Genomic DNA, 72,089 nt, shown 5'->3' with positions numbered 1-72,089 from the left:
TATCTACTGGCTCGGAAAAAAAAGGAATGCATTGTTTTAGCATTGATAATGTGGAAACACTGCAGTATTAACATTGGCCACTAGATGTCAGCACAACAGGCCATGCTCCAAACTAGTTGCAAAAATATCTTGCTTTACAGCCTGCAGCAAAATGGATGTTGTCAGATTATTTTGCCTAGCAGATGAGTAGAAATTGACAAAAAGACGGGTCTACTGGCTTTGTAAAATTAGTGGAATATTCTTAAACTATGTAATCAATATTGGACTGTCGGGGGTGTAACTCTCAGCAACCCCACTGACTAGCTTGCCGTTGTCACACCAAGGAGCAGTTAGTAAATAAAGTATTTTGGTATTCTATCTGATTTTTATTTTTTTTATTTTCTTTCTTCTAGGATTTGATACATTTTGCGGTCAGTTCTGGAGCTTGAATGAATTTTGAGGTCTGAACTTTTTGGGTCTTCTCTGAGATGTGAGTTAATTTTGGGCTCTGTTTTATGTTCTGAATAATTGTGGGGTTTGGTATGGGTTCTGAATTAATTTAGAGGTCTTTTTTCAGATCTAGTTAATTTTGGGGTCTGGGGTGTGAATTATATCAGGTGTCTGGTCTTAGCTCTGAATTAATTTTGAGGTTTTGTCAAGTTAATTCAGGGGTCTGTTTTTGGATCTTTATATTTTCAGCCGGGACGTTTCGCGTTCGCAATCAAATGTTTGCGAATTGCGCGTTCGCGGCGGGTCCCATTCACTTTATTGGCAGGCGAACCTGAAAAACCTTCAGGTAATATTTGCAGCCACCGAATACTTACTAGAAGTAAATATGTATTTTAATCAGGGGCCATTTTTATGCATCTTAAAGGGAAACTCTCAAAAATGTGCCCTGCTGGAGACTAGAAATTTTTTATTTTAGGCCACGGGGGTACATTCACCGGACAGAAAACATCAAGTGATTATGTGGCTGGAGGTACATTAGGCGGTCAGTGGATACAAATTTTACTGTAGGCTAGTGGAGTATAGGCCCCAAAAATTATGCATTCACCTGACAGAAAAGAACAAGTGATTATGTGGCTGGAGGTACATTAGGCGGTCACTGAATAAACATTTTACTGTAGGCCAGTGGAGCACAGGCCCCAAAAATTAGGCATTCACCTGACAGAGAAGGCCTTTTATTCCGCTGTATATATATAAGACAAGCACTATTCTTTGTTCTGGGTGGTGGCGGATATGTGTGGGCTGGCATGAGGAAATTCAATTACACGTGGTCGTCACAGATGTTGAATTCCTCCGAGATCCATGCCTCAATCATTTTTAGAAATGTGAGGTAGTCCACACTGTCGTGAGCTAGGCAATAGCGCTTATTGGTCACGATCCCCCCTGCTGCGCTGAACGTCCTTTTGGACAGGACACTCGATGAGGGGCAAGCCAAGAGTTCCATGGCAAATTGTGCCAGCTCTGGCCACAGGTCAAGCCTGAACACCTAGTAGTCCAGGGGTTCCTTGCTTTTGAAAGCATCCACATCGGCCGTTACCCCGATTTAGTTGGACACCTGTCGGTCTAGGCGTTCCCTGAGGCTGGATCCGGAGGGCAGCTGTCAATGGATTTGCTGCAAGAATGATCTCATATCCAAAGTGACCAACACATCTTCAAACCGCCCTCCTCTTGCATGCGCGGTAGGATTGGTACCTGCACCTGTTTCTCTATGGGTGGAAATTCCTCTGCCAGTGCCCGCAACAGCAGAATGCAGCATCTCTCGCAGAAAGGCCTGGAAATGCTGCATTCTGACAGCCCTCTGTGATGCTTGTAACATGTCCACCATTTTGTGTTTGTACCGGGGATCTAAGTACGTTGCCACTCAGTTCTGGTCCTTGCCCTTTATGCTTTTTATACTGGGGTCCCTCTTCAAACACTGGAGCATGAAGCTCCCCAGTTGCACTAAATTGGAAGCGGTGGAGCGCCCTGGCTCCTGCTCATCGCCCAGGAAAATGTCATCCTCAGTCGCCTCCCCACAGCCACGGACAACACCAGGGATCCCCGAAAAGTTTAAAGCCTGCTCTTCTAGCTCCTACTCCTCCTCCCCCCAGCCACCATCCTCTTCTGACTCCTCTTCACACTCCTGCTGACTTCTCTCAGATGGAGTAGCCCCCCTGAGAATTCATTCAGCATTGCGACTTCCTCATCTTTTAGCTCCTGCTCCTCGACGGCTTGATCAATGACACGATGCAATGCACGCTCCAGAAAGAAGGTGTAAGGTACGATGTCACTGATGGCGCCCTGGCTGTGACTGACCAGTTTGGTGATCTCAGAAGTCTGCATGCATCGCGCACGAGCAGCCACTGACGTGATGAAAAGAAACCAAGCTCCCCAGAACTTGTCCTGCTGCAGAGTTCATACAGGTAGTCGTTAACAGCACGTTACTGCTGGAGCAGCCTATCAAGCTGAACGTCAGCAAGGCGAGCCATGGCCATGTAAGATCTTCTAAAATGGCCAGAGATTTTCCTGGCCTGCCGCAAGACGTCCTGGACCCGGGGTATTTTGCCTCCTGTGCACTGCGAGTTCTGCCTGCTTCTCCTCCTTCTCCTCCCTATCTGCTACTCCGTCTCTCCCTCTGAACTCCCCTCCTCTTCCTCCCTTGTGGGCACACACGTAACTTCCATCTACACGTCATCATCATCACCTTCACCACCACTGACATTAGAGTTCTCGGAGTAGGCAGCAACCAACAGTTGGGGACTACCCTCCTTGGGCTGATCTGGGTACTGTCTTCAGACCGCTGGGTGGAGGTCGTTGCTACCTCCTTTTCCTCATCTGATGCCAAGAATGGCTGCGCATCGGTAAGGTCTTGGAATGGATGGGAAAATAATTCCTCTGACTCGAGTGGAGGGGCTATGGTGGTTGTGGTGGTGGTGGTGTCTTTGGGGGTGCACACAGCAGAGAGTGAGGAGGGTGCAGATACAGAGGATGAGGAGGGTGCAGAAGCGGAAGGCTGAGTGAGCCACTCAAACAACTTTGGTGTGTCCTTTGACGTAATTGTACGCACCTTCTCCAACTTCCCACTAAGGCTCTGGCCTGGTGCACCTGTCCGACCCCTACCACCCCTGCGGAACCGCCTGCCCCTTCCTCTGCCTGTAATTTTCTAAATGACCCTGTGCTAAAGTCCGTAGAGAAGAGCAGTATTTGTGGAAGCAGGTATATCGCAGGCCTCAATCAGTATTTGGTGGAAGCAGGTACATCACATCCTTCAATCTGTATTTTGTGGAAGCAGGTATATAGAACCCCTTAATCAATATTTGGTGGAAGCAGGTACATCGCACTTCTCAATCAGCATTTTGTGGAAGCAGGTATATCGCAAACCTCAATCAATATTTGGTGGAAGCAGGTATAATGCACCCCTCAATCAGTATTTTTTTGAAGCAGGTATATCAAACCCCTTAATCAGTATTTTGTGGAAGCAGGTAAATTGCACCCCTCAATCAGGTGCATCACACCCGTTGCAAATAGTTGTTCCAATGGCGCTTGTCCCTCTATATACCTGCAGTATCGCAGCAGAACCGCACACAACTGCTGCACAATACAAATGCACTATATACTTTCTTTGTTAGAAAGTATATTATTGGTATATATCACCCCTCAATCATTTTTTTTGGGTGCAACAGGTATATCACACCAGTTGCAATTAGTTATTCCAATAGCGTTTGTCCCTCTATATAGCTGTGGTATCGCAGCAGAACCGCACACAACTGCTGCACAATACAAATGCACTATAATATATTTTCTATGTTAGAAAGTATAATATAAGTATATCATACCCCTCAGTATATCACACCTATCGATAGCACACGTATACCAGTCCTTAAAAGGACTTTTGTGGCCCTATTAGCTAGCGTTTGGTGTCCCTAACAGTCTGTCCCTGCTCCACAAAGCAACCTCTCCTTACACTGTCAAAACACAAAATGTAAAATAGCTGCCAGATTGGGTTCTGTTATAGGGTGGGGTGTGTCCATGTGCTGAAACGTCTCAATTGGCTGTCCTGTTCCACCTGATGGATGTGTCATGGGTCAAAGTTTGGTACAATGCAAAAGAATATTGCGCATGCGAACATCGCCATATGTTCACATGTTCGGTGAATTGTGAAAGAGCAAAGTTCGCCGCGAAACGACTGCAGGGTGAACCGCAAGGCCATCTCTAATCTTGAGGTTTGGTCTGGAGTCTGAATTAATTCAAGGGTCTGATTTGGGGTCTGCTCAGTGGTTTAATTTAATTTTGATGTTTGGCTTGGAGTTTGAATTAATTTTGGGGTCTGGCCTGGGATATGGGTCTTCCAATGCCCATACTGTATTTTCTATTTATGTAGATGATAGTGTGGTCTTTGTTCGTGTGTGTGGACAAAAGTTGTATTTTTTTTGTTTTTTTTTTTACCCTGACTTGACTGGTGTGTCCTCACCCTAAAGTGTATTTTCAGTTGAACGCACCGTTGGACAGTTTAATGTTTGCTGGGATACTCCCGACTCTTCCCCGAGAGAAGGATCAGGTGAAATAAATATTTACGCCTGATCATTTTGTTCTCCCTGGAGATAGAAACATAGAAACATAGAAACATAGAATGTGTCGGCAGATAAGAACCATTTGGCCCATCTAGTCTGCCCAATATACTGAATACTATGGATAGCCCCCGGCCCTATCTTATATGAAGGGTGGCCTTATGCCTATCCCATGCATGCTTAAACCCCTTCACTGTATTTGCAGCTACCACTTCTGCAGGAAGGCTATTCCATGCATCCACTACTCTCTCAGTAAAGTAATACTTCCTTATATTACTTTTAAACCTTTGCCCCTCTAATTTAAAACTGTGTCCTCTTGTGGTAGTTTTTCTTCTTTTAAATATGCTCTCTTCCTTTACCGAGTTGATTCCCTTTATGTATTTAAAAGTTTCTATCATATCCCCTCTGTCTCTTCTTTCTTCCAAGCTATACATATTAAGGTCCTTTAACCTTTCCTGGTAAGTTTTATCCTGCAATCCATGTACTAGTTTAGTAGCTCTTCTCTGAACTCTCTCTAGAGTATCTATATCCTTCTGGAGATATGGCCTCCAGTACTGCGCACAATACTCCAAGTGAGGTCTCACCAGTGTTCTGTACAGCGGCATAAGCACTTCACTCTTTCTACTGCTTATACCTCTCCCTATACATCCAAGCATTCTGCTGGCATTTCGTGCTGCTCTATTACATTGTCTTCCCACCTTTAAGTCTTCTGAAATAATTACTCCTAAATCCCTTTCCTCAGATACTGAGGTCAGGACTGTGTCAAATATTCTATATTCTGCCCTTGGGTTTTTACGCCCCAGGTGCATTATCTTGCACTTATCCACATTAAATTTCAGTTTCCAGAGTTCTGACCATTCTTCTAGTTTTCCTAAATCCTTTTCCATTTGGCGTTTCCCTCCAGGAACATCAACCCTGTTACATATCTTTGTGTCATCAGCAAAAAGACAAACCTTACCAGCGAGGCCTTTTGCAATATCACTTATGAAGATATTAAACAAAATCGGTCCCAGTACAGATCCCTGTGGAACCCCACTGGTAACATTACCTTGTTTTGAATGTTCTCCATTGACTACAACCCTCTGTTGTCTGTCACTCAGCCACTGCCTAATCCACTCAACAATATGGGAGTCCATGCTCAATGACTGCAGTTTATTGATAAGTCTTCTATGTGGGACAGTGTCAAAAGCCTTACTAAAATCTAGATATGCGATGTCTACTGCACCTCCACCGTCTATTATTTTAGATAAGCCGCTGCCTGAAGTCTTGGGCCAAGCCGAATGTGTATGTGGACTAGGGAGCCTGGAGTGACTTGGGAGAGATAGATATGCAATGCATGAGTCGAGATAAGCAGCTTTCACACCGGATAAACAGAAATGAAAGTTTTACTCCTGGATGACCCAAGGAGGACTGCTAAAGTCACAGCTCGTCTCTAGTTAGATAACGAAAAACTGTAAAGTGTATCTAGGGGATGAGATAGAAGATAGCCGACTGCCAGTTAAAATAAAATAAAACTGCATACCACAGAATGAATGGAAAACGATGGTTTCATATCACATTTATGCCATCTATTTAAGCCTTATGCAGGGCACCGAGGGGTCAAGCAAAATCGTAGTCAGGAACAGGCCGAGGTCAGGACAGGTAGAGAATGTGCTATACGGTAAACAGTCTGAGGTCAGGACAGGCAGCTGTGGGTCAATACAGAGATCAGGAACTGGTCAGGTCAGGCAGTAGAGGATCACAATCCAGGAAACAGGCAGAGTTGGTACACAGGCAGACAATGGAATAACACCCCTTTGCAGGATACCATAAAGCTAGGGAACTTATTTCTCATGCACCCTCCAATAAAGAAAGGTTCCTAAAGCACCCAAAGGTGCTGATAACAGTTTTTCTCATAATTTAAAAATCATTGGTGGTCTAGGTCAGTGAAGGCACTAATTTTTCATTCATTGGTCTAGATGAGTGAAATGATCAGTGATAAATTGCTCTTGTCGGTCCTCAGACCATTGTTTAACCTCTGAAAACTGGTTGCCTCTAGGCATACAGGACTAATACAGGTGAAACTCCAAAAATTTGAATATCGTGCAAAGTTCATTTATTTCGGTAATGCAACTTAAAAGGTGAAACTAATATATGAGATAGACTCATTACAGGCAAAGCAAGATATTTCAAGCCTTTATTTGTTATAATTTGGATGATTATGGCTTACAGCTTATGAAACCCCAAAGTCACAATCTCAGGTCCCCTTTGCTCAGGGGGTATGGACTAATCATCTGACTAGAGTGTGACACTTTGAGCCTAGAATATTGAACCATTTCACAATATTCTAATTTTAAGTTGCATTAATGCAATTCCTTTTAAGTTCCATTACTGAAATAAATGAACTTTTGCACGATATTCTAATTTTTTGAGTTTCACCTGTACATAAACCATTCTGCTATGCAGAGACAGGGGTGTGCTGCACTGATATAAGATATATGAGCAGTCTATTAGGAAACTGAATGGTACCCCATTTTATATCTAGATAAAATAAAAACTGGAATATCTCTTTTATTCTGATGTGCAATGTTCATACAGATGCAAATATGTTAATGGCTCTAAAGAATCTTCTAACATAAAATATCCCCACTCCGTGTACTACGCATCATGCAGGCTATGTGACTGATGACATCATCACTGCCATGCCCTCTTACAATGTGGCTCTGATGGTGACATCACAATGCTGTGTTCAGACTTCTATATGTTTTAGTTGCACTGGAGTCTTTTGAGGGCTTGCAGTCGTAAAGAATGAAGGTGCTGAGAATTCTTGTCTTCCTATTATTTGTCCATCTGCATTTTGGAGAAGAGAAGGCCTCGGTGTCACCAGCAGGTAATAGACATTTATGCTGCATAAGGTCAAACAAATGAGCCCACTGATTATTTTTTAGCAATGATACCTTATGACAGCACAGGACTACGGGGTTGAGAGGTTTCCCCTGTAGAAAGACCAATGTGTGGGGATTATAGGGATCAAGTTATGATGCAAAGAGAGTCTTCTCTAATCTTCTCCTGTTATTGTATTAGGTTTGTGCTGTTGATGTCATGTATTTCATATCTGTATTATCCTCTCTGGCCAGTGACTTTCTCAGGATCAGTGATGGAGACAACCAACCACCAGGACTATGGAGGTGATAAAAACTGTAAGTAGTGAATTCATTCCCCTCCTAATTTTGCTCTGAGGTTCTTCTCTGTGGAGTAAGGCAATCAGTCCTAAAAGGTTGGGTGATGGTTGAAGCCAAAATGAAGGTTATCACTATAGTTCACCAACTGGTTTCACCAACTCTTGCTCAAGATGTCAATTCCATGCACATATCACTAACTGGTGATCTCTTCACGGTCTGCTGATATTGAGAATTGCCTCGAAGAGAGTAATAATAATAAATAATTTTATTGTGGAGAGGCCGTCGCGGCCACCTTGATTGAAGAAAATGCGCCAATTCTCAAACATGCTGACATGTGAAATCACCACATCATCATGCTGGGTGGGCGTGGTGACGTCATCACCGTGCCCACCCAGCGTGGTAACATCACACGTCAGTGTGCGCGAGAATTGGTGCAATTTCTTCAATCAAGATGGCTGCGATGAACTCTCTGTGTTCAAATGTATGAGACAAATATGTATTTTTTTTTTAAACTTCTGATTAACCCCCTGATAGGCTAGATGTGAATCTCAGATGCCGCGATCAGTGTTGAAGGCGGCATCAGAGGAGTTAAACGATGGGGGATGGCGTGATCACTCCATACAATAGATTGTGATTCCTTACAAAGTAATTCGTAAGGAATTGAATTTCTTGTCGAAGTTCGGTGTAGCAGCCGAATCAGATTTTTTAAAACTGTGCTCGTCACTAGCATTAATTATAATAATAACCATGTTTGTTTTTTCATTACAGACATTGATCTCCTTGTCCTGCCACTATTTGCAGCCCTGTTATTTGGAGTAGCTACATCTATCTATAAGTTCTGGTGAGTTTCCATCTTCTGGCCTCCTCTTCCTTTTTTCTACAGACTGCTCCATAGTTCTCATGCAGATATTAGGGGGAAAGTGAGAGGTAGAGCATCATGGGTAAATGAATATCATCCATATGAGTTTATCTACAGACTTTCCTTTGTTTCACAGCTGCAAGTATTTGCCGGGCAAGCGGCAATGTTCCAGCCCAGAATCAATATCTACAGATCTTCAGAACCCACAGGAGGTCATCATTCACAAGCCGGGTAATAACTACTACGCCATAAAGGTTAAAGGTCAAGTCTCCTCCCAGGAAGAGGATCTGTCTTAAAACATGGATACTCAATTGTGACAGTATACTTATATTATAAGGAATTTGCCTCATTGCCTCATATAATGGTATTTTTGGAATTGGTCTTCTCAGAGGTGATCTGGTATTAGTACTGTGTCTATGCTCTTACCCATCCAATCTGTTACTGGGTTATGGTGGCCTGTTGTAAGTTCCACTTTGGTCACCAAATCTGAGAGCTAAATTTAATGAAAAGTGATCATTAGTTTCTTGAAGAAACAATGCAGATGGGACATCTATCAAACTAGTGTACAGTCTATAAAACTATAACTAAAACACAGATATACTACCTTTTAATGGTTTCCCTCTTATACTACAGATGTTCCAGAAGACACGGAAAAGCTGGAGGACATGCCGGTAAAACTGGAGGACATGCCGGTAAAGGTGGAGGACATGCCAGTAAAGCTGGAGGACATCCCGGTAAAGCTGGAGGACATCCCGGTAAAGCTGGAGGACACTCCGGTAAAGCTGGAGGACACTCCGGTAAAGCTGGAGGACACCCCGGTAAAGCTGGAGAACATTCCAGAAAGAAGAATCATAGAAAACATCCAAGAGGAAACAGTGACCATCAACGATGATAAGAAAGAAGAAAAGAAAAGTGATGATAACATCAGCACAGTCACCAAAACTGAAAAAAGAAAAAGATTCAAAAGACTCAGAACCTGGCTAAAAGAGAAAAGACAGAAGAGGAGAACGAGCCAGGGAAAGGAGGACGTTTAGGAGCAGAGATCATCGGGAAGCTTATACGTCTGATAATTTTTCAGTATGGTGATGTTCCCCAGAAGCGCAATAATGTGGGTTTATATTTGCCCCTGGGTGGCTGCAGGACACATGAATATTTTAATGAAATCAATTAAGCACCCCTCATAATATAAGGCCCTTAGTGAGTTTTTGTTTGGGCCTGAGATCTACAGGATCCGGATTCTCCTCCTCTCCGTTCTATGATAGCTGCTGCTCTTAGTGAGCGTTTCTCCACATTTCATCGCCGCTTGCTGGTTCTGGGCATACCTGTGGATGCTGCACTGCCTGCTGTCCTGCAGCACTCTTAGTGAGCATTTCTGCTGCTACAGTTTTTTCTTGATGGGGAATAGTGCTGGGCAATATACTGGTATATGTGATATACAACGGTTTTAAGAAATAGCGATATGGCGATATTTCAGTTTCTTAATTACCACTGTATTTTTGTGACGTCACGCCTGTTTCTGCCATGAGGCAAGGAGTGCCAGTTTTCTGTGGGACCTCAAGCCTATGTGACAGTAGAACGGCACGACCTCCTTCGCAGGGTCATGGGCAACCGTATGGTGAGGTAAGTTTGGTTCACTTGATTCATGGATGATCCACGGAAAAGTTATTTGAGACTTGCCGGTAAAAAAAATTCTAAATTATTTTCATTTTTTACTACACATGTCCTTCCTCACCTTTCCTCTTGACTGTACATGTCCTGATATGTGGATCATAAGATGGCCAACAATTTTGTGATATTGTTTCACGAGATGTCTATCCCATATGTGTCTTTGTGTAGCCACCCAGTGGTTGTGTTGTGAATTGCAGCCTCTCAAAGGTTTTATTGGCATATTTTGATATTGTACTGAATTGGTTCATGAGAAACTGGAGTCCTTAACCAAATTACTGCTAAGGTAAGGATGGACGCATCTGTACAGTTTGCAAACCGTTTTAACTCTAAGGAGCCGTTCACAGTGTTTTTTGCTGCAGAGCTTTGGCGCAGACAGCAGCACTGAAATCCTGCCGGCAGTTGTATCCTTTCTCCCTCCCATTCTTCGCAATGGGGGGGGGGGGGGGGAGCAGCGCTGAAGATCACGGAGTGGCGCTTATCTCCTTCTGCCCTATTGTGCAACAGGACATGATAACTTCTGGTTAATTGATCAGTCTTTGTTTACAGTGTTGGGTCCACCATGTCCTACATTACTTTCTGTCTTATGTGCTTTATATTGTTTTATGCTGAGTCTTCTTCAGTCGTCGCTAGATTAGGAAATCTGATTACGGCACAAATCCAATAATGGCTGAAGCATGACATACCGGAGCAGATGTATCTATTGAGTTTCCATTTCTTTTTAAAGAACATATATCGAATTATACTGGAAAAAGCAAGCCCCGCGGTGACAGCTACACCGCAGATAATGTGGCGCTTGGCTTCTCCTCTGGTTTTAGAGTTTAGTGACAGGGGAGAATCCATCATCATCTTCAGCCTTGTTAGGCCAAAGGAAGCCAAAGGAATTGACTTAGATCCAAATTTCAGGAAAAATTCTATTTGTCGTAAAGCCGAATTTCCTCGCACTTCGTGATAACAAATCTATTTTTCCTGAAATGGCGGCTCAAAAAAAAAAAAAAAAAACATACTCACCTAATCCATTTGCTCGCTGAGAGGCCGTCACGGCCATCTTGATTGAAGATATCACATGAAATCTCGCGCGGGTTGACGTGTGATGTCACCACGTCACCGCGCTGGCTGGATCATCATATCACGTCAAGATTGCCGCGAAAGCCTATCCATAAGCAAATGGATAAGGTGAGTATATATATTTTTTTTAACCAGATTAACCCCTGAAAGGCATTCATTTTAATCTCAGATGCCGCAATTAGCACAGAATGTGCTGAGGTCATCTGAGGGATTCAATGACGGGGGGCGGCGCGATCACCGTTCCCTGTCATTGTGCCCGCTACATAAACAGGAATGAGCTCCATGATGAAGTAGTTCGTCATGAATCCGAATTTCTTTGTGAAATTTGGCAAAGCAGTCAAATCAAATTTTTCATAACTTCGCTCATCACTAGTTGTCATCTCGTGTTTCTGGTTCATGATGGGAAATGTTGGCTCATTCCAATATTTGGAATTCTAGAATCTCATAAAATTAGTGTCACATCATAAGTCACCTCAAAATAAATGACCACTAGAGGGAGCCCAAGCTGTATGTTGGCCAGTCCAGATCTTTAGGCTCGGTTGTTGGCAGTGCTGCGCTGCGTCAACTAGAGGCAAAACCTGACAGAAGTTATAGAAGATTTAGATTCTGACCCCCACAGCTTAACTGATCACATCTCATCTGACAATCCAATATCTATGGGGCCTTATTGCCCAGTAGCATGAACACAAAAAGCATATAGCTGTCTTGGTCAAGTCCCGAGTCTTAATGTGGAGGCCTCAATTAATCTAGGGGTTAAAGTGATTCTTTCAGCTAATTTTAGCATATAGAGCCTTTTACATGTCTTGCTAGATCTCTTAGCTTGTCTATAGGACATGTAAAGGGCTCTATATGCTAAAACGACAGAATCACTTTATGTCACGGTGGACAGGATACAAGATACACAGGATATAAACAAACGTCTAGGCAAGAAGCTGGGGATAGAGGTCACCTCCTGACAAATCCCTACCAGCTCTCCCTAGACTTCTATGCCCACGTTCAGACCCTGAAGGTGGAAAAAAATGTGTCCCTGTGCCTAGGCTGAAGATTCCCTAGAATCCCTAAGATGGTGAAAGGGGGAAAGAGGCAGCCTGCTCCCTCAGGACCTGGAGGGGGCAGGTGTCTCTCTAACAGCCTAGACAGACTACCACAAGAAAACAAAACCAACTTATCTTTACTGAGCAGGAACAGCAAATCCTTCCTTCCTTCCTTTGAGCCAGACAGAAGCTATAACCCGCACAGGACACTGGGAGTGGGCGTAATTTAAACTCACACCAACGACCCCACCCAGTGCACCTGAAAGGAGGCGGATAGCTCAACTCCAAAACAAAACAAAAAGGCTACACATGTGCTGCTAACCTGGCAGACCTCCGCACATTGCCTGAGCAGGACATGACACTTTAAGTTTGGGTCTCAATTAGGGTTGCCACCTTTTCCAAAAATATCAACCAAGTTAAGCCACACTCCAAAGGAGGTGTGGTTGTGGGGGCATGGCTTAACATGAGGTGTTAAGTTGCTATGTCATAATCTGGCTCCCAGTATTAATAGTGCCACCATTAATGCGTCCCAAAAACAACAATGCCCCATTAGCGCCCCCCCAAATTAATAATACCCCCTTTAGCCCCCCCCCCCCCCTGGGTATGAGTTTCGGATCTACCATGCACTCTAAAGGGGTTTCCCCACCACTGGGACCTCCACTGATGATAGGAGAAGGCATCCTGTGCTCCCTGGAACTGTACTTGCCAACAGGCTTGGACTGGCCCACAGGGATACAGGGTAATCCCCTGGTGGGCCCCTGAGCAAGGTGGGCACCTAGTCTCCCACTCCCTGCACAAGTGGCACATAACACAGTAGACTTACTGCACTACATACATATATCAGGGCCGGCCTTAGGTGTTCAGGCGCCCTGTGCGAGCTAACCTTGTGGCACCCCCCCCCCCAAAAAAAAACACTGCTTGTTGCTGGCATCATGGCATAGGCTGGCTGACTATCCAACCAAGTAGTTACCAGCCCACACACCCCAAAGGCCAGTGTAATGTTATACTTCCCTACTTCGTGAGATTTCCCTACCCTCGTCACTTCCGGTCGCACCGGACATGACGTGAGGAGGTGTGCAGCGTCGCGCAGGCGCACAAGGACAGTTTAGGGAAATTTCACAGCAGAGTGCGCATGCGCCAGGAGCCTGCCGGCGGTTAGGGTAGGGAAAAACTATGGGCCAATGCGCAGGCGCAGTGATCGGATGGATGTTCTCAGCTGAACACCGGCCGACACTGCGCATGCACCGGGAGCCTCACCAGCGGTTAGGGAAGGGAAAAATTACGTACGGGCCAGTGCTTTTTCCCTACCCTAACCGCTGGTGAGGCTCCCAGCGCATGCGCAGTGTCGGCCGGTGTCCAGCTGAGAAAATTAGTTTCCAATGTAGTATTAATAACTAAACAATTAAATAATAAACATATTGCATTGTCTACTTACCACCAGGACAATAGGATGATCTGGACTCTGGCTGCAGTCTGGCTCTGGGGACTCCATTGTCACTCTCTTCTCCCCCCCTTCCCTTGTCACTCTCATTATTCCCCCCCCCCTCTCCCTTGTCACTCTCATTATTCCCCCCCCCCCCTTGTCACTCTCATTATTTCCCCTCCCCCCTTGTCACTCTCATTATTTCCCCTCCCTCCCCCCTTGTCACTCTCATTATTTCCCCCCCCCTTGTCACTCTCATTATTTCCTCCCCCCCTCCCCCCTTTTCACTCTCATTATTTCCTCCCCCCTCCCCCCTTGTCACTCTCATTCTACTCCCACCTCCACCTCTAGTGTAGTGTGGCCGAGATCTGTTCGATCCGCGGTACAGGAGCATTTGTTTCCTGTACCCGGCCGGACTGACAGGAAGTGCACTAAGTGAGCACTTCCTGTCAGTCCGGCCGGGTACAGGAAACAAAAGCTCCTGTACCGCGGATCGAACAGAGCTCGGCCACGCTACATTAACAGCACACAGCAGGCGCAGGCAGGATTCTTTAGAGCGGCAAGCGCTCAGCCTCAGCCGCTCAGGCGGCGCAGTATGAGGGGCGCCGCCGGCCGCCCGAACTTATATAAGCAACTTTTTTTCTTTTTTTTTTTAAACCGCAACGGGCGCCGGGCGCCCCCTGCTAGATACAGGGGAGGGGGAGATGGAGGGGGAGGGGGAGATGGAGGGGGCGGGGGGCCCGCCCCCAAGGGAGAACACAAGTGCCGCCTCGCCTGCCGCATATTACATTGCGAGCTGTCGGCCCCCCGGCGCCCCTGTTGCTATGGCGCCCTGTGCGGCCGCACAGCCCGCACACCCCAAAGGCCGGCCCTGCATATATTCAGCACCTCAACCAGCCTATGGTCATTTTAAAGCATTTGTTAGCATATGAAAAAACATGTTAGATTATTTATTATATTTGAATGCGTATGGTGGGCCCCCATAATAAATTTTACTGGTGGGCCCTAGGTACCCCAGTCCAACACAGCTTGCCAATCTCTGGGACTTCCACAGATTCTGAATGGAGCATAGAGCAAAAAGGAGAACATAGGACCCTCGTTTTCATGATTGGTGGTGCCCCCAGCAATTAGACATGTGTCATGCATCCTGTGGATATGGGACATGATTGTGTGACATCCTCTTTAAGCAGTATAATATATCTATCTACAGTGCCAGGGGCGCTATTCCAGCTCTCACTTTCTAAATCTTTTACCCCTCGCATTACTGTGTGCACCTGACAAGGCAGGCCATGTAGGGGACAGTTAAAATACAGCTGACACATTTAATGCGCTAGGTTCTCTTCTGGAGAGGTGAATCCACCAAGCCACTTGTCCGGTAGAGCAGATCTTGAGCAACATGTGCAGAAGAACTCAAAAGCCAATGTAGCAGAGCTGGAGAACTGGTGAAGCAGACCCAGTTTAGCAGAGCTTTGGGCCCCGTACGTTCCGCATTTTGCAGATCGGAAGGTCCTGCCATCTATAGAACACTCCTATTCATGTCCGTAAAACACGGAGTGCTGTCCGCATCTTTTGCGGCCCCACTGAAGGGAAAGGGTCTGCATCCGACAAACAAAATATGCAGATTGGATGCGGACAAAAAACATGGTCGTGTGCATGAGCCCTTAACTACAGACTGGTGCAGCAGAGTTGTAACAAAGTTAACTGGAGACCAGTGTAGCAGATTTGTAGCAGAGTAAGGGCTCATGCACACGGCCTTAAATCGGCCGTTCCATGCATTGGGGACCACAATTTGCAGTCCCCAATTCATGGGCCACATCCGTGTCGATTCCGCAGACAGATTCAGATCTGTTCAACTTGAATGGGTCCGTAATCCGACTGCACCGCAAACAAATAGAACATGTTCCTCACGGAAGCACACGGAAGTGAATGGCTGTTTGCAGGCCGAAATACTGGCCACGGCCGGGCAACAGCCATGTGCATGAGCCCTTACTCTGCTACAAATCTGCTACACTGGTCTCCAGCTAACTTTGTTACAACTCTGCTGCACCAGTCTGTAGTTAAGGGCTCATGCACACGACCATGTTTTTTGTTCGCATCCAATCTGCATCATTTGTTTGTCGGATGCAGACCATTTCCCTTCAGTGGGGCCGCAAAAGATGCGGACAGCACTCCGTGTTTTACAGACAAGAATAGGAGTGTTCTATAGCTGGCAGTGCGGTATGCCAGACCTAACAGGGGAATATGTGTGAGGTCACGGTGTGAGCAATAGGTGGGCCGAGGTAAATACAGTTCTGGTTACTCACCGTTACGTCGTCCCTGGGCAGGCTCGCATAAGTGAAGAGGAGAACGGCACAAGGATTCTCTGGGGCACACTCTGGTGTAAGGGACACTTGCCAGATGGTGGTTCGAGGTGCCCTTAATGGTCTGTATTAATGTGCCAGTAGCAAGGTCCCTTGTAGTCGTGACGCCAGTACCTTTTGTATGGAGGCACAACCATTTACCGTAGTGTTAATTGAGGAACTTGAGACCGAGACAAGAAGGATGAAATCCAGGGTGGAACTTTACTGAAAATAACTCCTGATAACAGTACATCCAAAGTATTAAACAGTCTCTTGATACAGCCTGACATTAACCACTTAGGGACAGGGGCTCATTTTCACCTTAACGACCAGGCCATTTTTTGCAAATCTGACCAGTATCACTTTATGGCCTCATGCACACGACAGAATTTTTTCACTGTCAGTGATTTGGCTTCAGTTGTCCGTGTCCGATTTTGCTTCAGTTGTGTTTCCTTGTGTCTTCCTTTTTTTTTGGTCTGACAGGGGGAAAAAAAGGAAGGTTAATGAAAAGTGTAATTTTATTGCACCAAGGTCTTGTAGAAAAAAACGGACGCGGACACGGATGACATACCAGTCGTGCATCAGTTTTTTTTGACGGACCCATTGACTTGAATGGGTCCGCCCTCCGTTTTCCACTGACAAGAATAGGACAGGTTATATTTTTTTGACGGACTGGAATCACGGATCACGGACGCGGAGAAAAAATGGAGGACTATCAGTTTTTTTTCACAGCTCCATAGAAACAAATGGGACCTCCGCTAAACTGTGAAAAATGACGGAACGGACGTGGATGCACACAACGGTCGTGTGCATGAGGCCTATGTGTGAATAACTTTAAAACGCTTTGACTTATCCAGGCCATTCTGAGATAGTTTCTTCCTCACATATTGTACTTCATGACACTGGTAAAATGGAGAAAAAAAAAATCATTTTTATTTTTTTTTAAAATACCAAATTTACCAAAAATTTTCAAAGATTTGCAAATTTCCAAGTTTCAATTTCTCTACTTCTATAATACATAGTAATACTAGGGGTGCACCGAAATTCCGGCGGCCGAAAATATCGGCCGAAAATGGGCCTAATCCATTTCGGCCGATATTGGTACATATCGGCAGAAAATATGGGGTTTGGGATTTGTGCGGGCGGGCGCCGGGCGGGCGGTTTACTTTAAGTCACTGCATCTTTATTTTACCTTACAATCGTGACGCTCCAGTAACAACTCTGCAGGCTGAGCGGAGGGCGGCGTAACGTCACTTACTCACGTGACGCGCCTGCCCCGCCTCCTTCATTCATAAAGTGGGCGGAGCAGGTGCGTCACGTGAGTAAGTGACGTTATGCCGCCCTCCGCTCTGCCTGCAGAGTTGTTACTGGAGCGTGACGATTGTAAGGTAAAATAAAGATGCAGTGAGTGATTAGTCTGCTGTGAGCAGCAGGGCCGGGGCTGTTATGGGTAGGGGGATCGGTCTATGGCACTGCTATGGGGAGGGGGGATCTGTGCACTGCTATGGGGAGGGGGGATCTGTGCACAGTTATGGGGAGGGGGGATCTGTGCACTGTTATGGGGAAAGGGATCTGTGCACTGTTATGCCCATAACAGTGCACATATCCCCCCCTCCATAACAGCGCCACCCACAGATCCCCCTCTCCATAACAGCGCCACCCACAGATCCCCCTCTCCATAACAGAGCCACCCACAGATCCCCCTCTCCATAACAGAGCCACCCACAGATCCCCCTCTCCATAACAGAGCCACCCACAGATCCCCCTCTCCATAACAGAGCCACCCACAGATCCCCCTCTCCATAACAGAGCCACCCACAGATCCCCCTCTCCATAACAGAGCCACCCACAGATCCCCCTCTCCATAACAGAGCCACCCACAGATCCCCCTCTCCATAACAGAGCCACCCACAGATCCCCCTCTCCATAACAGAGCCACCCACAGATCCCCCTCTCCATAACAGAGCCACCCACAGATCCCCCTCTCCATACAGATCCCCCTCTCCATACAGATCCCCCTCTCCCAGCAAAAATTTGTTCTTGACCTGAGGCTACGTCTGTTTACAGTTTGAGGTTGGTTTTACAACTGTTTCTTGCACTGTTGTTTTGTACAATCACTTGTGTATGAGGAAGCACCATATTATATAATATGATTTATTAAATTCATGAAAAAGAATTATTAATAAAATCATTAAAAAAAAAGTATTTTAAAAGTATTTGGGCAAAAAGGCAGTTTCGGTTTCGGTTTTCGGTCAAGGGCATCCTGAATTTTCGGTTTCGGTTTCGGACCAGAATTTTCATTTCGGTGCACCCCTAAGTAATACCTACAAAAATTGTTATTACTTTACATTCCCAATATGTCTACTTAATGTTTGGATCATTTTGGGAATGACATTTTATTTTTTGGGGACGTTAGAAGGCTTAGAAGTTTAGAAGAAAATAACCCACTTTTTTAGGACCAGTTCAGGTCTGAAGTCACTTTGTGAGGCTTAAATAATAGAAACCACCCAAAAATGACCCCATTCTAGAAACTACACCCCTCAAGGTATTCAAAACTGATTTTACAAACTTTGTTAACCCTTTAGGTGTTCCACAAGAATTAATGGAAAATAGAGATAAAATTTCAAAATTTCACTTTTTTGGCAGATTTTTCATTTTAATAATTTTTTCCCAGTTACAAAGCAAGGGGTAACTGCCAAACAAAACTCAATATTTATGGCCCTGATTCTGTAGTTTACAGAAACACCCCATATGTGGTCGTAAACCACTGTATGGGCACACGGCAGGGCGCAGAAGGAAAGGAATGCCATATGGTTTTTGGAAGGCAGATTTTGCTGGACTGTTTTTTGACACCATGTCCCATTTGAAGCCCCCCTGATGCACCCCTAGAGTAGAAACTCCAAAAAAGTGACCCCATTTTAGAAACTACACCCCCTCAAGGTATTCAAAACTGATTTTACAAACTTTGTTAACCCTTTAGGTGTTCCACAAGAATTTATGGAAAATAGAGATACAATTTTAAAATTTCACTTTTTTGGCAGATTTTCCATTTTAATAATTTTTTCCCAGTTACAAAACAAGGGTTAACAGCCAAACAAAACTCAATATTTATGGCTCTGATTCTGTAGCTTACAGAAACACCCCATATGTGGTTGTAAAGGAAGGAAAGGAATGCCATACGGTTTTTGGAAGGCAGGTTTTGCTGGACTGGTTTTTTTGACACCATGTCCCATTTGAAGCCTCCCTGATGCACCCCTAGAGTAGAAACTCCAAAAAAGTGACCCCATTTTAAAAACTACGGGATAGGGTGGCAGTATTGTTGGTACTATTTTAGGGTACATATGATTTTTGGTTGCTCTGTATTACACTTTTTGTGAGGCAAGGTAACAAGAAAAAGCTGTTTTGGCACCGTTTTCATTTTTTGTTATTCACAACATTCATCTGACATGTTAGATCATGTGGTATTTTTATAGAGCAGGTTGTCACGGACGCAGCGATAACTAATATGTATACAATTTTTTTATTTATGTAAGTTTTACACAATGATTTTATTTTTGAAACAAAAAAAATCATGTTTTAGTGTCTCCATAGTCTGAGAGCCATAGTTTTTTCAGTTTTTGGGCGATTATCTTAGGTAGGGTCTCATTTTTTGCAGGATGAGATGTCGGTTTGATTGGCACTATTATGAGGTGGATATGACTTTTTGATCGCTTACTATTACACTTTTTGTGATGTAAGGTGAAAAAAAATTGCTTTTTTACACCGTTTTTTTTTTTGTTTTTTTTTACGGTGTTCATCTGAGGGGTTAGGTAATGTGATATTTTTATAGAACAGGTTATTACGGACGTGGAGATACCTAATATGTATACTTTTTTTTATGTATTTAAGTTTTACACAATAACAGCTTTTTTAAAACAAAAAAAAAAAGATTTTTTAATATTTTCCATATTCTGAGCCATAGTTTTTTTATTTTTTGGGCGATTGTCTTAGGTAGGGGCTCATTTTTTGCAGGTTGAGGTGATGGTTAGATTGCTACTATTTTGATGGGCATACGCCTTTTTGATCGATTGCTGTTGTACTTTTAGTGATGTAAGTTGACAAAAAAAATGGTTTATTTAGCACAGTTTTTATTTTTTATTTTTTACGGTGTTCATCTGAGGGGTTAGGTCATATGATATGTTTATAGAGTCGGTCAATTTTTTACCAATTTTTTTTTCTTTATTTGGGGATAATGACGTTTTCATTTTTGGGGGGGAAAACTTAATTTTTTCAACTTTTTTTTCACTTTATTTTTTTGTCCCACTTTGGGGGTTCTGATCCCCTTTATAATGCATTCCAATACTTCTGTATTGGAATGCATTGGCTGTATGAGTAATACAGTGTGTATTACTTATACAGCTTCCGGCCTGTGAGATCCAGGGGGCTGGATCTCACAGGCTCTTCACCGGAAAGCAGCGCCGATGCCTAAGGAAGGCATTGTGCTGCCTTCCATGCCATTGGGTCCCCATTACAGCAGCACGGGAACCCGATGGCACCGCCGACCGCCTGCCGCAACGACCCGTAAAAGACGCAAACCCGTGCATTGTCCCAGGGTGCCTGCTGATTGATCTCAGCAGGCACCTAGTTCTGATCACCGCCGACTGGGCGGCGGTGATCGGAACTACACATGACATACCGGTACGTCATGTATCCTTAAGTACCAGGACATCATGACGTACTGGTACGTCATGTGTCCCCAACAGGTTAAGCACGGTCTCCCCTGCATATGGGGGAGAGGGAAATGCAAGTCCTTAGTGAAAACAGGCTCTTTGTAATGGATAATAAAGCTACTGCTTCAGACTAGGCTTGTAAAATATGAAAGTCTTACACTGGTAAAAACTCCGGCCTTATCCTAACCTTGATCGAAGGGGCTTTTCTAAATCCTTGAACTTCTATTCCAATGTTGTTCTGACAGTTGGCTTAAACTGTCCTCAGAGTTTGAACTGGTGGTGAGGATCCCTGACGCCGTCTCCTACACCTGGTACAAAGGTGCCTAGTAAGCCCTCAAGTAATGGCCGTCTTGCTGATCCTTTGTCTTGAATAAACTGTAGCTTGAACATTGGTCACCCCGGAGGAGCGATCTATAGGAGTGGATTTCTCACCTCTAGGTAGAATAGTTGCAGGCTTGAAAACCCTGGACTGTGGAGCCGACAGGGACAGAGCAGAGAGGCAGAGAATAGGCCTCCCTCCAGCTATACAGCTACATCGCTGCTGCTTTCTGACTAAGCTCATGAGTGAACTGGACTGTTCTAGAATGAACTCTGATCTCAACTGAGCTGAACTGCCTAACTAGGTCTGAGCTAAGCTATATATACACACTGACACTGCTCCATCTTGTGGAGAAACAAGTGTAGTGCACCCTGACTAGGCCTGTGTAAAGGAGCTTGCATATAGAATCACATTGTGACATGGAGAATATGACAGGAGATGAAGTACAAAATGCAGGCGTATTACATGACAATAAAACATAATTAAAAACGTTTAAAGTTTGTGGTGCCCACTGCAGCGGGACCTTCCGACCTGCAAATGCGGAACGCATGGGGCCTGCAGCTCTGCAAAACTGGGTCTGCTTCCGATCTGCATTTTTTGCGGCTTGGATGCGCACTCACTCACTTCAATGGGTGTGCTATCCGCATCCATATGTCAGTTCTGTGGCATTGGCAAAAATATAAAAGGTGTCCCATTTTTGTCCACATTACGGACTGTAGACTATTCTGTTATGGCCTGTATGTTTGTGAGCCTTTTCCTGGAAACTAGTGTAGCAGTGTCAGCTGGAAAGCAGTGTAGCAGAGCTGTACTTGACTGAAGGGGCATAAGACCGGAATAGCAGAGTTAGGCCTCTTTCACACGGCCGTTTTTTTTTTCCGTTTTGCGGGCTGTTTTTTGCGGTCCGTATACGGAACCATTCATTTCAATGGTTCCGCAAAAAAAACGGAATGTGTTCCGTATGCATTCCGTTTCCGTATTTCTGTTTTTCAGTTCCGTTTAAAGATAGAACATGTCCTATATTTGGCCGCAAATCACGTTCCGTTGCTCCATTAAAGTCTATGGGTCAGCAAAAAAAACGGAATGCATACGGAAATGCATCCGTATGTCTTCCGTATCCGTTCCGTTTTTTGCGGAACCATCTATTTAAAATGTTATGCCCAGCCCAATTTTTTCTATGAAATTACTGTATACTGTATTTGCCATACGGAAAAACGGAACGGAAAAACGGAACGGAAACGGAAACACAACGGAAACAAAAAACGGAACAACGGATCCGTTTAAAACGGACCGCAAAACACTGAAAAAGCCATACTGTCGTCTGAAAGAGGCCTTAAGCGGAGATTGGTGCAGCAGAGATGGCTGGCAAGCAGTTTAGCAGAGTTGTGGCAGAGTTAAATGTAGACTGGTGTAGCAGGTACCAGAATAGCAGAGTTATACCGTACTTGACTGAAGTGGCGTATGACAGCAACAGCAGAGCTGGGTGGCCAGAGCCCTGGGCTACTTACCTGAATAATCAACTGCAGGCCTCCCGAGGCAAAGTTTTCACTGGGTTACCGTGGCAACCCGACAGAGCTGGTCAGAAGAGAGGAGCGATGAGAGAGATGGTGTCCGCTACCAGCCACACCTCCACAGTGTGGAAACCATACTACAACATGTCTCTTGCAATGCACCTATGGGTTTCCTTTAAAGGGAACCTGCCATGTGGATATTTGATTATAATCTAACTAATTATATACAATCATTAACTACTAAAAAGTACCTTAGATGTAATCACTTACTGGTGTGACAGATGGTTACCTCATAATATACACACAAAGATGCTGCATGCCGCATGCTAATGAGCTGATTTGAGTCCAGCGTGATGTCATTGAGTCCAGCGTATATTTAATTCAGAGCTATAGCCACTCCCCCGCCCACCTGCTGCTGATTCATATGGAAACAAACTGTCATTCAGCAGCAGGTGGGCGGGGAGAGTCAGGAGCTCATGAATATTCATGACTCATCATTATCAGCTGGAGATTTTCACTACAAGATGTTGGCAGATTGACTGGGTCAATTAAAGAAAGTGACCCAGCATTGTGCTAAGAGAATCAGTCACTTATTTATGTTGCCCTTAGTTAGGACACCATAAAACTGGTGACAGGTTCCATTTAAGTAATTACATCTCCATCTCTTTCCTGTCATCTTCAACTTGTGAACTGTCAAAAGTCTTTCAAGCATCAGTATTCAAGTATTTTAAGGAGTCTACAGGGACCAGCGAAGCCTCTCCATATCTGCAGCTGGTCTTCGTCAGTCTCCTGCTTTCCCATCACTTTAATGTAAAGTGATTCCATAGTCGTTCCTGTAGTCAGACATCATTCCCTGCGCCCGCTCCCTCTAGCTGCAGAACTCTTCACGCTGAGGATATACCGTACATGACGTTGGACCCTGTACACATCTGGCCACTAGAGATGAGGCGATTATTCAAAAATTCAATTCGGCTGCTTTACAAAAAAATTTGCTTTGTGACTAGGGATGAGCGAACCCGAACTGTATAGTTCGGGTTCGTACCGAATTTTGGGGTGTCCGTGACACGGACCCGAACCCGAACATTTTCGTAAAAGTCCGGGTTCGGGTTCGGTGTTCGGCGCTTTCTTGGCGCTTTTTGAAAGGCTGCAAAGCAGCCAATCAACAAGCGTCATACTACTTGGCCCAAGAGGCCATCACAGCCTTGCCTACTATTGGCATGGCTGTGATTGGCCAGTGCACCATGTGACCCAGCCTCTATTTAAGCTGGAGTCACGTAGCGCCGCACGTCACTCTGCTATGATCAGTATAGGGAGAGGTTGCAGCTGCGACGTTAGGGCGAGATTAGGCAGATTAACTCCTCCAAAAGACTTCATTCTGTGATCGATCTGCAGCTGTGGATCATTGAAGTGCTATTATTGACTTGCTCACTTTTTTGAGGTTGCCCAGAGCGTTTTTAGATCACTTTTTTTCTGGGGTGATCGGCGGCCATTTTGTGACTTGTGGTGCGCCAGCACGAGCTATCACCAAGTGTATTTAACCATCGATAGTGTGGTTATTTTGTGCTATATCCTACATCAGCTGCAGGCTGTGCCTGTGTCACCGAAGTGCATTTAACCATCAACAGTCTGGTTATTTTTTGGCCATATACTACATCAGCTGCAGGCTGAGCCTGTGTCACCCAAGTGCATTTAACCATCAACAGTCTGATTATTTTTTGGCCATATACTACATCAGCTGCAGGCTGAGCCTGTTTCACCCAAGTGCATTTAACCATCAACAGTCTGGTTATTTTTTGGCCATATATTACATCAGGGGCAAGTTGAGCCTGTCACCCAGCGCCTAAAAAATAGACCTGACATTTCTATTCAACCAAATCTGCACAGTTTTAGCTGGTCAAGTTATTTGTAGTGACCGTCAAAGCAGACTTTTTGTTCTGGGTTGAAAAAGCATTCCCAAATTTGCCATTCTGAAAATAACTAGTTTGTGGTATTTCAGGCCTACTTGAAATCTATCCCAAAAAGAAAATCTTCCATTAAAGTTATTGATAGTATCATTCAGAAAAACCTAAGACACACGCTAGCGTGCTGATAGAAGTGTCATTCTGTGATTAAAGCTATAACTGTCACACAGCGCAAAAAAAAACAGGTCTCACATCTCTATTCAACCAAATCTGTACTGTTTTAGCTGGTCAAGTTATTTGTAGTGACCGTCAAAGCAGACTTTTTGTTCTGGGTTGAAAAAGCATTCCCAAATTTGCCATTCTCAAAATTGTGGTGAACGGAACAATGAGGAAAACATCTAATAAGGGACGCGGACGTGGACATGGTCGTGGTGGTGTTAGTGGACCCTCTGGTGCTGGGAGAGGACGTGGCCGTTCTGCCACAGCCACACGTCCTAGTAAACCAACTACCTCAGGTCCCAGTAGCCGCCAGAATTTACAGGGATATTTGGTGGGGCCCAATGCCGTTCTAGGGATGGTAAGGCCTGAGCAGGTACAGGCATTAGTCAATTGGGTGGCCGACAGTGCATCCAGCACGTTCACATTATCTCCCACGCAGTCTTCTGCAGAAAGCGCACAGATGGCGCATGAAAACCAAGCCCATCAGTCTGTCACATCACCCCCATGCATATCAGGGAAACTGTCTGAGCCTCAAGTTATGCAGCAGTCTCTTATGCTGTTTGAAGACTCTGCTGCCAGGGTTTTCCAAGGGCATCCACCTAGCCCTTCACCAGGGGTGGAAGAGATAGAATGCACTAACGCACAACCACTTATGTTTCCTGATGATGAGGAATACCACCTCAGCACGTCTCTGATGATGACGAAACACAGGTGCCAACTGCTGCGTCTTTCTGCAGTGTGCAGACTGAAAAGGAGGTCAGGGGTCAAGACTGGGTGGAAGACGATGCAGGGGACGATGAGGTCCTAGACCCCACATGGAATGAAGGTCGTGCCACTGACTTTCACAGTTCGGAGGAAGAGGCAGTGGTGAGACCGAACCAACAGCGTAGCAAAAGAGGGAGCAGTGGGCAAAATCAGAACACCCGCCACCAAGAGACTCCGCCTGCTACTGACCGCCGCCATCTGGGACCGAGCACCCCAAAGGCAGCTTCAAGGAGTTCCCTGGCATGGCACTTCTTCAAACAATGTGCTGACGACAAGACCCGAGTGGTTTGCACGCTGTGCCATCAGAGCCTGAAGCGAGGCATTAACGTTCTGAACCTTAGCACAATCTGCATGACCAGGCACCTGCATGCAAAGCATGAACTGCAGTGGAGTAAACACCTTAAAAACAAGGAAGTCACTCAGGCTCCCCCTGCTACCTCTTCTGCTGCTGCCGCCTCGGCCTCCTCTGCTGCTGCTGCCGCCGCCTTGGCCTCTTCCTCCGCCTCTGGAGGAACGTTGGCACCTGCCGCTCAGCAAACATGGGATGTACCACCAACACCACCACCTGCGTCACCAAGCATCTCAACCATGTCACACGGCAGCGTTCAGTTCTCCATCTCACAAACATTTGAGAGAAAGCGTAAATTCTCACCTAGCCACCCTCGATCCCTGGCCCTGAATGCCAGCATTTCTAAACTACTGGCCTATGAAATGCTGTCATTTAGGCTGGTGGACACACACAGCTTCAAACAGCTCATGTCACTTGCTGTCCCACAGTATGTTGTTCCCAGCCGCCACTACTTCTCCAAGAGAGCCGTGCCTTCCCTGCACAAACAAGTGTCCGATAAAATCAAGTGTGCACTGTGCAACGCCATCTGTGGCAAGGTCCACCTAACCACAGATACGTGGACCAGTAAGCACGGCCAGGGACGCTATATCTCCCTAACTGCACACTGGGTAAATGTAGTGGCGGCTAGGCCCCAGGCGGAGAGCTATTTGGCGCACGTCCTTCCGCCGCCAAGGATCGCAGGGCAACATTCTTTGCCTCCTGTCTCCTCCTCCTCCTACTCAGCTTCCTCCTCCTCTTCTTCCACCTGCTCATCCAGTCAGCCACACACCTTCACCACCAACTTCAGCACAGCACGGGGTAAACGTCAGCAGGCCATTCTGAAACTCATATGTTTGGGGGACAGGCCCCACACCGCACAGGAGTTGTGGCGGGGTATAGAACAACAGACCGACGAGTGGTTGCTGCCGGTGAGCCTCAAGCCCGGCCTGGTGGTGTGCGATCATGGGCGAAATCTCGTTGCAGCTCTGGGACTAGCCGGTTTGACGCACATCCCTTGCCTGGCGCATGTGCTGAATTTGGTGGTGCAGAAGTTCATTCGCAACTACCCCGACATGTCAGAGCTGCTGCATAAAGTGCGGGCCGTCTGTTCGCGCTTCCGGCGTTCACACCCTGCCGCTGCTCGCCTGTCTGCGCTACAGCGTAACTTCGGCCTTCCCGCTCACCGCCTCATATGCGACGTGCCCACCAGGTGGAACTCTACCTTGCATATGCTGGACAGACTGTGCGAGCAGCAGCAGGCCATAGTGGAGTTTCAGCTGCAGCACACACGGGTCAGTCGCACTGCGGATCAGACCCACTTCACCACCAATGACTGGGCCTCCATGCGAGACCTGTGTGCCCTGTTGCGCTGTTTCGAGTACTCCACCAACATGGCCAGTGGCGATGACGCCGTTATCAGCGTTACAATACCACTTCTATGTCTCCTTGAGAAAACACTTAGGGCGATGATGGAAGAGGAGGTGGCCCAGGAGGAAGAGGAGGAAGAGGGGTCATTTTTAGCACGTTGGAAGATGCGCGAGTACAAGCGCACGTTGGTAGACGCGCTACTGAGAGCATTCCCAAATGTCACAGGGGAACCAGTGGAAGCCCAAGGCGAAGGCAATGGACGAGCAAGAGGTCGCCAACGCAGCTGTGTCACGGCCAGCTCCTCTGAGGGATGGGTTAGCATGGCAGAGATGTGGAAAAGTTTTGTCACCACGCCACAGCTAACTGCACCACCTCCTGATACGGAACGTGTTAGCAGGAGGCAACATTTCACTAACATGGTGGAACAGTACCTGTGCACACCCCTCCACGTACTGACTGATGGTTCGGCCCCATTCAACTTCTGGGTCTCCAAATTGTCCACGTGGCCAGAGCTAGCCTTTTATGCCTTGGAGGTGCTGGCCTGCCCGGCGGCCAGCGTTTTGTCTGAACGTGTATTCAGCACGGCAGGGGGCGTCATTACAGACAAACGCAGCCGCCTGTCTACAGCCAATGTGGACAAGCTGACGTTCATAAAAATGAACCAGGCATGGATCCCACAGGACCTGTCCATCCCTTGTGCAGATTAGATATTAACTACCTCCCCATAACAATATATTATTCTACTCCAGGGCACTTCCTCATTCAATACTATTTTTAATTTCATTTTACCATTATATTGTGGGGCAACCCAAAGTTGAATGAACCTCTCCTCTGTCTGGGTGCCGGGGCCTAAATGTGTGACAGTGGCCTGTTCCAGTGGTGGGTGACGTGAAGCCTGATTCTCTGCTATGACATGAATACAGATTCTGCGCTGACATAAGGCCAGATTCTCTGTTACGGGACCTCTCTCCTCTGCCTGGGTGCCGGGGCCTAAATGTGTGACAGTGGCCTGTTCCAGTGGTGGGTGACGTGAAGCCTGATTCTCTGCTATGACATTAAGACAGATTCTGTGCTGACATAAGGCCAGATTCTCTGTTATGGGACCTCTCTCCTCTGCCTGGGTGCCTGAGCCTAAATGTGTGACAGTGGCCTGTTCCAGTGGTGGGTGACGTGAAGCCTAATTCTCTGCTATGACATGAATACAGATTCTGCGCTGACATAAGGCCAGATTCTCTGTTACGGGACCTCTCTCCTCTGCCTGGGTGCCTGGGCCTAAAAGTGTGACAGTGGCCTGTTCCAGTGGTGGGTGACGTGAAGCCTGATTCTCTGCTATGACATGAATACAGATTCTGCGCTGACATAAGGCCAGATTCTCTGTTACGGGACCTCTCTCCTCTGCCTGGGTGCCGGGGCCTAAATGTGTGACAGTGGCCTGTTCCAGTGGTGGGTGACGTGAAGCTTGATTCTCTGCTATGACATGAAGACAGATTCTGCTCTGACATAAGGCCAGATTCTCTGTTACGGGACCGCTCTCCTCTGTCTGGGTGCCGGGGCCTAAATGTGTGACAGTGGCCTGTTCCAGTGGTGGGTGACGTGAAGCCTGATTCTCTGCTATGACATGAATACAGATTCTGCGCTGACATAAGGCCAGATTCTCTGTTACGGGACCTCTCTCCTCTGCCTGGGTGCCTGGGCCTAAAAGTGTGACAGTGGCCTGTTCCAGTGGTGGGTGACGTGAAGCCTGATTCTCTGCTATGACATGAATACAGATTCTGCGCTGACATAAGGCCAGATTCTCTGTTACGGGACCTCTCTCCTCTGCCTGGGTGCCGGGGCCTAAATGTGTGACAGTGGCCTGTTCCAGTGGTGGGTGACGTGAAGCTTGATTCTCTGCTATGACATGAAGACAGATTCTGCGCTGACATAAGGCCAGATTCTCTGTTACGGGACCGCTCTCCTCTGTCTGGGTGCCGGGGCCTAATTGTGTGACAGTGGCCTGTTCCAGTGGTGGGTGACGTGAAGCCTGATTCTCTGCTATGACATGAATACAGATTCTGCGCTGACATAAGGCCAGATTCTCTGTTACGGGACCTCTCTCCTCTGCCTGGGTGCCTGGGCCTAAATGTGTGACAGTGGCCTGTTCCAGTGGTGGGTGACGTGAAGCCTGATTCTCTGCTATGACATGAATACAGATTCTGCGCTGACATAAGGCCAGATTCTCTGTTACGGGACCTCTCTCCTCTGCCTGGGTGCCTGGGCCTAAATGTGTGACAGTGGCCTGTTCCAGTGGTGGGTGACGTGAAGCCTGATTCTCTGCTATGACATTAAGACAGATTCTGTGCTGACATAAGGCCAGATTCTCTGTTACGGGACCTCTCTCCTCTGCCTGGGTGCCTGGGCCTAAATGTGTGACAGTGGCCTGTTCCAGTGGTGGGTGACGTGATGCCTGATTCTCTGCTATGACATGAAGACAGATTCTGTGCTGACATAAGGCCAGATTCTCTGTTACAGGACCTCTCTCCTCTGTCTGGGTGCCGGGGCCTAAATGTGTGACAGTGGCCTGTTCCAGTGGTGGGTGACGTGAAGCCTGATTCTCTGCTATGACATGAATACAGATTCTGCGCTGACATAAGGCCAGATTCTCTGTTACGGGACCTCTCTCCTCTGCCTGGGTGCCTGGGCCTAAATGTGTGACAGTGGCCTGTTCCAGTGGTGGCTGACGTGAAGCCTGATTCTCTGCTATGACATGAAGACAGATTCTGCGCTGACATAAGGCCAGATTCTCTGTTACGGGACCGCTCTCCTCTGTCTGGGTGCCGGGGCCTAAATGTGTGACAGTGGCCTGTTCCAGTGGTGGGTGACGTGAAGCCGGATTCTCTGCTATGACATGAAGACTGATTCTGCGCTGACATAAGGCCAGATTCTCTGTTACGGGACCTCTCTCCTCTGCCTGGGTGCCTGGGCCTAAATATGTGACAGTGGCCTGTTCCAGTGGTGGGTGACGTGAAGCCTGATTCTCTGCTATGACATGAAGACAGATTCTGTGCTGACATAAGGCCAGATTCTCTGTTACAGGACCTCTCTCCTCTGTCTGGGTGCCGGGGCCTAATTGTGTGACAGTGGCCTGTTCCAGTGGTGGGTGACGTGAAGCCTGATTCTCTGCTATGACATGAATACAGATTCTGCGCTGACATAAGGCCAGATTCTCTGTTACGGGACCTCTCTCCTCTGCCTGGGTGCCTGGGCCTAAATGTGTGACAGTGGCCTGTTCCAGTGGTGGGTGACGTGAAGCCTGATTCTCTGCTATGACATGAATACAGATTCTGCGCTGACATAAGGCCAGATTCTCTGTTACGGGACCTCTCTCCTCTGCCTGGGTGCCTGGGCCTAAATGTGTGACAGTGGCCTGTTCCAGTGGTGGGTGACGTGAAGCCTGATTCTCTGCTATGACATTAAGACAGATTCTGTGCTGACATAAGGCCAGATTCTCTGTTACGGGACCTCTCTCCTCTGCCTGGGTGCCTGGGCCTAAATGTGTGACAGTGGCCTGTTCCAGTGGTGGGTGACGTGATGCCTGATTCTCTGCTATGACATGAAGACAGATTCTGTGCTGACATAAGGCCAGATTCTCTGTTACAGGACCTCTCTCCTCTGTCTGGGTGCCGGGGCCTAAATGTGTGACAGTGGCCTGTTCCAGTGGTGGGTGACGTGAAGCCTGATTCTCTGCTATGACATGAATACAGATTCTGCGCTGACATAAGGCCAGATTCTCTGTTACGGGACCTCTCTCCTCTGCCTGGGTGCCTGGGCCTAAATGTGTGACAGTGGCCTGTTCCAGTGGTGGCTGACGTGAAGCCTGATTCTCTGCTATGACATGAAGACAGATTCTGCGCTGACATAAGGCCAGATTCTCTGTTACGGGACCGCTCTCCTCTGTCTGGGTGCCGGGGCCTAAATGTGTGACAGTGGCCTGTTCCAGTGGTGGGTGACGTGAAGCCGGATTCTCTGCTATGACATGAAGACTGATTCTGCGCTGACATAAGGCCAGATTCTCTGTTACGGGACCTCTCTCCTCTGCCTGGGTGCCTGGGCCTAAATATGTGACAGTGGCCTGTTCCAGTGGTGGGTGACGTGAAGCCTGATTCTCTGCTATGACATGAAGACAGATTCTGTGCTGACATAAGGCCAGATTCTCTGTTACAGGACCTCTCTCCTCTGTCTGGGTGCCGGGGCCTAAATGTGTGACAGTGGCCTGTTCCAGTGGTGGGTGACGTGAAGCCTGATTCTCTGCTATGACATGAAGACTGATTCTGCGCTGACATGAAGCCAGATTCTCTGCTATGGCATGAAGAGACTGATTCTCTGCTGACATGAAGCCAGATTCTTTGCTATGGCATGAAGAGACTGATTCTCTGCTGACGTGAAGCCAGATTCTCTGCTATGGGACCTCTGTCCAATTGATATTGGTTCATTTTTATTTTTTTAATTTTTATTTTAATTCATTTCCCTATCCACATTTGTTTGCAGGGGATTTACCTACATGTTGCTGCCTTTTGCAGCCCTCTAGCTCTTTCCTGGGCTGTTTTACAGCCTTTTTAGTGCCCAAAAGTTCGGGTCCCCATTGACTTCAATGGGGTTCGTGTTCGAGACGAAGTTCGGATCGGGTTCGGATCCCGAACCCGAACATTTCCGGGAAGTTCGGCCGAACTTCTCGAACCCGAACATCCAGGTGTTCGTTCAACTCTATTTGTGACGAATGACTTTGACACGAGGCGCATTTCTTTGCAATTAGTGGGTGCAACGATTGCGCTGCACCCGTCATTGTACCCTTCAGATGCTGCGTTCATACATGATCACGGGATCTGATATACAAAACACAGTGTGAAATGTTTTAAAAAAAAGCAAAAAATAATAATACTTGATCAATTTGCTTGTTATGGAAAAAGCCGTCGCCATCTTGCTTCAGGATCTGGTGTAAAATCTTGCGCGACCCGTGATGATGTCATCACACCGGCCGACGTGGTGACATCATACGTCACTGCGCACAGGATTTTGTGCAATATCTTCAAGCAAGGTGGCGGCAGCGAGCAAATGGAGGAGGTAAGTATGTTTTTTTTTTTTCTACACTATTCCAGGTTAAATCGATTCGCTACCATGAAGCACGAGGAAATTCGGCCTCACGGCGAATTGAATTTATCCTGAAATTCAGATCGAAGTCCACTTTGTGGACTTTAATTCGTTTGGCACTACTGGCTACCTTGGCATTTTTATAGCTCTCATTTACTCCCTCTAGTGGCGGATGTAGGAAATAATAATGTCATGAGAATGGACGTGTACTACAGGGGAAAAAGGAGGTCCTGGAGTGAACTTTGACCCCTGCAAAGATATACTTCGAAATTCAGCAGTTTAATAAAGAAAATGAAAAATAATGTGACACTAGCCCCTTCATTATCCCAGACCACCAGTGACATGCCTGGTGACCCTAGACCACCACAAATACATTGTACTGCAACTCTCTCCTTTATGATTAACAGGGTCAGGTGAGATGACTATGCTGGAAGCTGTCCCTGTCAATCAGAAAGGAGAGGGAGGGGCTGGCAGAGGAAGCAGGAGCAGCAAGGTTGCACAGAGTGAATTGAACCCACCCTCAGTGCACTTATCTTCTTATTTGTATATGTATTAGGCCCCTTTCACACGGGCGAGTATTCCGCGCGGATGCGATGCGTGGGTTGAACGCATTGCACCCGCACTGAATCCCGACCCATTCATTTCTATGGGGCTGTTCACATGAGCGGTGATTTTCAAGCATCACTTGTGCGTTGCGTGAAAATCGCAGCATGCTCTATTTTGTGCGTTTTTCACGTAACGCAGGCCCCATAGAGATGAATGGGGTTGTGTGAAAATCGCAAGCATCCGCAAGCAAGTGCAGATGCGGTGCGATTTTCACGCACGGTTGCTAGGTGACCATCGGGATGGGGACCCGATCATTATTATTTTCCCTTATAACATGGTTATAAGGGAAAATAATAGCATTCTGAATACAGAATGCATAGTAAAATAGCGCTGGAGGGGTTAAAAAAAAATAAAGAAAAATTAACTAACCTTAATCCACTTGATCGCGCAGCCAGCATCTCCTTCTGTCTTCATCTTAGCTGTGTGCAGGAACAGGACCTGTGGTGACGTCACTCCGGTCATCACATGGTCCCATCACATGATCTATCACCATGGTAAAAGATCATGTGACGTACCATGTGATGACCGGAGTGACGTCACCACAGGTCCTGTACCTTCACAAAGCAAAGAAAGAAGACAGAAGAGATGCCGGGCTGCGCGATCAAGTGGATTAAAGTGAGTTAAATTATTTTTTGTTTTTTTTTTAACCCCTCCAGGGCTATTTTACTATGCATTCTGTATTCAGAATGCTATTATTTTCCCTTATCAGTATGTTATAAGGGAAAATAATACAATCTACAGAACACCGATCCCAAACCCAAGTTCGGGTTTGGGTACCAAACATGCGCGATTTTTCTCACGCGAATGCAAAACGCATTACAATGTTTTGCACTCGCGTGGAAAAATCGTGCATGTTCCCGCAACGCACCCGCACATTTTCCCGCAACGCCAGTGGGAAAGAGGCCTTAGGCCGAATGCACACGGCCGTGTTCCGCGGCCGAGAGCGGTCCGTGGTATGCCAGGCTGGATTCCTGTTCAGAGCAGGAGCGCACGGTGTCATTGGTTGCTATGACGCCGTGCGCTTCATGCCGCCGCTGCTATACAGTAATACACTCGTATAGATCATACAAGTGTATTACTGTAGTGCAGCGGCGGCATGAAGCGCACGACGTCATAGCAACCAATGGCACCGTGCGCTCCTGCTCTGAACAGGAATCCAGCCCGGCATACCACGGACCGCTCTCGGCCGCGGAACACGGCCGTGTGCATTCGGCCTTAAAAGTCCTTTTCCTCCAGAATGAAGTAACAGTTCGCTAAGTGAAAGGTTTGTGCCTGGTGTAACGGGGAATTTCCTGGTGACAGAATCCCTTTAAGAACTTTTTGATTTGCAGCGTAAATCTATAAAAAAAACATTTGTTATCTTCTCTACAAGGGGATTAGCTGTAGAAATGAGAAAACTTTATTAATATCCTGACAATTTCCACAAAGTTTCTGTTTAAATGTCTTTTCTTTCCAACCGCAGATCAAGTTAATCTCAAGAAAATGAGAAGAAGCTTATTATTTTTTTTTCACCATGTAATTAAAAAAAGTGCTCGAGAATATGGTTGGATCCAAGGAACATAAATTTCTCAAGGTCATAATTATGTGTTGAGGAAGCTTAATGAGCGAGCGCCTCCACTATGCCTCGGAGCAGCATCCTGACCAGTGGTGACTTTCACCATAACTTTCATTACAATAAACTTTAAATGATGGGATCAAGCCATAGGGATTTCTCCAACAACACTGTTTTTCTTGATAAAGCATTTTTTTCTCAGCACGTTATAACTCCAATAAGCTTTATTAATCCTCTCTCTATCCAAACTCGGTGTTTTCCACCTATGATGCCAGGAGCACACCTCCATGGATCCGGCCTTTCAGTTCTCAGGGTGTTAGGTTACAGCTCTCTAACCCCAGATAATATATGTTGAAGAACCGCAGAACTTTTTGTTTAATGCAGATTTGAACAAGAGTTGCTGCAGTTCTTCAACACAATATAAGATGTGGATGCCATCATGGTCAACATGGTTGACCAGTGAGATACTTTATTTATATTTTTTTATAAAAGGCAGAATGGAACGGTAAAAAAAGGCCACAATCACTTTCCACGATCCCCTACTACCTTCTGACTTGTCTCTATTTCCTAGACCCAGATGGGCACACAGGAAACAGCAGAAGATGCTTGCTTGGCTAATCAGTGGTCTCATTGGTGACCCATCTCCGTTTATTGATTGTCATCTCTGGCCACTTCTATTGTACTGAGGCAGGACCAGGAAGCAGAGACCAGTGGGAAGCTGGTAAGCATCAAAAAGGCATTAGCAGGGGATTGAGAAATTGGCCCTTTTTTAAGAAATTGTATCCTGCTGGACGAAACTTTTAGAGGAACAATTCCATCAGAAAGGGTGATAAAAAAACAACAACAACAACTGACTATTCAAATAAATCTGTCAATCAAACCAGCTGAGATGCGTGCCTGTCAGCTGAAGCAAATGCTGTTAGTCCCATTTTAATTGGTGACTCTAATGTGGAGAAATCAGCGTTTTTATAATATGAAAATTAGCCCCTTGGTGCCACAAGGATGGTGCCTTTGCACTTCGTTGCACCAAGAGGCTCCACTCACTTGCCTCTAGTCCGTACTCCCATCACTTTGACTGACAGGGCTAAGTAGTGAAGGCCTACTCACGCCTGGTCCTGAAATATCTCAAAGCCTGGTGCAGGCACAGTACAGAAGAGGCAGGAGCAGTACAGTACAGAAGATTGCCGGAGCATGCGCAGTACAGAACCCATGCGCCAGTGATCTGTACTGTACTGCAAATGCACCAATAGCATAGGTGAACGTGCAGGTGTGAGACTTCAGGACCAGGTGTGAGTAGATCTTCACTTCCTGGCCCTGTCAGTCAAAGTGGTGGGGTGCAGAGTAGAAGCAAGTGAACGGAGCCTATAGGTGCAACGAGCTACAACGGCACCACCCTTGTAGCACCAGGGGGCTAATTTGCATATTATAAAAACGCTAGTTCTCCACATTGAAGCCACCAATTGAGATGGGACCAATAGCATTTAATTCTGTTAACAAGCACACATGTTTCCATGCGAATAATAGTTTGATTGAGAGGTTTGTGGTGATACATTCCCTTTTATAGAAATCTATATATTTTTTTTTAAAGGGTGGGTTCACATCTGCGTTCTGGATTCCGTTATGGCTTTCCATGAGACAGAATCCATGAGACGGACGTAAAAAATCAGGACGGATCCGTTCTGCTGCCCATGACTTGTATTAGGACGGAAGTCAAAACGTAAGCCTTTATAAGGCATTCCGTTTTGCTTTCCGTCCTAATAAAAGTCTATGGGCAGCAGAACGGATCTGCTGATGAGGAGCAGAGGGAGGGGATCATCATCTCGGTGGGGATCATCATCTCGCTGCTCAGGGATAACGCTCAGTCTTGGGCCTTTTCGCTGCCGGTGGGGGCATGGCCCCTCCGATCGGTGGATGAATTCTTTGAAGCCCTGGGGCAGATATATGATGATCCGGATCGTATTGCTCTGGCTGAATCTAAACTGTGTCTGTTATGCCAGGGTAAACAATCCGCAGAGATATATTGTTCTGAATTTAGGAGATGGGCAGCTGATACTGGTTGGAATGATGCTGCACTCCGAAGTACAATTTTGCCATGGTCTTTCAGAAAGATTGAAAAATGCATTCGCTTTTCATGAGAGACCAGCGTCCTTAGAGTCAGCCATGTCTCTAGCTGTTCGTATTGACAGGCGTCTTAGAGTGAATCACCATGGTAAAAGATCATGTGACGTACCATGTGATGACCGGAGTGACGCCATCAAAGGTCCTTGACCTATAATTAATGCTCACCACAGGTCCTATTCAGTAAAGGGGACAGAAGGAGATGCAGGGCCGCGATCAATTGGACTAAGGTGAGTTAAATGTTTTTGTTTTTTTTAACCCCTCCAGCGCTGTTTTACTATGCATTCTGTATTCAGAATGCTATTATTTTCCCTTATAACCATGTTATAAGGGAAAATAATACAATCTACAGAACACCGATCCCAAGCCCGAACTTCTGTGAAGAAGTTCGGGTTTGGGTACCAAACATGCTCGATTTTTCTCACGCGCGTGCAAAACACATTACAATGTTTTGCACTCGCGCAGAAAAATCGCGGGTGTTCCCGCAACGCACCCGCACATTTTCCTGCAACGCCCGTGTGAAAGAGGCCTAAGACCTTGTCTGAATTTCAGGGTGCTGAACCGTATCACGATTCGTGACCCATATCCGCTTCCTCTATGGCGGACATTAAGGCCACTCGTGGTTCGGTTGTCGTTCTCTTCTGCTTTTCACCCGCAGTCGAATGGTCAGGCCGAACGTGTCAATCAGAATCTGGAGACATATCTGCGCTGTTTTGTGGCAGAGAATCAAGAGGATTGGTATTCTTTTTTGTCCCTTGCTTTAAATAATCGTCGCCAGGAGTCCTCTGATAAGTCACAATTTTTTGGTGCATATGGCTTTCATCCGCAGTTTGGGACATTCTCTGGAGAGGGGTCTTCTGGTTTACCTGATAAGGAGAGATTTTCCTTGTCTTTGTCATTTATTTGGCAAAAGATTCAGGGTTATCTGAAGAGGATGAGTGAGAGATATAAGCGTGTGGCGGATAACAGACGTGTGCCTGGTCCGGACCTGAATGTGGGTGATCTGGTGTGGTTGTCTACAAAGAAGTTGGGGCCTAAGTTTATTGGGCCTTACAAGATCTTGTCCGTCATCAATCCCGTTGCCTTCCATCTTGATCTTCCTCAGACTTGGAAGATCTATAATGTTTTTCACAAGTCCCTATTAAAAACTTATGTCTAACCCACTGTACCCTCCTCTTTGCCTCCTCCTCCGATTGTTGTTGATGGTAATCTTGAATTTCAGGTCTCTAGGATTGTGGATTCTCGCATTATCCGCGGTTCTCTTCAGTACCTCGTTCATTGGGAGGGTTATGGTCCTGAGGAGAGGATGTGGGTCCCAGTGGCGGACATTAAGGCCACTTGTCTCATCAGGGCTTTCCATAGGTCTCATCCTGAGAAGGTGGGCTCTGAGTATCCGGAGTCCACCCGTAGAGGGAGGGGTACTGTCACCGCCAGTTCTGCGAGAAGCTCTGGCAGACGTTCTTCTCTACCTCTTGTATGATGTTCTTTGTTTTGGTTTCAGTTTCTCATCTCCTTTCCTTCTGCCAGGTGTCACTTATTTAGACATTGTCTTCCTTTATATTCCCTCCCATACTGCCTCACTTTGCGGTTTATACTACTTCCTGGATGAAGTGTTCACTGCTGGAGGCTGTGTCTGCTGTTTGCTCAGATAAGTCCTTTTACTTTATTGTGTTTGCTTGCTGGCTTGATTCTAAGTGACCCTGACTCCCTCCGTATTAAGTGCAGGGAGCCGGTGGTCGTGTCCCCTCACTATTATAGGGTTTTCAGGTGTCACACAGGTTTAGGTACGTGGGCACGCAATCGTCTATCATCGAGACCCTTGTATGTGCATAGCAGTCAGGGAGAGCTCTTAGGGTTTTATAGGGCTCACCTATAAGCTCCTTAGTTTGGGATCAAGCCAGTCGCTCGTTTATTTATAGGTTCCAGCTATCTGCAAATCTCATTCACGACAGTCAGGCAGTGTACAAACCATACCATACAATTTTTAATCAATAGTGTCTTATAGTATAATAAATAAAAGTACATTAGCTAAATAACACTTCCATACAGCTACCTAAATAAAAATGCTACACAGTGCCACCACAACTACACACTGAAATAATAAATTACTATACAGTAACTATGTAGTAGTGCCACACAATACCTAAGTAAGTAAATGCTGCTATACTGTGCTCACATCATACTAATATATATAGGGACCACATAATAATGGTACCATACATAAACAAAAACTGCTGCACAGTGTCCATTTTTTCACAATTGATATTAAGATTCTTGGTGCTCTCAAGTCTCTGGTAACATGAAATTGGGAGAAACCCCTTCTTTGGCATCCTGTACAACCATTCAGGTCACATACCCCTATGGCAAGCCCTGCTCCTCAGTAAATATCCTTAAGTATTTGAGTATTTTTCTTCTGTATAGATACAAAAGTTTTTATTCTGCTATTTCTTTATTATATCCGTTTTCGAGATTCCCAAATTAAAAAAAGAACAAAGAAAAAAAAATATGGTGCCAATAGTGCTGGTATTGGGAGGTCGTCCCAGTTCACTAGAACAGTGGTGCCCAACCATTTTTTGTCTGAGGGCCACACTAGACATGGTATAAATTTTGCGGGCCAGAACCAGGTAGCTTTGCCAGTATGAAATGCAAATACTGTGAGGGGGCACGTGTGAGCATTACTACTGCGAAGGGGCAAATATCTGGGCATTTTTTCTGTAAAGGGGGCACATATGGGCATTTTTACAGTGAAAGTGGCACATGTGAGCATTACCCCTGTGAAGGGGGCACATCTGGGTATTACCCTGTGAAGGGGGCACATCTGGGTATTACCCCTGTGAAGGGGGCACATCTGGGCTGTACCCTTGTGAATGGGGCACGTCTGGGTATTAGCACTGTGAAGGGGGCACATCTGGGCATTACCACTGTGAAGGGGCACATCTAGGCATTACTACTGTGAAGGTGGCACATCTGGGCATTACCACTGTGAAGGGAGCATGTGAGCATTACTGTGAAGGTGACACATCTCTGGAAACTCTCTCTAGAAATGCCTTGTTGTGCAATATTATAAGTCCTCTCACACGGGCAGCAGACATAGTAATCACATTTTAAGAAATAGGCTCAGGTCCAATCTCTTCCACCACTACCACACCTCGCCAGTCACATCCTCCATAGATCTCCTGCTCCCATCTGACTCGTCCTTACCTTCTCCTTCGACATGCTCTGATGCCTGGCTGAGAGTCCAGAGGGGGTCTGTATGGGCGGGTGTGGGAAAATGGGGTCTTCAGTCGCCGCAAAACTAATAATAGTACTGCCCCACAGTATAATTAGGAATGGCGGCGCAGGCGCGTCTCTTCTGTAACTGTGCACAAACTCCGCCTTCGGTCACTGCACGGGCCGCATGACACAGCTTTGCGGGACGGAAGTGGCCTGCGGGCCGTAGGTTGGGCATCACTGCACTAGAATCATCCTGAAGACCAATTCTATTTCATAGGACGTACCTTTCTGAAATCTGAGCATGCCATATCACAGGGAGACTAAAGGACAGATAAAGGAGCACTACAGTGTGATGGCCCAATCAGAAAACTCCTCATCTCAGCTTCCTGGATCCAAGAGTTATGTACTATACATAACATACTATACCAGGAAGATGCTATAGGGTTCAGAGAAATATGGAGTCTAAGCTCATGTTACTCTCCTACATCTACTCTATTTGCCTCGCTTAGCCTTCTCTACAGATTCCAAAAGGGAAGCAAAAAAAGTAAAGAAAGGGTGGCAAAGAGTATTTAAATATTCCACAATAGAGGGGCCTATTTTGCTGTAGGAAAAAAACAAGCATCCAGGGGGGTGAATTTAACACTGGGGTAAATAATATAATTAAAATGGAGGGTTAAATGTGTAATGTATTTTAAAAAAATACATCTCTCTCAATAGTTCTATAGCTACTGAGTGGGACAGAAGAAGGGATGCCTTTAACATATATCTCCTTGAGAAGCCAATTTGACCCTAAAGGGTTAATTCAACCTGTAATCTAAACTCTGTGTCCTGTCACTTCTCTTATCTCTCTGCTCTGCTATCAGTAAACCTTTCCGGGATATATTGTCTCACATGCGGGTGTCAGGGAGCCGCTATCTAATAGCGGGAGACTCCCTGAACCTCCGGGAGACTTGAGATCCCTGCTATCATGTTCCCTCATCCAGAAGAGTGAAAGGAAGAGCATCCAGATCTTTATAGTGTGGCTGTTCTGGCCACAGTACTGTACATGAGGCTAAAGAAAAGCATTTGGAGCAGCTATTTCCTCTGCTGGGGGCGAGTGTGATGTAGCAGCTGCAGCAGGAAAGTGCACAGGAGCCTGCTCCAGAGAGCCACAGAGAAGGTAGAAGTGAACTTACTGGCCACGATGGCTAGAGGGAAATGCCTTCAGATCTATTATGCTGCAGATGAGATGGCTAGTACAGATGTGTGATAGTAACAACTAGGCCGCAGACAGGGCCGGTGCAAGGATTTTTGCCGCCATAGGCAAAGATTCATTTTGCCGCCCCCTCATGTCACTCACTCACTGACAGACACACACACACACACTGACAGACAGACACTCACTGAATGACGTACACAGAAACTCACTGACAGACTCACATACAGTCACTGACAGACACACATACAGTCACTGACAGACAGACACACACTCAGACACTCACTGAATGACGTACACAGAAACTCACTGACAGACATACTCACTGACAGACATACTCACTGACAGACATACTCACTGACAGACATACTCACTGACAGACACACACACACTCACTGACAAACACACAGACACTTACTGACCGACAGACATCCACACTCACTGACATACACTCACTCACTGACATACACACACAGACACTCAAGGACAAACACACATAACTTTACTGACAGAAAGACAAACATACACTCAATCACTGACATAAATACACAGGCAGACACTCACTCAGTCAAACACTTAAACACTCACCTCCCTGGGGTCCAGTGTGGTGCAGCTCCTCAGTCCTCTATTGCGCCGTTTAGTATGCCGGGGCCGGAATGACGTCATATTCCGGCATCACAGAGGGCGCACGAGGGAGGAGTGGGGAACTGCTAGAACAGCCTCCCTTGCCGCCCGCCTCCTCTCCTCCGGTACATTACTGGCAGAGCAGGCACCTGCCATCAGGGTAAGCAGATGCCTGCTCTGCCATATTTAAGAAGGACCTCCACCTTCTGGCCCCCCTGTAACGGCTCTGGGGGCGGCTCAAGAGCCGCTCGCCCTGTCGCCCAGGGCTGAAGCCCCAGTCAGGGGGAGCACACCAGGGCGCCCCCAGCCGGCCGGTGCCCTAGGCAAACTCCTAGTTCGCCTATATGGTTGCGCCGGCCCTTTCCGCAGACCAGACCCAATGGCCAGGTCAAGTACTATGATGATGACCAAAGTACTTGGTAAGATGCCATGTTTCAGGAGGGAGAAGCAGTATTAGAATTAGTGCCACCAGGTCACTCTCCAACAATAGCTTGACATAGAGCATCCCTCATATCAAACGTTCTAACAATGCACTCATAATTGTGAGGCATGAAATTCCACAGCTAATTGGCTCAGCCACTTGGTAGTAAGCTACTTTGAGAGTAACTGTGGGCCCCCTACCCTACTTGGCCCATGTGCAGATGCAACGGTTGCCCATCCATATGGAATGTGTGCTCCTGAGGAATGTGCCATGAACATGCTTTGCCTCCTCTCTCCTGCCTCGACTCCACTTAACTAACTAACTAACTGGCTTCTTCTATGAAAAAGGGGCTGAGGAGACTTCAACCTACCAGTCATTATATCCTCCCATTGGAATACCCCTTTAACAAGTACCTTCAATACTGGATTACACAAGCATGGATTACCAGATCTGAACTCTTGGGTTCTAGACTATTGGAATGGTACTCTACATTGCAATTTGCATTTTATTATCCATGAAATCCATCATACATAAACAACTCATAATTTTTGCAATTTTTGGTCCAAACATGCCAAATGTTTGCATCGGGCTTGTCAGCAGACTTGGAGAACTGTGGCAGAGCACTGTTGTTGTGTATCACTCATTCAAGCCTTAGCTTCCTCTGGAGAGTGGTTCTTATTACAGTCGAGTCACAGACGGGATATTTTTGGCACGCTCCCTGTGGGGTAGAGATACAATCCAGCTGCAGTTAGCTAATCAGTCGCAGCTGGATACTGCTATGTGGTGAAAATTTCCCGATATTTCTCTGAGTATTAGCTTGTCAGGAAAGTTCCTCGCTCCAGGGCATCTCTATTATCTGCTAAAGCCTGGAACCAGATTGTTTAGATCTGAACATCCACTTGTTCATCCCTCTGTGTAATTTCTGTTCATCTAATATTTCCATTTGAAAAAAAAAATAAAAACAACAATTTCCTCATAGGAGGCATGTTAGTGTTTTAACCCCTTCAGTACTTAGCCACTTTTAACCTTAAATCCCAGGCAGATTTTTTTCCAAATCTGACATGAGCCATTTTATGAGGTAATAACTAGTGTTGAGCGAACTTGTGGTTTCAAGTTCAGCGTACAAGGTTCGGGTTATCTAAGAATTCCATTATGGATTCTGCTACCATAACTTATGGTCCGTGGTAGCGGAATCCATAACGGAATTCTTAGATAACCAGAACCTTGTAAGGCGAAATTGAAACCACAAGTTCGCTCAACACTAGTAATAACTTTGGAATGCTTTTTACTTTCCAAAGCCATTCTGAGACTGTGACTCGTGACACATTGTACTTCATGTTAGTGGGACCCAACACTACGCACTGACTGACTGCTACCGCCGCTGCCTCCGTGAACCAGTGCACCACTACTTCTCGGACAGGTAGGCTCCTGCGTAGCGGGTGGTCTACCCCGGGCATTTTTGGCTACCAACCTCCCACTGCTGCCACCCTGCTGACTTCCGGCCATGCTAGTGACTTGCTGGCTCCACCTCTGCCTCACGGACAAGCTGCCACCATCTTCTCCCGATGATTAAGCCCCTTCGTCAGAGGGGGTGAAGACGTGATGACGTAGGTTTGCTACGTCGCTCCTCCCTCCGACCGTTCTATCCCGCCGCACTATGCAAGACACGAGCCTCTCTATCTGAACCGCGGCATGCCTCTACCTCTGGGCCCTTTGCGTTCTGCTGGACCGAACTCTCGGCGGATCTCCTGCATTTGTTTGCCTTGTCTGGCGGTGTCTGCTTGCTGCCTCGCTGTCACGGATGGTGTTGCAGAAAGCTGGAACTTATAAATAAACATCCGACTGGGTTGATCCCAAAGTAGGGAGCATATGGGTGAGCCCTATAAAACCCCTAGAGCTCTCCCTGACTGCTATGCCCATGCAAAGATCTTTGTGGTAGACGATTGCATGCCCTCGTACCTTTTTCTATGTGACACCTGAAAACCCTATAATAGTGAGGGGACAGAAAATAAACACAATACAAGAAATGACTTATCTGAACAAGCAGTAACAGAAGTCTCCAGCAGTGATCACTTCAATCCAGGAAGTAGTATAAACCGCAAAGTGAGGCAGTATGGGAGGGAATATAAAGGGAGGCAATTAGTGTGAATAGGTGACAGATGGGAGAAGGAAAAGAGATGACAAAGTGAAACCAAAACAAAGAACATCATGCAAGAGGTACAGAAGAACGTCTGCCAGACCTTATTAGAGAGCTGGTGGTGACACATAGGGGCGCTACTGCATCATCTGCCAAAGTATGACGGTAAAAACATGACGTTGCAGGACTGGACTGAAAGGGTGCAGAGCGCAGTTAGAATGTGTAACCTGACCCCCGAGCTGCAGCAGAGGTTGCATTGGGCACTCTAGAGAGTGACATTAGACTGACAGTGATGGTAAGGCCCGAATCTGAGAGGGACACCCTAGAGAAAATATTTTCCCTGCTGAAGGGAGTCCAAGGGGGCGTGCTAAAGTAGTGCAGCTACAGAGCCACTTCTTCAACTGACCACAGCAAGAGGATGAGACCCTGATGCAGTACTCCAATGCCCTAGAGGAGACGCTCAATGAAATACAGCGGCGGGACCCAGAGGCCATGGGAGCCTTCCGGGAGGTAGACCGGCTACTAAGAGATCAGTTCATAGTGGGGCACTTTAACAAGTTTTTACAGGACAAGCTGCAAGAGATGACCTGGGCGACGGCCGACATGACATTCTACAGCGTCTACCTAGCTGCCGTGGAGAGAGAGGAAGAGCACATGCCTATGACAGCGAGAGTAGTGAGTAGCACCCATGCCACAGGACGTAAGTCTGCATCTGAAGACTCTGATTCCTTAAAGGATGTGGTCCAAGCTCTGCGGACAGAATTAAAAGAACTCCAGCTGGAAGTGTCCCAGATGAAGGCAGGATCACTCCGGCCTCTGAAAATGACCCCAGTGCCCCACACCACTCCATCCAGGATAACGCAGGTGTGGGGGCGCGTCAAAAGAGGGCCCCTCTGTTGGGCTTGTCGACAGTACGGCCATATGGCCAGAGAGTGCCCAGAACAGATAAAGGTCGAGCCGACATTAAACTTCCGACCGCCGCAGTAGCTAGGTGTACTGCGGCGGTACACCAGAAGCTAAGCCCTATGCATTAGGAACATGACATGTATGCCAGCAGCCCCATTATGGAAGCTGAGTTGGAAGGCCAGAAGGTATGCTGCCTAGTTGATACAGGGTCAGAGTGCACCCTTATGACCCTGGGGTTCTTTCGAAAGGCACTTCCGGCATATGATGGGAGCGTCATCAGGCTGATGGTTGCTGATAACAGAAAGATGGATGTCCGAGGGATAGTTTGGATGCGGGTCTGACTGTTTGGGCAAGACGTCGGCAAGAAGGGGGTCATGCTGGTGGACCATCCGTCCAGGAAAGGAATGGATGTGACCCTAGGTATGAATGTACTGCGAGACCTAGACTATCAACTCTATGCCAAAGAATGGCCGAAGTATTGGCAATGGGCCACCACACACCGGCCGTCCCAGGAGGTTTTACAACAGATGGTGAGGAGCTGTAGTCTGCAAAAGAGTAACATGTCTGGTCGGCCCATTGGAGATGTGAAGGTGTCGCGGAGGACCCCGGTGAAGATCCCACCTCGACAGGAATGTATATTGATGCTGCCGGTGGGGGCTGGACGACGATTGAATGGATTGGAGGTCCTGATCGAGCCAGCTTATCAACAGGAAACGCAGACTCGCCCACTGGTAGCTCGGGCCCTCACCATTGTGAAGGATGGGTTTGTGCCTGTACGCTGCCTCAATGTTGAAGACTATGAGTTGACCATTCCCGGAAGCACCTTGCTGGCCAAAATCTATGTGTCTGAAGGGGATGCCTCTCGACGACCGAGTTTCATGCTACAGCCTGATAGGAGATCAGCCTAGAACTATGCTGTAGAGGTTCATCAAAGGGAGACCCCGACAGCGGAGTGGAATGGTCGAGTGATCATGGCCCGTGGGGGTGGACTGCAAGACTCTGACTCCCGGACAACAAAAGTTGCTAGAAGACGCCCTCTGGGAATATCGTGAGGCATTCTCGAGACATGATGAGGTCTTCGGGTGTGCTTCCGCCACTTAACACAAAATCCCTAACAGCGATGCAGCACTGATCAGGGAACGTTACCAGTAAATCCCACCTAAAATGTACCGGGAGGTGAAAGATATGGTAGCCAGCATGTTGGAAAACTGGGTGATCCAAGAGAGTCAAAGTCCTTAGGCTGCTCCAGTAGTCTTGGTGCGGAAAAAGATGGGAGTCTCCGGTTCTGCGTGGATTATCGGAAGCTGAATGCTAAAACCATCCGGTATGCTTACCCACTTTCGTGAATTGAGGAGTCGTTGTCAGCCCTGAGCCACGCAAAGTTCTTCTCGACTCTTGATCTGGCCAGTGGGTATTGGCAGGTACAGGTGGCCAAGAAGGACAAAGCGAAGACGGCTTTCATTCTACCTATGGGACTCTACAAGTTCAACCGGATGCCATTCGGCCTGTCTAATGCCCTGGGAACATTCCAGCTGTTGATGGAGCACTGCCTGGGGGATCTCAACTTCGAGTCAGTATTGATATACCTGGTCGACATAGTGGTGTTTGGGGCCTCCTTTGAAGATCACCTCCAGAAGCTGCGACAGGTCCTAAGATGGCTACGAGACCATGGGCTCAAGATCAAGCCCAAGAAGTGCCAACTGTTTTAGCAACAGATGGAGTATTTGGGACATATGGTCACCCAGGAGGGGGTAAATCTGGCCCCCAGCAAGGTGGAGGCCGTCCAGAAGTGTCCCCAGCCGTGTACACTTCGAGAGGTGAGGGCATTCGTGGGACTGTCCGGTTACTATCGGAGTTTCATACCCAAATTTGCCCATTTGGTGGGCCCCTTTAGTGGGGATCCTGACAACAAGAGGCCTTTGAAGCAGTGAAGGAGGAGCTGACCAGTGCCCCGATTCTAGCTTATGCACGGTTCGACACCCCATTCTTGTTGTACACTGACGGAAGTCTACATGGTCTGGGGCCGTATTATCACAAGTCCAGGATGGATGTGAGAGAGTCATTGCCTATGGTAATCAGTCTCTGAGGGAATCAGAGCGCAACCCTGACAATTACAGCTCCTTTAAATTGGAACTACTGGCGCTGGTGTGGGCCATGACCGAAAGGTTCGTGGAGTACCTGACAGGTGCAGAGGTGACCGTGATGATGGACAACAACCCGTTAGCACATCTGAAGAATGCCAAACTCGGTACGCTTGAGCAGATGTGGTTGGCTCGCCTTTCTAAGTACCAATACCGCATCAAGTTTTGTTCAGGTAGGGAGAACAGCAACGCCGACGCACTCTCCCAAGTCCCTGTAGGGTTGTTGGTTCAGAGTGCCGATGAGGAGCTGGAGGACACTGAAACTCCTGACCTTGGTCGATTTACCCGTGTTCCAGGACGTGACACATTCAAGTGGGGTGGCGTCCGGGATGTCCCTGGTGCTGGGAAAGACATTGGCCAATTGGGAGAGAGTCCAGAATGGCTGCCCAGACTTCTGGAAAGTGAAAGAATGGGTTCGGAGTAAGATATGGCCTCAGCCAGAGAAGCAAGCCCGTCTGACCCCAGAAGGCCAAAAACTGTTGAGTTAGTGGGATAAGCTGACCTTTACCCAGGGCCTCCTGTGCCGGACCATATACTTACAATCAGAGCTGCAGCACCAACAACAGATTATCATTCCTATGTCATTGGGACCGGAGGCAGCCAGGGAAGCCCATGAAAAGGGAGCCCATTTCGGGAGTGACAAAACATTCAAGTGGCTCCAAAGGTTGTTGTACTGTCCAGATCTGGCCGACATGGTGGCCGAGGCATGTCTTAAAGGGGTTGTCTAGGATCAAATATATATATTTTTTTAAAGAGTACTCACTATTAAGAGCTGATTAAATTTCCCCCAATATGTTTTTATGTATTTTCACCACTTCTACAGGGCTCCAACGGTCCCCCACGCATTGTTTACATCTAGGTTTATCTTTGCCTAACTTCCTGCCGCACTGCCCTGTGGATCCCAGAGCAGTGCGGCATCATGTGGTTACAGCTGACTATCATCTCTGCCGTAACTCCGCCTCCTCATTAATATTCCGCCTCCTTCATTCATTAGAAAGTGCCATGCCAGGTGACGTCACCGGAGGGGCGTGGCTTAGCACGATGTCTTCCAGCCAAGTCACCGTCCCTCCCTGCGATCTGCATAATTACTGAGGCTGATGGTGACGTCACCGGGCTCTCTGCGAAGCGGAAGAAGAGGCTATGCTCTGCAGCAAGGGACCCGGTACGTCACTGTCTATGAGAAAATAGGCACTTCCGGCTGAGAATTTTTCGATTTGAAAACGGGGCACCAGACATGTGTGTTAAAGGTACGACAGGCATGTGTGTAATATTTGTGTCACTGTTGTACACTTAGAACAATGTCCCCAATCTCGGACAACCCCTTTAAGTGTTGACCTCGCGGGCTGAGTAAGAGTACTGAGCAGCGGGCTCCTGTCCAGGCCATCTGGGCTTCAGCGCCGCTAGAACTTCTCATGATTGATTATGTGCAGATTGGATACTCTACCTCAGGACACTCGTACTGTCTAGTCATGACAGATCACTTTACAAAGTATGCAGTGGCTGTACCTACCAAAGACCAGAGTCAGCCGCTGAAGCCGTCTGCAAACTCTTTATATAGGTGTTCGGGTGTCCACGGAGCATACATTCAGTCCAGGGGGGCGTGTTTTCAGGGTACTCTAATGAATGAACTGTATCAGCTGTATGTAATCGAACGTTCTCGTACTACCCTGTATCAACCCCAAGGAAACGGGGTGTGCGAACACTTTAACCGCACCTTGCTCCAGATGCTGCGGACTCTGAAGGCTAACCAAAAGGCTCGGTGGCCCGAATACTTACCTGAACTGATGTGGGCCTGTAACCAGGGGCGTAACTAGAAGTGACTGGGCCCCACAGCAAATATTTGTAAGGGCCCCCCCCAGCGCGCTTCGCACCTTCCTCCTCCTGTGTAAACCCCACTCCTTTGGCACAGTGTAGCGGTATACTGTATATTGTGGGGCACAGTGTAGAGGTATACTGTATATTGTGTGGCACAGTGTAGAGGTATACTGTATATTGTGTGGCACAGTGTAGAGGTATACTGTATATTGTGTGGCACAGTGTAGCGGTATACTGTATATTGTGTGGCACAGTGTAGGCTATATGTGTATAACAAACATATTTCACATGAAAACTTACAGTTACAGCCAACTTACTTGGCTTGGCCCTTGGGGATCTCGGACACCACCTCCACACTTTGGCCGGGGGCTCGGCGGAGCTGATGTTGTGCTTTATCCTAATGAGAAAGATTTCATATTAAGGATTTGGAGAAGGGGCAGAGGGGTCGCAGAGCAGGGAGAGGCTGGTGCTGCTACTAGGGGGTCATACCATGGGGGAGTAATAAAGCCCACCATAATGCCCCCCCCCCAGTAGTAATAATTCTCCTTATAATGTGACAGTGCAAAAAATACCCCCTTGTAATGCCCCCAGTTGAGCTAATGTCCCCATAGTGCCCCCATAATGTCCCAGTATAAAATACCCCTATATAGTTCCCCCAGTAAATGCCCCTTAGTGCTCCTCTCCCCCCTTCCTGCTAGTGCCCCCCATAATGTACCAGTATAAAATGCCCCATATATAGTGCCCCAGTAGATGCCCCTCAGTGTCCGGCCTCTGATAGGCTGCCGGCCTAGTGTCCCCCATAATGCCCCCCCATCATGTGCCAGTATCAAGTGCCTCTCTCCTCCCCCCCCCACATGTCCCAGTATCATAGTGCCATCTCCCCCCCCACAAAAAAAGTGCCAGTATCAAGTGCCTCTCCCCCCCCCATGTGCCAGTATCAGGTGCTAACCCCCCCTTCCCCCCCAGGTGCCAGTATCAGGTGCCAACCCCTCTCCCCCCCATGTGCCAGTATCAGATGCCTCTCTCCCCCCCCATGTGCCAGTATCAGGTGCCAACCCCCCCTCCCCCCCAGGTGCCAGTATCAGGTGCCTCCCCCCATGTGCCAGCATCAGGTGCATCCCCCCCATGTGCCAGTATCAGGTGCCAACCCCCCTCCCCCCCCAGGTGCCAGTATCAGGTGCCAACCCCTCTCCCCCCCCATGTGCCAGTATCAGGTGCCTCTCTCCCCCCCAGGTGCCAGTATCAGGTGCCTCCCCCCATGTGCCAGTATCAGGTGCCTCTCCCCCCCCCATGTGCCAGTATCAGGTGCCAACCCCCCCCAGGTGCCAGTATCAGGTGCCAACCCCCCCTTCCCCCCAGGTGCCAGTATCAGGTGCCAACCCCTCTCCCCCCCCCCATGTGCCAGTATCAGGTGCCTCTCTTCCCCCCCCCCAGGTGCCAGTATCAGGTGCCTCTCTCCCCCCCATGTGCCAGTAGCAGGTGCCAACCCCCCCTCCCCCCCCAGGTGCCAGTATCAGGTGCCTCTCCCCCCCATGTGCCAGTATCAGGTGCCAACCCCCCCTCCCCCCCCAGGTGCCAGTATCAGGTGCCAACCCCTCTCCCCCCCCATGTGCCAGTATCAGGTGCCTCTCTCCCCCCCAGGTGCCAGTATCAGGTGCCTCCCCCCATGTGCCAGTATCAGGTGCCTCTCCCCCCCCCATGTGCCAGTATCAGGTGCCAACCCCCCCCAGGTGCCAGTATCAGGTGCCAACCCCCCCTTCCCCCCCCAGGTGCCAGTATCAGGTGCCTCTCCCCCCCCCCCCATGTGCCAGTAGCAGGTGCCAACCCCCCCTCCCCCCCCAGGTGCCAGTATCAGGTGCCAACCCCTCTCCCCCCCCATGTGCCAGTATCAGGTGCCTCTCTTCCCCCCCCCAGGTGCCAGTATCAGGTGCCAACCCCTCTCCCCCCCCCCAGGTGCAAGTATCAGGTGCCTCTCCCCCCCATGTGCCAGTATCAGGTGCCAACCCCCCCTCCCCCCCAGGTGCCAGTATCAGGTGCCAACCCCTCTCCCCCCCCCCATGTGCCAGTATCAGGTGCCTCTCTTCCCCCCCCCAGGTGCCAGTATCAGGTGCCTCTCTCCCCCCCATGTGCCAGTAGCAGGTGCCAACCCCCCCCCCCCCCCCAGGTGCCAGTATCAGGTGCCTCTCCCCCCCATGTGCCAGTATCAGGTGCCAACCCCCCCCCCCCCCCCAGGTGCCAGTATCAGGTGCCAACCCCTCTCCCCCCCCATGTGCCAGTATCAGGTGCCTCTCTCCCCCCCAGGTGCCAGTATCAGGTGCCTCCCCCCATGTGCCAGTATCAGGTGCCTCTCCCCCCCCCATGTGCCAGTATCAGGTGCCAACCCCCCCCAGGTGCCAGTATCAGGTGCCAACCCCCCCTTCCCCCCCCAGGTGCCAGTATCAGGTGCCAACCCCTCTCCCCCCCATGTGCCAGTATCAGGTGCCTCTCTTCCCCCCCCCCAGGTGCCAGTATCAGGTGCCTCTCCCCCCCCCCATGTGCCAGTAGCAGGTGCCAACCCCCCCTCCCCCCCCAGGTGCCAGTATCAGGTGCCAACCCCTCTCCCCCCCCATGTGCCAGTATCAGGTGCCTCTCTTCCCCCCCCCAGGTGCCAGTATCAGGTGCCAACCCCTCTCCCCCCCCCCAGGTGCAAGTATCAGGTGCCTCTCCCCCCCATTTGCCAGTATCAGGTGCCAACCCCCCCTCCCCCCTCCCCCTCCCCCCAGGTGCCAGTATCAGGTGCCAACCCCTCTCCCCCCCCCATGTGCCAGTATCAGGTGCCTCTCTCCCCCCCCAATGTGCCAGTATCAGGTGCCAACCCCCCTCTTCCCCCAGGTGCCAGTATCAGGTGCCTCCCCCCATGTGCCAGTATCAGGTGCCAACCCCCCCTCCCCCCCAGGTGCCAGTATCAGGTGCCTCTCTTCCCCCCCCCCATGTGCCAGTATCAGGTGCCTCCCCCCATGTGCCAGTATCAAGTGCCCCCCGCTCCCCCCATGGCAGTAACAGTCGGGTATTAAAAAAATATATAAAGACTTCTACTTACCTCCATGTTAGCGATGCGATGCAGCCTCTTCCTGTGTGTCCATATATGGAGTCAGTGCTTATATTTCAGAAAAGGATTCTGCTGGGATTCGAACCCACGACCTTCTGTATCAGAGGAAAAGCATCTAACCACTAGACCATAGGAGACACCTTGCTGCTGACTGAAAAAATTTGAGACTTCTAATCAGGTGCCTCTCCCCCCCCCATGTGCCAGTATCAGGTGCCAACCCCCCCCAGGTGCCAGTATCAGGTGCCAACCCCCCCTTCCCCCCCCAGGTGCCAGTATCAGGTGCCAACCCCTCTCCCCCCCCATGTGCCAGTATCAGGTGCCTCTCTTCCCCCCCCCCAGGTGCCAGTATCAGGTGCCTCTCCCCCCCCCATGTGCCAGTAGCAGGTGCCAACCCCCCCTCCCCCCCCAGGTGCCAGTATCAGGTGCCAACCCCTCTCCCCCCCCATGTGCCAGTATCAGGTGCCTCTCTTCCCCCCCCCAGGTGCCAGTATCAGGTGCCAACCCCTCTCCCCCCCCCAGGTGCAAGTATCAGGTGCCTCTCCCCCCCATGTGCCAGTATCAGGTGCCAACCCCCCCCCCCCCCCAGGTGCCAGTATCAGGTGCCAACCCCTCTCCCCCCCCCCCCATGTGCCAGTATCAGGTGCCTCTCTTCCCCCCCCCAGGTGCCAGTATCAGGTGCCTCTCTCCCCCCCATGTGCCAGTAGCAGGTGCCAACCCCCCCTCCCCCCCCAGGTGCCAGTATCAGGTGCCTCTCCCCCACATGTGCCAGTATCAGGTGCCAACCCCCCCTCCCCCCCCAGGTGCCAGTATCAGGTGCCAACCCCTCTCCCCCCCCATGTGCCAGTATCAGGTGCCTCTCTCCCCCCCAGGTGCCAGTATCAGGTGCCTCCCCCCATGTGCCAGTATCAGGTGCCTCTCCCCCCCCCATGTGCCAGTATCAGGTGCCAACCCCCCCCAGGTGCCAGTATCAGGTGCCAACCCCCCCTCCCCCCCCCAGGTGCCAGTATCAGGTGCCAACCCCTCTCCCCCCCCATGTGCCAGTATCAGGTGCCTCTCTTCCCCCCCCCAGGTGCCAGTATCAGGTGCCTCTCCCCCCCCCCATGTGCCAGTAGCAGGTGCCAACCCCCCCTCCCCCCCCAGGTGCCAGTATCAGGTGCCAACCCCTCTCCCCCCCCATGTGCCAGTATCAGGTGCCTCTCTTCCCCCCCCCCCAGGTGCCAGTATCAGGTGCCAACCCCTCTCCCCCCCCCAGGTGCAAGTATCAGGTGCCTCTCCCCCCCATGTGCCAGTATCAGGTGCCAACCCCCCCTCCCCCCCTCCCCCCAGGTGCCAGTATCAGGTGCCAACCCCTCTCCCCCCCCCCATGTGCCAGTATCAGGTGCCTCTCTCCCCCCCCCCCCCAATGTGCCAGTATCAGGTGCCAACCCCCCTCCCCCCCCAGGTGCCAGTATCAGGTGCCTCCCCCCATGTGCCAGTATCAGGTGCCAACCCCCCCTCCCCCCCAGGTGCCAGTATCAGGTGCCTCTCTTCCCCCCCATGTGCCAGTATCAGGTGCCTCCCCCCATGTGCCAGTATCAAGTGCCCCCCGCTCCCCCCATGGCAGTAACAGTCGGGTATTAAAAAAATATATAAAGACTTCTACTTACCTCCATGTTAGCGATGCGATGCAGCCTCTTCCTGTGTGTCCATATATGGAGTCAGTGCTTATATTTCAGAAAAGGATTCTGCTGGGATTCGAACCCACGACCTTCTGTATCAGAGGCAAAGCATCTAACCACTAGACCATAGGAGACACCTTGCTGCTGACTGAAATAATTTGAGACTTCTACTGTTATAGCTGGCTAAGTGTACATCTATACACATGACAGCCGCTCATATAGAGATATAGCAGAGCTGAGTGTGCTGGGACAGCTGTCATATAGAGATATAGCAGTGCTGGGTGTGTTGGGGCAGCTGTCATGTGTATAGCTGTACACTTAGCCAGCTATAACAGTAGAAGTCTCATTTTTTTTCAGGCAGTTGTAATGCAGCCTTTATGGTTGTGAGGGTTAATGCTTTGCCTCTGGTACACTCAGACTTTGGAGGTTGTGGGTTCGAATCCCAGACACATCAGAAGACTTTAGGAGACAGAAAGATTAGATCATATTAGCGAGGGGGCCTGGTCAGCTGCTGTGAAGGGGCCCTGAACAGTTAAGACATCATAGAACTTGAAAATAAACTGTCACACACGCTGCCGACGCCGGGCCCCCTTGGCAGCCCGGGCCCCGAAGCAGCTGCTTCCCCGGTAGTTACGCCACTGCCTGTAACACTCTCCAAATAAGCTCATGTTTGGAAGAGCCGGACAGGAGATTGAAGATCTCCACATGCCCAACCCGATGAAGTCACCACGAGAAGTACCGCCGCCGGCTGAGAGCGGTCCACAAGGTTGGGTGGAGCGCCTGGGACAAGGGGGTACACCCTAACCCAAGACCAGTGCAGAAAGATGGGCATGCCCGAGTGATGGTCAAAGCTAAATGGGCGTCTGGGACGTTGGATGGGTGGTGGGAGGCGGTTCCATATATGGTGAAAAGGAGGGTAGACCCTGCCATTCCGGTCTATGAGGTGGATGCCAGTAGGGACTGGGGGAACCTCATGAAACTTGCACCGTAATATGTTGAGACGTTGTAATTTTGACGAGCCAGTGTGCGTGAAGGAGATGCCTCCTCACGCTGAGAGTACAGAGGAAAGCCCCTCAGAGGAGGAGGAGTGGTGGGTTGTCCCTGCCCAGGTACCCACAGAGGCCCCGGCTATGGCAGGTTTGCCACCCAGAGAGAGTGCTAAACAAATAGTAGCTCCTCCCCTGACAGATATGCCTGATGTCCCCAGTACTTCTGAGCCCCTCACTCTGAGAAGGTCAGCGAGGCCCAATGCTGGTGTGCCTCCACAGCGCTATGCACAGGAGGAGTTTGTATGGGGGGAGTTTCTGAGACCCCAACCTCTAGTGGGGTGGTATGTGAGATTGTGGAACAGCTCTTCCTGTATAATGCTGGTGCATAATTAAACTTTAGGATTGTCATTTTGCTGGTTCTCTGTTACAGCTAAGTTAGTGCTGGATTTAAATATGCAAAGGAGAGGATGACTCATGCTGCTGCTGGAAGAAGAACCAGGAAGTGAGAGAGAGCTGACATTGTGGAAGGACTGGTTGTGTGAGACTGAATCCGGTTCCATCCTGGTGTCCGAGTGTCCTGGAGTGATTGGGGACGCAGTGGAGGGGGACTAGTCATTGTCCCTCACTTAGATCCTGCTCTTAGCAACAGGGATTGTTCCAGGAGGACTGTTTACAACGTTTGAACAGAAGTTTAACTACCAAGCATGGCCGCATGAGTAATAGGAGCCTGGTGATCATCTCGATTAAAAGACATCTTCTGACACAGAATGGACGCAGGTCAGTAAATCTGTTTACTCATCACATTATATTAGTGGCGCCTGAAGCATCAGAGAATAAGTCTAGACCTGCAATTAGTTATTTAGTTAGATAGGACTTGGCAGGCTTTACAGAGTTGTATTGCAGTACAGTATTGACTTGCAGGCTCTGCTGTGTGCGCCACTGCGATAGGTCTGTCCAACCGGACAGGGACAGTGACTGTGGGCCCGGGATATAAGATATTCGGTGCACCTTCATATTGTTGTGTTTGTATTACTGTTTTAGTAAAGTTTCTGTTTTCTGCACAAAGCTGTGTGTTGTCGTTTTCCTCGTCTGTGACTTCACTGTATTCTGGGGGTTTCTCCCCGGTTCACGGTCTTACACTGCAGCGGCAGAACAGCATCACCCAACATAGGCTGATAAGCGATGTTTCCACCGTTGGAATACCACCCTCCATATGTTAGACTGACTATACGAACAGAGAAAATAATTTCTTGATGATCCAAGCTTATAGGAGTACTCCCCTGTGTAACTTCGATGTCAGCCAGTGGCAGCTCATGCGTGACACCTGACGTTTGCTCAGGCCCTTTAAGGACGCCACGTTATTTGTCAGTCGCCAGGACTACGGGATGAACAACGTCATTACACTGCTTCATGTCCTGGAACAGATGCTGGTAACAATGGCTGGTCAGGGCAGTGGAGACGTGGCGCCTAGATCTCACGGCCACATGAGCCCTGTGGGGGCTGAACTGGAGGAGAATGATATTAATGCACAAGCAATGTGTAGTGAAATGGGTGACTTTTCTACTCAGGAGACAGGAGAGGAGGAGCAGGAGCAGCCAGAGGAGCTACAGGGCGATGAGGAAGATGAGGCAGAGGATCCAGGCACACTGTGGCAGTATGCAGTGGAGATGGAGGCAGGGAGTCCCTCCGAGTCACTTGCACAAATAGCCCACAGCATGCTCACTTGCTTGCGTAGTGACAGCCAAATTGTCACCATTTGGCAGAGGGATGACTTCTGGCTCTCCACCCTGTTGGTCCCTCGCTCCTGGTCCAGAATGGGGGCTTTCTTTACACCCACTGAGAGGGAGGACAAACTGAACTACTACAGGGACATTCTATATAGTCAGTTGGCCGCTGCCTATCTATGCCATCGTCCATCCTCTCGCAGGTCTGACCGGGGGGCCCTCTGCACTCACGTTCCTCTGCAATGACTGCTGGGGCAGGGTGGGGTGGCAGGAGCAGTACCAGCAGAGTCGCTGATGAGTAGCTTTCTTCACCCGCATTGTGAAGAAACTACTCACCAGAAACAGCATCTACACCTGGAGAAGAACCTGAACCAGCAGGTGGTGGCATACTTGGACAGCACCCTGCCACCCCACATTAAAGGTCCACTGGACTACTGGGCAGCCAAACTGGATTTGTGGCCGCAACTAGCAGAGTTTGTCCTGGAAAAGCTGTCCTGCCCGGCCAGTAGTGTGGCATTAGAGCGGGTGTTTAGTGCGACGGGGGCCATAGCTACCCCAAGGAGAACTAGCCTGTCCACCCAAAATATAGAGAGTCTGACATTTGTCAACATGAATCAGGCGTGGATCAGCCAGGATTTCCACCCACCAATTCCAGATGCATCAGACTAGATCATCCATGGTGCCACACCAACACTTTGACGAAAGAGACTGGTTTCTTCTGGCTACCTGCCTCAGCCAATACTCTGATGCTGCGACCCTTCTGTTGCCACACATCTGATACCAAGTGGTCCTTCTTTCATCCACCTTTGTCAGCAGGTACTGCTAATGCAACCCACCACCCCACTCTGTCACCGGGTCACTTTGTGGTCTCCTGATGCAGCTGCTGCTGCCATCTCCACACTATGTCACCTTGCCACTCTGTGGTATCCTAATGCTGCTGCCGTATCCACACTATATCACCTTGCCACCGTGTGGAATCCTGATGCTGCTGCCTTATCCACACTATATCACCTTGCCACTCTGTGGCCTCCTCCTGATGCTGCTGCTGCTTCCACCACCTCCAGACTCTGTCATTGTGCCACTCTGTGGCTTCCTCATGCTGCTGCCACCTCTAGACTCTGTAATTGTGCCACTCTGTGGCCTCCTCCTGATGCTGCTGCTTCCACCTCCAGACTCTGTCATTGTGCCACTCTGTGGCTTCCTCATGCTGCTGCCACCTCTAGACTCTGTAATTGTGCCACTCTGTGGCCTCCTCCTGATGCTGCTGCTGCCACCTCCAGACTCTGTCATTGTGCCACTCTGTGGCTTCCTCATACCCCTGCCACTTCCAGACTCGGTCATTTTACCACTCTGTGGCTTCCTACTGATGCTGCTACTGCTGCCACCTCTAGACTCTGTCATTGTGCCACTCTGTGGCTTCCTCATGCTGCTGCCAACTCCAGACTCTGTAACTGTGCCACTCTGTGACTTCCACATGCTGCTGCCACCTCCAGACTCTGTCATTGTGACAATCTGTGGCCTACTCATGCTGCTGCCACCTCCACACTCTGTCATTGTGCCACTCGGTGGCCTCCTCATACTGCTTCCACCTCACCACTATCTCATAGGTCCACTCTGTGAACTTCTTGTGCTGTTCCCACCCTCCGTACTCCATCACTGGTCCACTATTTTGGCTGACATCATCATTTATTTGACACTTCTTCTGATCTGTCAGAAGGAAGGAAAAATGAGAAGCACAACGGATCCTGTCTGTGTAGCAGCTGTAAGGCCTGTATGGTCCCATCAGGATTGGCTTATGATTTGGTAGCTAAAAGCAGGAGTGGGTACAAAACACAGAAGACATGCAAATATTTCATTCATGTGTCATCTCTGTTTAAGATCCACTCCTGTTTTTTTTGGCATTAGCAATACTGATGGAAGGCTGACTGAGTGAAGGCGTATGCTCCACAGACAGGATAGATTTTTGTGGGTTATTGTTCTGACGGATCAGAGAATGAGGGAAATTAATCAGTGACGTCAACACAAACTTACTGCTGACACCCACTCCACTCTGTCGGGGGGCTCTACTTGTATAAGCGTTTAATAGAACAGGTTCTATGTGGAATCAGTTGACGACTGGGTAAAAGGAGTGCGCTTCTTCTTGATGCTAACATCGACCTGTAAGGCTGACTTCATACTTGAGTTATTTGGTCAGTTTTGGCCCCGTGACTGCTCAAATAAGTGAAGTGTGCAGTGATTCTAAGAGCCACGCCTATCATCTGCTTGTCATACTGACTCACAGTATTATTTCACTACCACAGCAGACTCCCTATGCGTGTTACTGCACGGCACAGTATTCTACACCACTATATAAAGGATCTCTGCAGCCCGGAAATAGACGTAATTCGCCGCAAATAAATTCAGATTGAACCGAATTTTTACGAAAAATTTGGTGAACCGCCCGAATCGAATTTTTAAAAAATGTGCTTATCTCTAATGCCAATGTCCAAATGGAGGATCATAAAATATTGCCACAGAATATAAAATAATACTTAGAACTTTTATCATTTTTCTTGGCATGATTTATAATGGTTATGATAAGACTCAGGAGAGATGATCACTGCTTCGTGGCCTGCAGATATGACTCATGATTTCCATCACTGTGTTATTGGCTAAATATAGTGAATTGACTAATAAATCAAATAACATCTTCGCATTTCATATGAACACAAATGTGGCTTCTTCTAATAATTGAAACCTTTATTGTAGGAGCTGGTGGTCAAAGTAATGGACGTAAATGTAAGGTTCTTGATTGTATCCAATTTCATTCAACTGTATAGTGATTGCAGCACTGAAGTATAATGCAGGATATAAATCGGGATCAGTAATGTATATACACAGTGACTTCACCAGCAGAATAGTGAGTGCAGCTCTGGAGTATAATACGGGATGTAACTCAGTACAGGATAAGTGCCAGGAATCGTCCTGCTATATCTGTTTAGTTCAGATTGTCTTGCCCTCAAGTTCTCCCTCAGTTAAGATGGTGGATTGTGTCTCAGCTGGGTGCCATCTTATTTTCTGTTTCACATTTAAACCTCCCAAGCCTGTTACTAATTGCTTGAGTATTGTGTTTAGCTTTTGCTCGTGCAGTCCTCTTGCTTGGAACTAGCTCTCTGGTTTGTTCCTCCTACTTGCGGTTTACCCTGCTACTTTGTGACATCCTGCTACCTCCTGTTGCCAACCCAGATTGCTTGACTACGTTCCTGTGCTGCCTGCCTTGACCCATTGCTCGTCTGACCTCGGCTCTGCTGCATCCTTCGGTCCTGCACCTTTGCTACTGGTAATGGCTCCGCCTGTCTGGTTCTGCTGCATCCTTCGGTCCTGCACAGTTGCTACTGGTTACGGCTCCACCTGCTTGGCTCTGCTACATCCTTCAGTCCTGCAACCTCCTATTCAAGACTCTGGTGTTTCCTGTGTACAGGCCTTGTCCCTACCATTGGATTACAGCAGTATTTCACTAGTATCGTGATAGAATACTCAAGCCAAAAATGGAATCCGCTGGGACTGGGAGTTCAGAGGTTCTCATTAAGCAACTGCAGACTGCTGTGGCTAATGAGCTACATGGTACCGTGCAGACATTATCTGACCGGATAGTCCACGTGGAGAATCAAGTTTCTGTACCACCCGCTATAGTGCCTGCAATGACACCTAAGTTACCACCATTCTGATTTGGCAGAGACCGCGACAAGTTCCGGGGGTTCCTTAAACAATGTAGACTTTACTTTGATGCAAATTCAACTCAGTTTCCTACTGATAGATCTAAAGTCTTATGTATTATTATGCTGCTGACACATAAAGCCATTGCCTGGGCTAGTCCATTGATTGAGATTCAAGAAGCCCGGCTAAATCACTTAGAGGACTTTATCAATGCCATGAGTCAAATGTTTGATGATCCCAATCGAGGTGCTACAGCTGAAGCAGCATTACTAGCATTGCGCCAGGGCAGACGCCCTGCCACAGAGTATGCAATGGAGTTCAAGTGGTGAACTCTCGACACCGATTGGAACGACGCAGCAATTTTTTTAATTTTTTTAGGAAAGGACTATGCAGCGCATTTGTCACCGCCAGTTCTGTGAGAAGATCTGGCAGACGTTTTTCTCTACCTCTTGTATGATGTTCTTTGTTTTGGTTTCACTTTCTCATCTCATCTTTCCTTCTGCCAGGTGTCACTTATTTTGACTAATCGTCTTCCTTTATAATCCCTCCCATTCTGCCTCACTTTGCGGTTTATACTACTTCCTGGATGAGGTGTTCACTGCTGGAGGCTGCTTCTGCTGTTTGTACAGATAAGTCCTTTTCTTTATTGTGTTTCCTTGCTCGCTTGATTCTAGGTGACCCTGAATCCGTCCGTATTAAGTGCAGGGAGACGGTGGTCATGTCCCCTCACTATTATAGGGTTTTCAGGTGTCACACAGTATTAGGTACATGGGCATGCAATCGTCTACCATACAGACCCTTGCATGTGCATAGAAGTCAGGGAGAGCTCTTAGGGTTTTATAGGGCTCACCTATAAGCTACTTAGTTTGGGATCAAGCCAGTCGCTCATTTATTTATATGTTCCAGCTATCTGCTAACTTCATCCGAGACAGCATTAAAAGATGAACTTGCTCGTGCAGAGGCCCCTTTAGGTTTGGATGCTTTTATTAACCATTATATTCGAATCGATACCAGACTGTCTGAACGACGACAAGAGAAATGGGTTACCTTGAATTATCATACTAAGCAGTCTCCATCTTTTCCTGTCTCCACTTACAAGGAGCCCCAAGGAAAGATTTATAGAGAATCAGGAAGTGAGCTTATGCAAGTAGATTCCATACTAAGACGTGAAAACGTTGATCGAAGGGAGCACAGGCTTCGGGAAAGTCTATGCTTTTACTGCGGAAAGTCTGACCACTTCCTTATCAACTGCTCTAGCCATCCACAGAGCTTGGTGGCAGCCATTACAGATCCAGACTTTTCAGATGGAGAATCAATTGTTTCGGAAACAGAATTATCTGAGAAAGCAATCATCCATTCCATTTCATCTGTGGTCCCTCATATTAAGAAATAGAATAAAAACTCCCATTGCTTCCTTCCCATTCAATTCTTGATTAACTCTCAGTGTATATCCACCTCTGCTATGGTGGACTCTGGGGCTAGTGGCAATTTCATGGACCTTTCTTTTGCGCAAAGGCATGGGAGTAAATTTCGGAAAAAACTGTTACCTGTGGTAATGGAGACCGTAGATAGATCCCCACTGAGCTCAGGGCCGGTGGATTAAGAGACGGAACCACTTGAAATCATTATAACACAGCATCACCATGAAGTCCTATCGTTTCTATTGATCTCTTCTCCACATTTCCCTGTTGTTCTTGGCCTTCCCTGGTTGCAAGCACAGAACCCTGTTATCAATTGGGAGACCAAAGAAATAAGCTTCCCAGCCAAGGATGTTCTTGCGACATCTCAGTCTGAACAAGGCTCGGAAAATCCGGCTCAAGATAACAAGGCAGTAGAGTTACCCTCTGCATAAGGAATTTGTGTACGTTTGCGATAAACAAAATTCGGACAAGCTCCCCCCACGCCGAACCTACGATTGTCCTATAGAATTACTTCCTGGTGCACCTATACCTTTTGGAAACATTTACCCTTTAGCAGGCCCTGAACTAAAAGCCCTCAAGGACTACATAGAAGAAAATCGGGCTAAGGGGTTTATCCGCCCATCTTCCTCACAGGCCGGGGCTCCCAAATTCTTTGTTACGAAGGATGGTTCTCTAAGACCTTGCATTGACTACCGAGAACTTAACAAAATTACAATCAAAAATCGTTTTCCTTTGCCATTGATCCCTGAGCTTTTGGAGAGAGTGCGACATGCAAAATTTTTTACCAAGTTAGACCTGCGAGGCGCCTATAACCTGGTCCGTATCAGATCTGGAGACGAATGGAGGACAGCTTTTAGGTCACAATATGGACATTTCGAATATCTTGTTATGCCCCAGCCACTTTTCAACATCTCGTCAATAATATCTTCAGAGATCTTCTGGACCAGTTCGTAGTCATCTATTTGGACAATATCTTGATCTTCTCTAACTCTATGGAAGAACATCAGAGACAGGTGAGACTTATTTTGGAACGTCTAAGGAAGAATCAACTTTACATTAAGATTGAAAAATGTGAATTTCCCCAGACTGAGATCCAATTTCTTGGCTATATAATTTCACCTCATGGTCTACACATGGACTCTAGCAAAATTAAAGCAATAGTAGACTGGCCTACCCCAAAGAGCATAAAAGATGTTAAATGTTTCATAGGATTTGCCAATTTTTATAGACGCTTCATAAAAAATTTCTCAGAAATAATTACTTTGATTACACAGTTGACTAAGAAAAAAAATGCTTTTGTCTGGTCTCCCCAAGCACAGGAATCCTTTTGTCTCCTAAAATCCAAGTTCACTACAACCCCTGCATTAGTTCATCCCGACCCAAAACTCGCCTTAATTTTGGAAGTAGATGCTGCAGACTCAGAGAACCGGAGAGAAGGGTTTATTGCATCCGTGTGCTTTTTTCTCCCAACGTTTATCCCCTGCTGAGAAGAATTATGATGTGGGGAATAAAGAACTGTTAGCTATCATTGCAGCTTTTAAGGAATGGAGACATCATCTTCAAGGAACCTCACAGCAAATAATAGTTCTGACTGATCACCGTAATTTGGAATTCGTTAGATCTGCCAAATGTCTATCCCCTTGCCAAGCTCGTTGGAGTCTCTTCCTCAATCAATTCAACTTCGTAATCTCGTACAGGCCCGGTTCCCGTAGCGGCAAGGCAGATGCTCTATCTAGAATCTTTTCCAATGATTCCACTTCTACGATTCCGCCCAAAACCATTGTTCCTAAGTCAAATTTTGTAGGAGTAATCCATAATAAGGACTTACTTGAAGAGATAAAAGAGGACTATGACACCGACTCCTTGCTGTCTCAACGATCTAATGATGTGCATTTGGTGCTTAAGAACAAGGTCTGAACAGCAGCTATATATACCCGAAACAATAAGACTGAAAATTCGAAAATTAGTCCATGATTCTAAGATTGCGGGTCACAAAGGAGTGCAGAAGACACAGGAACTTTTATCCTGTTTTTTTTTTGGTGGCCCAGTTATCAACAGGATGTAAAGAAATATGTCATGTCATGTGACGTTTGTGCTAGATGTAAGACTCCACGTTCTTCACCCATAGGTTTATTACAGCCTTTGTCGGTCCCCTCTCATCCCTGGGTTTCTATTTCAATGGACTTTATCGTAGATATACCTACCTCTAAAGGAAAAAACACAATTTTGGTAGTAGTTGACCGGCTCACCAAGGCTGCACATTTCATTCCATGTACCTGCCTACCCTCTGGTCAGTATGCTGACCTTGTAGTTCAGAATGTGTTTCGTTTTCATGGTGTCCCTGATAAAGTAATCTCGGATCGTGGGGTGCAGTTTACATCAAAATTTTGGCGTAGTTTTTGCACAGCAAGCAGTTGATAGATTGATATTAATCTATCAACTGCCTTTCACCCACAATCTAATGGACAAACTGAACGCACAAATCAGACCCTGAAACAGTATCTTCGATGCTATATCTGCCATTTATAAGATGATTGGGTCGATCTGCTTCCTGTGGCTGAGTTCTCTTACAATAACTTCCAAAATGCTTCCACCAAGCCAACTCCTTTGTTTGCAAATTTAGGGTATCATCCAAATATTCTTCCCAAATTCCCCGCTGTTTCACCTATTCCAGCAGTTGCGGAAAGGATCTCTGCATTACAGAAACATTTAGAGCTACTAAAAGGAGCATTAGAGAGGGCTCAAGAAAATTACAAGAAGGCGGTAAACCAGCACCAATGTTTAAAATAGGCGATAAAGTATGGCTTTCCACTAGGAATTTGAAACTTAGGTTCCTTCACCAAAACTTGGACAGAAATTTATTGGCCTTATAAGATCATCGGGATAATTAGTCCAGTAGCTGTTCGGCTCAAGCTTCCATGATCTATGAAGATTCATCCTGTTTTTTATGTGTCCCTACTTAAGCCTGCCATACCCAATCCTGGGTGCCATCTTAATTCACATTTCACATTTAAACCTCCCAAGCTTGTTACTAATTGCTAGAGTATTGTGTTTAGCTTCTGCTCGTGCAGTCCTCTTGCTTGGAACTAGCTCTCTGGTTTGTTCCTCCCACTTGCGGTTTACCCTGCTACTTTGTGATATTTTGCTACCTCCTGTTGCCAAACCGGATTGCTTGACTACGTTCCTGTGCCGCCTGCCCTGACCCATTGCTAGTCTGACCTTGGCTCTGCTGCATCCTTTGGTCCTGCACCGTTGCTACTGGTAATGGCTCCGCCTTCTGGCTCTACTGCATCCTTCGGTCCTGCACCGTTGCTACTGGTTACGGCTCTACCTGCTTGGCTCTGCTACATCCTTCAGTCTTGCAACCTCCTATTCAAGACTCCGGTGTTTCCTGTGTATAGACCTTGTCCCTGCCATTGGATTCCAGCAGTATTCCACTAGTATCGTGACAATAAGTAATGTATTTCCACAGTGACTCCACCAGCAGAATAGTGAGTGCAGCTCTGGAGTATAATACAGGATGTAACTCAGGATCAATACAAGCTAAGTAATGTAATGTATGTACACAGGGACTCCACCAGCAGAATAGTGAGTGCAGCTCTGGAGTATAATATAGGATGTAACTCAGGATCAGTACAGGAAGAGTAATGTAATGTATGTACACAGTGACTCCACCAGCAGAATAGTGAGTGCAGCTCTGGAGTATAATACAGGATGTAACTCAGGATCAATACAGGATAAGTAATGTAATGTATGTACACGGTGACTGCACCAGCAGAATAGTGAGTGCAGCTCTGGAGTATAATACAGGATGTAACTCAGGATCAGTACAGGATAAGTAATGTAATGTATGTACACAGTGACTGCACCAGCAGAATAGTGAGTGCAGCTCTGGAGTATAATACAGGATGTAACTCAGGATCAGTATAGGATAAGTAATGTAATGTATGTACACAGTGACTGCACCAGAAGAATAGTGAGTGTAGCTCTAGAGTATTATACAGGATGTAACTCTGGATCAGTACAGGATAAGTAATGTATGTACACAGTGACTGCACCAGCAGAATAGTGAGTGGAGCTCTGGAGTATAATACAGGATGTAACTCAGGATCAGTACAGGATAAGTAATGTAATGTATGTACACAGTGACTCCACCAGCAGAATAGTGAGTGCAGCTCTGGAGTATAATACAGGATATAACTCAGGATCATTACAGGGTGAATAAGAAAATGTAATGTATGTACACAGTGACTGCACCAGAAGAATAGTGAGTGCAGCTCTGGAGTATAATACAGGATGTAACTCTGGATTATTACAAGGTAAATAAGAAAATGTAATGTATGTACACAGTGACTGCACCAGAAGAATAGTGAGTGCAGCTCTGGAGTATAATACAGGATGTAACTCAGGATCAGTACAGGATAAGTAATGTAATGTATGTACACAGTGACTGCACCAGAAGACTAGTGAGTGCAGCTCTGGAGTATAATACAGGATGTAACTCTGGATCATTACATGGTAAATAAGAAAATGTAATGTATGCAGGGAGTCCACCAGCAGATTATTGAGTTCAGCTCTGAAGCACAGTATAGTATAGAATTCATCTCAGGATCAGTACAAGTTGAGTCATTTCTCAATACTTTACATTGTATCAGTAAATATGTTTTGGCCACTTAATATTTGTATCTCCAGACTGAGTGGCCACCATACAACTAAAAAATCCTCCAGTGGGTTAACAACTACAGGACTTGTGTAAATAGTGATAACGTAGAAGCAAATATAATCCTGATCTTCACGGTTAGACTAATTGACCACTGGTGGGACCATGTTTCTTAGTCTTATATTTAGTGTCTTCATATATTCTATATTAAGCACCAGTTATTCCATTTTTTGGAATACAGGTGTGACGTTCAAGAGGGGTCAGAGGTTGCGGTCACGCTTAGGCCATGGAGCCTGAGGGGGACCCAAATGTCCCTCTGGCTACAGATACAGTTGATGTACAGTGGGGTAATCACCTCTTGTACGTCCTTATCCCAGGTTTGTGTGTAAAGGCGGCAGTGTACATTCGTGTGTGACATTGCTGAGCTCCCACAAGCACTGAAAATGAAGGCTCAGAATAAAGTCTATTCAGTTCTTTTCACACCTTGACACAAAGCTATTTAAAAATGCATCCCTTTGATGCACAATTTCCATGGATGATTAGATTAGTACTGCTGGCAAATCAGCACTTGCTGCCCATCTGTCATTTAGATTTTTCTTTGTGGGTTTTTTCAGCACAAGGTGAACATCGTACAGTGTCTTGTTACTATTATTATAACTTATTATCATTTTTAATATTATGTAATATTATTATAATGCAATATGTTACTAGCCTGAATGAGGGCAGGTACAGATCTCATAGGACCCCATAGAGAAGCTTGCCATTCCCCCCCCTTCTGCTAAATTTACTAAAAAAAATTATTAAGTGGAGAAAAATGTAATAAAAAGAAATTTGCACTCCATGTTACCCACCTTGCCCATTTTTGTGTTGAATAAAGTGAAATAAGTACTTTATTAATAAAGAATTTATTCTGAACATCATGTTTTTCGGTCTGTTTGCACCAGCCATTGACGTATCTCATCTTATGCAGGAAAATGCAGTGGATTTTATCAGAATTAGAAGAGGTTAAGTGCTAGGCTTGCCTTCCCCCAGGGACCCCATAGCATGTTCTGTCTCCAAGGTAGGTGCACTGCTGAATGGGGATCCACTGGAGTTTCCTTCAGAGTTTCTGGTAAGAGCATAGCCTGCTTTTTTTTCCCCTGATTGGATATCTATTGCTTTTTCACATTTTTTAAATATTTGGAAGGGACACAACAGGAAGGGACACAACAGGGGTGTATAAAGTTTACTGTTTAAACTATAGCTTGCATCACAAAAAATGCATGCAATAAAGCATACTATTTGTTACACTAAAAAAATTGCTGATATTTTTTCAAACTATTTTTGTCCTCAAAAATAAAGGCAAATCAAATATCTTTGTATGAAGAAGACCTTAGGTGAGAGTTACAGTTTGATGTAAAATTGCATGACAGCATCCATGAGTTGAAGTGGGTGGTGTTTACAATTATTTTTTTTCTATGAGTCTTAAAGTGGCTAAAAAAAAGTCCCCTATATGCCACATAATGGAGTAAGCTATGATTTTTTTCTTCTTAAAAAAGCACTTCTGCATTTTTAAATGGTCATATGTATGGCCCCATTGAAACACAATTTTATGGGTTCTGTCTACATGAGCTCTAAATTGCAAAAAAATAAAATAAAAAAATGGGCCAAAAATATAAAATAAAATCGTCAGGGCAAAAAATATATAAGATAAGTCTATATGGTATATAATGCACGTGATTGCAGAGTCTCCGTTTTAAAATTAGAGTAGAACTAAAATTGCTGTAAGCACAGTGACTATAATAGTGAATACAGATCATCAGCCTCCATTCTGAAGAGTCCCCGTCCCATGGAGATGTTAAATATAACCGTATCATCAGCGGCTGAATGCAGAACTCTTCTTTGCTGATTTTAATAGCACAAGTCCTAAAAATATCCCAGAGAACAAACAACCTGATACTGGAAAATTGCTGCTTTAAGGTATTGATTTTTAGGTCTAGAATCTAGAATGAAAAAAAAAAAATGATATAAAAACATATAGAACAAAAATATAAATATATATAAAACAAAAATATACAGTATATATAAAAAAAACAATGTGTACAAGTTAAGTCGACATCAAGGAACTATGAAATATTTAAAATACATAAATAAACATTTCCCTCTATTGTCTATAGATTAGCAAGAAGAGTGGGCAAAGGGAGCGGAGTAATACATGACTACAGTATCATACTACACACTGCATCTGGTTGTAGTCTGTAACCATGAAAACACGTACAGTGTTGCCCATTTTGCTGCAAATTTTGACTTAAAGTTACTTTTATTCAACCATCAAGTAATTTTTTGACGGGAAATGACAGGTGTCTCCCAAAAGATAATAAGACGATGTAGAAGAGGCATTATTGTGGAAAAAAAACATTTCTCAGCTTTTATTTACATTTGAGCAAATAGTGTCCAGTTGGCGTAAAAAAGGAGAAGCCTTCAACCCAAAGAACACCATCCCCACTGTCAAACATGGTGGTGGGAACCTAATGATTTGGGGGTGTTTTTCAGCCAATGGACCAGGGAACCTAATCACAGTAAACAGCACCATGAAAAAAGAGCAATACATGAGGATTCTCAATGACAACATCAGGCCGTCCGCAGAGAAACTTGGCCTTGGGCACCAGTGGACATTTCAGCATGACAACGACCCAAAACACACAGCAAAAGTGGAGAAGAAATGGTTATCAAACAACAACATTAATGTTTTGGAGTGGCCCAGCCAGAGTTCAGACTTGGATCCAACTGAGAATCTGTGGAGGGAGCTAAAGATCAGGGTGATGGCAAGAAGACCCTCCAACCTGAAAGATTTGGAGCTCATTGCTAAAGATGAACGGGCAAAAATACCTGTGGAGACATGCAAAAAGCTGGTCTTCAATTATAGGAAGCGTTTGATTGCTGTAATAGCCAATAAAGGCTTTTTATTGATTATTGAGAAGGGTATGAATAATTTTGGACTGGACACTTTTTGCTCAAATGTAAATAAAAGCTGAGAAATGTTTTTTTTCCCACAATAATGCCTCTTGTACATCGTCTTATTATCTTTTGGGAGACACCTATGTCATTTCCCGTCAAAAAATTACTTGCTGGTTGAATAAATGTAACTTTAAGTCAAAATTTGCCAGGGGTATGAATAATTATGGGCAGCATTGTACATATGCATTATAGCTGAATACACTAAATGGTAGGAGAATTTTTATCAAAATTGCTAAAAAAAAAGCAATAGAATAAAAGAAAGCGATGAAAGGTAAGAGACTTACATTATACCTGTGCCTCCCTGACTGGTTGGTTCAAGGGATTGATGAAGGAACGTACGTATAAAGTCCTTTTACAGTCGAGTCCATATTGATAAAAAACCTGAAAGTTGAAAATACCTACAGGGAGTGCAGAATTATTAGGCAAGTTGTATTTTTGAGGATTAATTTTATTATTGAACAACAATGAACCCAAAAAACTCATTAATATCAAAGCTGAATATTTTTGGCAGTAGTTTTTAGTTTGTTTTTAGTTTTAGCTATTTTAGGGGGATATCTGTGTGTGCAGGTGACTATTACTGTGCATAATTATCAGGCAACTTAACAAAAAACAAATATATACCCATTTCAATTATTTATTTTTACCAGTGAAACCAATATAACATCTCAACAGTCACAAATATACATTTCTGACATTCAAAAACAAAACAAAAACAAATCAGTGACCAATATAGCCACCTTTCTTTGCAAGGACACTCAAAAGCCTGCCATCCATGAATTCTGTCAGTGTTTTGATCTGTTCACCATCAACATTGCGTGCAGCAGCAACCACAGCCTCCCAGACACTGTTCAGAGAGGTGTACTGTTTTCCCTCCTTGTAAATCTCACATTTGATGATGGACCACAGGTTCTCAATGGGGTTCAGATCAGGTGAACAAGGAAGCCATGTCATTAGATTTTCTTCTTTTATACCCTTTCTTGCCAGCCACGCTGTGGAGTACTTGGACGCGTGTGATGGAGCATTGTCCTGCATGAAAATCATGTTTTTCTTGAAGGATGCAGACTTCTTCCTGTACCACTGCTTGAAGAAGGTGTCTTCCAGAAACTGGCAGTAGGACTGGGAGTTGAGCTTGATTCCATCCTCAACCCTAAAAGGCCCCACAAGCTCATCTTTGATGATACCAGCCCAAACCAGTACTGCACCTCCACCTTGCTGGCGTCTGAGTCGGACTGGAGCTCTCTGCCCTTTACCAATCCAGCCACGGACCCATCCATCTGGCCCATCAAGACTCACTCTCATTTCATCAGTCCATAAAACCTTAGAAAAATCAGTTTTTGAGATATTTCTTGGCCCAGTCTTGACGTTTCAGCTTGTGTGTCTTGTTCAGTGGTGGTCGTCTTTCAGCCTTTCTTACCTTGGCCATGTCTCTGAGTATTGCACACCTTGTGCTTTTGGGCACTCCAGTGATGTTGCAGCTCTGAAATATGGCCAAACTGGTGGCAAGTGGCATCTTGGCAGCTGCACGCTTGACTTTTCTCAGTTCATGGGCAGTTATTTTGCGCCTTGGTTTTTCCACACGCTTCTTGCGACCCTGTTGACTATTTTGAATTAAACGCTTGATTGTTCGATGATCACGCTTCAGAAGCTTTGCAATTTTAAGAGTGCTGCATCCCTCTGCAAGATATCTCACTATTTTTGACTTTTCTGAGCCTGTCAAGCCCTTCTTTTGACCCATTTTGCCAAAGGAAAGGAAGTTGCCTAATAATTATGCACACCTAATATAGGGTGTTGATGTCATTAGACCACACCCCTTCTCATTACAGAGATGCACATCACCTAATATGCTTAATTGGTAGTAGGCTTTCGAGCCTATACAGCTTGGAGTAAGACAACATGCATAAAGAGGATGATGTGGTCAAAATACTAATTTGCCTAATAATTCTGCACGCAGTGTATGATTGTTGGGTTTAGTTTCTGATCATGAGTAACTTTGATTGGGATGTTTTTGGTCTGGCTTTAGGAGTCACGGTATACATCATGTTTGTTCTTTACTGTGTTGGGAAAATTGCAGAACATTATAGAAAGTACTTGGACTCCGGTTTGTAGACATTTGATTTTTATAATAAATCTCAGAAGTAGAGTACACTAGGTGAATATAGTGAGGAAGCTCAGAGGAAACTAAGGACAGAGTTTTGGAGAAGGCAGGTTCATGCGTTTTTAATGTATGACATCGCTGCTATTTCACCAATGGGGGGGATCTTCATTCTAGCACAACACCATATGCATATCCGGACATAGGAAGCAGTATCAATCTCCACGTATGCACTTCTCTCCTTTAACACTCCTGTAGGATATCGAGAGATCGCACCAATAGTGAAGCACTGATTTCTCCAGTCAGATAAAAAGATTTATTATACTCACAAAGCCAATCTTTGTTAAAAACATATCACAAGTTGATGAGATACAATTTGTACTCTTGCCCGACCCAGGTTTCGCTTTCGCGCTTCTTCAGGGGAGAATAGTCCACCGCTTATGGGGCTGTCTTAAATCTTCGAAAGAGTCCCACCCATAACTTCTGATCAATCAATCGTAACAGTAACATACACATGCAACCCAAATAAAAAAAACTAAAAATATAATATACCATATAACTGTAGATAGACACCTCTAATACATTGGCCAGTAAATATAGGAAAATCTCTTAACCTTTATCTCATAAACTAAACCTCAGTGTTTTCTTATGCGCTCCTTTTCTAACTCCCTCCATTCATAGAAGTCTATGCTAATTCCTCCCATTCATAAA

The sequence above is a fragment of the Bufo bufo genome, chromosome 2 (genome assembly GCF_905171765.1).
Source record: "Bufo bufo chromosome 2, aBufBuf1.1, whole genome shotgun sequence".
Lineage (NCBI taxonomy): Eukaryota > Metazoa > Chordata > Amphibia > Anura > Bufonidae > Bufo > Bufo bufo.
The sequence above is the reverse complement of the archived record's forward strand: the minus strand, read 5'-3'. Positions refer to the sequence as shown.